Source organism: Phoenix dactylifera, chromosome 7 (assembly GCF_009389715.1).
Source record: "Phoenix dactylifera cultivar Barhee BC4 chromosome 7, palm_55x_up_171113_PBpolish2nd_filt_p, whole genome shotgun sequence".
Taxonomy (NCBI): domain Eukaryota; kingdom Viridiplantae; phylum Streptophyta; class Magnoliopsida; order Arecales; family Arecaceae; genus Phoenix; species Phoenix dactylifera.
Genome location: NC_052398.1, coordinates 5,030,317 through 5,100,935, shown reverse-complemented (window position 1 = coordinate 5,100,935; position 70,619 = coordinate 5,030,317). Strand labels below are relative to the sequence as shown.

At 37.9% G+C, this 70,619-nt stretch overlaps 6 protein-coding genes across 21 annotated transcripts in view; 2 read left to right on the top strand and 4 right to left on the bottom strand.

Moving 5' to 3' along the window:
* Nucleotides 1-2,782, top strand: part of LOC103707048 (serine/threonine-protein kinase STY13-like) — a 12,395-nt gene extending 9,613 nt beyond the window's left edge. For both annotated transcript variants that reach the window (XM_008791390.3, XM_026804627.2), the window contains exon 3: nt 2,178-2,782. In XM_008791390.3, the coding sequence (XP_008789612.1) occupies nt 2,178-2,517 (340 nt within the window). In that variant the 3' untranslated portion in view covers nt 2,518-2,782. The remainder of the gene's footprint in view (nt 1-2,177) is intronic.
* A 1,284-nt stretch (nt 2,783-4,066) lies between these two features.
* Nucleotides 4,067-12,570, bottom strand: LOC103707047 (YTH domain-containing protein ECT4-like). Of its 2 annotated transcripts, XM_008791389.4 has the most exons (9): nt 12,325-12,570; nt 9,940-10,016; nt 9,689-9,866; nt 9,004-9,080; nt 8,568-8,910; nt 8,362-8,480; nt 6,684-7,217; nt 6,316-6,528; nt 4,067-4,882 (listed from the first exon to the last, which is right to left on the bottom strand). In XM_008791389.4, the coding sequence occupies exons 1-9, from the start codon at nt 12,359-12,361 to the stop codon at nt 4,523-4,525; spliced, it is 1,938 nt and encodes a 645-aa protein (XP_008789611.1). In that variant the 5' UTR covers nt 12,362-12,570; the 3' UTR covers nt 4,067-4,522. The 2 variants fall into 2 exon arrangements, with proteins under 2 accessions (XP_008789611.1, XP_008789609.1); XM_008791387.4 differs by having other exon boundaries at nt 8,362-8,910.
* Nucleotides 12,571-14,985: 2,415 nt separating this feature from the next.
* On the bottom strand, nt 14,986-25,722 carry LOC103707046 (squamosa promoter-binding-like protein 12). 2 transcript variants are annotated; one of them, XM_008791386.4, is made up of 6 exons: nt 24,655-25,722; nt 23,694-24,558; nt 23,300-23,436; nt 17,449-17,706; nt 15,486-15,864; nt 14,986-15,410 (listed from the first exon to the last, which is right to left on the bottom strand). In XM_008791386.4, the coding sequence occupies exons 2-5, from the start codon at nt 24,362-24,364 to the stop codon at nt 15,530-15,532; spliced, it is 1,401 nt and encodes a 466-aa protein (XP_008789608.2). In that variant the 5' UTR covers nt 24,365-24,558; nt 24,655-25,722; the 3' UTR covers nt 14,986-15,410; nt 15,486-15,529. The 2 variants fall into 2 exon arrangements, with proteins under 2 accessions (XP_008789608.2, XP_008789607.2); XM_008791385.4 differs by having other exon boundaries at nt 14,986-15,332; nt 24,655-25,719.
* Nucleotides 25,723-32,055: 6,333 nt separating this feature from the next.
* Nucleotides 32,056-44,762, bottom strand: LOC103707124 (chloroplast envelope membrane protein). Of its 5 annotated transcripts, none has more exons than XM_039128061.1 (9): nt 44,486-44,762; nt 43,521-44,244; nt 40,838-40,923; nt 38,939-39,112; nt 37,912-38,026; nt 36,199-36,296; nt 35,535-35,675; nt 33,361-33,500; nt 32,056-32,630 (listed from the first exon to the last, which is right to left on the bottom strand). In XM_039128061.1, exons 2-7 carry the CDS (start codon nt 44,133-44,135, stop codon nt 35,639-35,641), a joined length of 1,125 nt encoding a protein of 374 aa, XP_038983989.1. In that variant the 5' UTR covers nt 44,136-44,244; nt 44,486-44,762; the 3' UTR covers nt 32,056-32,630; nt 33,361-33,500; nt 35,535-35,638. The 5 variants fall into 5 exon arrangements, with proteins under 5 accessions (XP_038983989.1, XP_038983986.1, XP_038983988.1 ...); XM_039128058.1 differs by having other exon boundaries at nt 35,535-35,670; nt 43,521-44,416; nt 44,486-44,760; XM_039128060.1 differs by having other exon boundaries at nt 32,056-32,882; nt 35,535-35,670; nt 44,486-44,757.
* A 2,434-nt stretch (nt 44,763-47,196) lies between these two features.
* On the top strand, nt 47,197-60,115 carry LOC113462989 (endonuclease V-like). 9 transcript variants are annotated; one of them, XM_039128052.1, is made up of 11 exons: nt 47,200-47,525; nt 47,695-47,731; nt 48,489-48,633; nt 48,760-49,030; nt 51,072-51,134; nt 53,256-53,295; nt 53,809-53,873; nt 55,079-55,195; nt 56,660-56,788; nt 57,070-57,136; nt 59,466-60,115. In XM_039128052.1, exons 3-10 carry the CDS (start codon nt 48,569-48,571, stop codon nt 57,130-57,132), a joined length of 813 nt encoding a protein of 270 aa, XP_038983980.1. In that variant the 5' UTR covers nt 47,200-47,525; nt 47,695-47,731; nt 48,489-48,568; the 3' UTR covers nt 57,133-57,136; nt 59,466-60,115. The 9 variants fall into 9 exon arrangements, with proteins under 9 accessions (XP_038983983.1, XP_038983984.1, XP_038983980.1 ...); XM_039128054.1 differs by having other exon boundaries at nt 47,695-47,755; XM_039128049.1 differs by having other exon boundaries at nt 47,691-47,731.
* A 1,590-nt stretch (nt 60,116-61,705) lies between these two features.
* On the bottom strand, nt 61,706-66,602 carry LOC103696706 (glucan endo-1,3-beta-glucosidase 6-like). The gene is made up of 2 exons (XM_008778402.4): nt 66,056-66,602; nt 61,706-63,011 (listed from the first exon to the last, which is right to left on the bottom strand). The coding sequence occupies exons 1-2, from the start codon at nt 66,382-66,384 to the stop codon at nt 61,889-61,891; spliced, it is 1,452 nt and encodes a 483-aa protein (XP_008776624.2). The 5' UTR covers nt 66,385-66,602; the 3' UTR covers nt 61,706-61,888.
* Between the last annotated feature and the right edge of the window lie 4,017 nt (nt 66,603-70,619).

Genomic DNA, 70,619 nt, shown 5'->3' with positions numbered 1-70,619 from the left:
AGGTAGGGGACAGGAGAAGAAGTAATTTTGTCAAATTCTATTTTTGCATGTTCAGCTTGCAGTATTAAAGATTTTTCTTATAATTATGTGGGCCCTGAGGGTGCCAAGTGGTTGAGTTGCTAAAGCCACTGGGTGTTATATCCTAATGAGCTGGGTTTGATCCCACTATCACCCTGATTTTGGCTTGGTTTCCTCCCATCCTAGTCTCAAAAAATTAAAAGTCTCTGCACCTGTCCTATTAAGTGGTGGAACATTGCCTGGGTAGCCTTTCATGGTCTATGTTGTGGGGTATAGGGAGAAGAAGAATGGTCTTTATAAAAAAGAATTTCTAGCTGATATCTTAAACAAAAGTTGAAATTCATTTTTATGGTGCAATTGTGGCCCAAAATGTTCATAATTTTCAAATATTTCTTATGATTCCTTTATTGAATTGGGAAGGTCCTAGACTTCTAGTCCTTGTGTTAGGGAGATTGTTTGGAACCCTTTTCATACATTTCTTTGTGTTTTAATGTGCAAGATGATAGCTTTCACTCTGTTTGTTTCCTTTTTGGTCTATGCATATCTATACATCAGTGGCCATCTGTACTACATTAGGATCTGTACACGTGTGGCCTCTGCATGTATCACTTTCAAGGAAGTTATGTGTCATAACTGCTTTATTATTCTAACAGTTTAGTGCTGTCGAGCACAAATTATACATTGCTATTTTGCATAAGAACAGACTGGAGAAGATTTTCTGTTCTCATGCATGAGTTCTTTAATTAGAAAGTTCCTGTCAGGAAAGCTGCCAGGTATTGTGATAATTAGATTCATCATCAAATGCCACCTATCTCATGTTCCTTCCTTTCAGGAAAGCTACCAAATTATATTGCTCGTTAGCTTTAGCATCACATGGGTGTAATGATCTGTTATCTCTTCTTCACTGACCTTGTGTGCTCTTTAATTATTTAGAATATGTGATTGTTAGGTTCAGCTTGGATGCAGCAAAATTTCTGCCTTATCTCATTTCCACTATCCCTGCAAACTTTGATCATTTGAGAAAAGTGCTCATACTCTTGTATGCTTATGGTTCCATTTTCTGTCTTTACCTGGTTTGCTTTTTGTTGCTGAAAATTCATTAGCATTGCATTGGTTCCAGAGGAGTCTTTATTCATTGATAACTGAACACCTGTCTTACTGATCAACAAGAGATAATCTTAATAGCTTCTGCTCTGGCCTATCATTTTCATTATTGATCGGTATTATTTAATCCATATGATGGGAATTTAATTCTCATCTTTCCATTTTACCATCTGATTGTCTCATGTCCAGCCACTTGTTTAGATAATAATGCAATTACTTCATGCTTTGTTAGAAGGAGGATGTTATGATATGCTTGATTGTAGCTCATTTGCTTGAATATCTTCCTCTGTGGTATTGCATAACATATTGGTTACCGGATGGTTTACTTCTTTGCTACTGCATGTGCTCTTGCAGCTCATTATGACCCTCTCCCTCCATCTCCCCACCCCCCTACAAAAAAAAACACACACACAAGAATATAGGCATTGGTCCATATGGTTGTGCAATCAAATTTTAGAACTCCTGAAAGAATGTGTAATTAACTGTATGATTGTTCAGTATTGTTCCTTGTATTTCAGGCGTGGGTATTAAGCTTGGCATTAAGCATATGAAGCTTGTTGCCTGCTGTAATTTCCAGGACATGATTTCATTTGAAAAAAAAGGGTTTTCTGATATAGCCATGCATAAGTCAAGACGTATGTAGTCTAGATGGTTGAATGTGTGCTGGTTGAGTCTATAACTTGCTGAATTTAGGCATATTCAGATATCTAATTTGTAAGCTTAGATGGTTGGTTGACTGCGTGCTAGGTAAGTCTATAATCTTGAGCACTGTTGCACCCTCAAGCATGCATTTGACATTTTGCTTAGCTATTAATGTGGTCTTTCAAGATAAAATACAGGGCACAGCATCTGTCTGTTGTTTATTGATCTGTTGGGGCAATTTGTAATTACTTCCGAGGACTAGCTTAACTTGTATTCTCTGTTTTTCTGTCTGCTTATATTATTGATAATTTGATACTCTGTTGTTCAAGCCATAGTTTCTTTCTTTCCATGTTTCTACATTTCCAGTTGCTGCCTAATTGGACTGCTTGAGGGCTTTTTCTCCTGGTCTGCAGGGAAATGATCCAGCACAGGCCCTACAATCAAAAAGTTGATGTCTATAGCTTTGGTATTGTCCTATGGGAGCTTATAACTGGTATGCTTCCCTTCCAGAACATGACAGCTGTTCAGGCGGCATTCGCTGTCGTCAACAAGGGTGTGCGTCCGGTCATACCACAAGATTGTCTCCCTGCGCTTGCTGAGATAATGACCCGCTGCTGGGATGCAAACCCTGATGTGCGCCCCACGTTTGCCGAGGTTGTCACGATGCTAGAGAATGCAGAGATGGAGATTATTAACTCCGTCCGCAAGGCACGCTTCCGTTGCTGCATGTCCCAGCCGATGACCGCCGACTGAAACAGGATGGAAGTTAAAAAGAGTGAGAGAAGTGTATCTACCAACTAGAGAACTGATTGCTGAAGTAGAAAAATTTGTTGCTTATGTGGGTCCTTGTTGCTTTACCTTTACAGAAGGTTACCTTTTAGATTTACTCTAGTTTCTTTCTTGTGGGATGCTCTGCTGTATCAAGTTCCATAGTCAATTTGTCTTTGTTAAACATGGATGATCCCATCTTCTTACAGGCATACATGGAAGAAAGATTTGTTTGATTGGTAGAGCTGCATATTTTGCCTGCTTGTCATGTATGAACTCTCTTTGGCGTGCCCACATGACATGCCTGATACCATCTTCTTGCAATCATAGATGTGATACGAAAGAGGATTGTTATGAATTCATTGGGCAACCAAGTTAAGCAGACTTAAGACTGATTACCAGAGACTGGTGGCTATACGTTGTATGAGATCTGAATGAATAATACGTCGGTTGCTTACCGGGATTTGTGGCCTCTTGCATAGATTATTGCCAGAAAAAGAGTTGGTCTGCCGGGGGGAGAAAAAAAAAAACAGAAGAAAGAGTTTGAGATCGGGACACAGCAAGCATGTGGAGTATCTGATCTCCTGCAGAAGTTATTGCAACATCAAGTTAAAAACAGAAGAGTGATGAATCAAGGCAGAGAAGGAACCAACCTGAGCAGGCATCACGAATAAATCTTTCATATTGAAATGCTGCTTGTGAGTCATTTCAAAATAAAAGGAAAAAAAGCTGTTTAGGAGGTTTTTCCTCCTCCAGCTCCGCTAGAACCATATGATCGGATCCTTGGATTCTTCTACGATTAAGTGCTACTTCTCCAAGAAATGCCTTGGTGAAATTCCTGCGTGTTAGGTAACCGCATCTAGGCCACAAATTTTTCTGCTGCCAATAAGATTCTTTGATTTGCTGTACTTGGAAGCGCTTACCTCTCCAAGAAATGCCTTCTCCTGATTCAGGTGCTTCTAGAAGACGTGTGCATAGGATTGAATGGTGTACCACGAAAGACTTGGCCAGGAATGACACCACATGACCAGAAAGGCGAATTTGATTTCTGCCAGGCTTAGCATTAATCCTTCAGGAAACCCGATCAAACAGTTTGGATTCCCAGATTTTACACCAGATGGTAGACCATATCTTCTGATGACTCAGACCATTCAGAAATTTTATTCAGTATCACATACAACATATAATATAGCACATGCCAAAAAAGGCAACAATCCCTTTTGACAAAGATTATATAATCAAACTACAAACTTTTGGTAATAACTTCCATAAAAGGTAATGGCAACTACTGAATCTGCATCAGAGCTTTGTTAAATAGGTTTGAAGGATCAAAATCTCTACGACTCTCAGATTTGGAAATCTATCAATCATAGGATTACAACTCACCATGAAATTTATGAAATTTCATCGGATGGATATGGTTGGACACTTGGTGATGATGTGTACTCTATCCGGTAACAATACACAAGGAAACTCTGATCAAAATCAAAGTATATCATAACTACACCAAAGGAAGCAGAACCCACTTGGCCAGTAACAGAATAATGCTCGGAATATTTATGCTTGTTCAAGGTGACTGATTCAAATTTCAAAATTGACAGTATGAGACAATACAAAATGTTGGATATGACTAGAAAAGATAGCTTATTCATCTGGCATCCAAACTGGAAACTTTACAAAGGCTTGCATAAAACTCCAGCCCCACTAAAGGCTTGCCCCTAATGCAACAAGGACAATAACACCAAGAGGAACAAAAAAAAAAAAAAAAGAAGGGAGGAGGAGATAAATTACAGCTCTAGATTGGTGAGATCTATCTAGTGTACAAATGCTCGAGCAGCCCCCCTCTTTTTCCTACCAAAAGCCTCATCCATAATTACCACTTCGAGCATAACCATTCGTTGCTGCTTCCAAGCTTCAGATGTCAAACCACAAATAAAGATGCCTTCAGGCAGAAGACAAGCATAAAGCTTTGGCAGGAAACCAGCGGCTGTCACAGTTGCAGTTGCTCACTTACCAAATCTTGAGGCTGAGCAGCAGTCGCATTGGTGGAGCTGTTTCTAACTCCAGGCGGGTTTGCATTTTTACCTTCTTCCAACCGGACAGCTTGAGCAAAGCTCTTTGAAATTTGCTTTATGACATCACCAGAGATGGCTGCTGGGTTCCTTTGCTCATTGCCAACAACTGCTGAAGACGCCACTGTAGAGTTGAATGGCTGCTGCTGCTGCCGAGCCTTCCTCTCCTGCATTGCTTTCTCCCGCTCCTCATAGAAGTCAAAGTCATCAAGAATTGACATGTCAGCCTCATGATTTTTGAGAATGCTTAGCATCTCCAAACCTTGTTCCAGTTTTACCTGAAGATTCAACCCCCAACAATAAACAATGTAAATAAGCCCAGAGAGAAGACAAGGAGAGAGCTCAAATTAATAGCATTAAAAAGGAAAGCTAATAATGAAATGTATCAACTCATGTTTCACATAGTAATGGAAGCTTGCTTAGTTATTAATAAAAGGAGAAATTGTCCAAAAGGAAAGGTTGCACTGCGAGAGCATCATTTTGTTGCGGTGATCTTATGAAACTCAAGTATCAGTTTATAAATGTTTGGTGCTTACTTGGTTCAACCATGATCTAAAAATTATTATTAAAAAAAAAAAAACAAAAGCAGCATTATATAGGAGTTCAAGTGTGCCACCTGTGTCCATCAGCACTGTATCAAACCAAGCCAAAATAATGGCAAGATGGCTTCTAATCAGCAAGGATAGTGTCTAGACCTTATTAATTCAAATTTTACAATGAATAGTAGCCAATATGGTCTATATCCTGAGACTGAAAATCTCTTCAACCTATGTTTGTAGGTGTATGAACAAGTTTGTACACATATGCTTGAATGTTCATGTATGTATACCTACATTCTTTATGCAGCAGATTGGGCGGCATTCTTTGTGCCCAACCATTCGGCCAAGGTCAGTCGTACCACCCCATTCTGCCCGGTACGGGACGCACCATACCATACCGGGAGAAAACTAGCATGAAACATACCTTCAAGTCGATATAAGCCCCATACTGAAGCGTACTGAGGTGCGTATCGGTTTGTACCAAGGCGTACCAAGATAAAAATTAAGAAAAATGATAAGAAAGCTATTTCGGCGAGGTGTACCATACCGTACCGTACCGCTAAGGTACCAATATGGCAACCGGTACCGAGATAGCAGACCTTGTATTCGGCATCGTGACTTGGGATTCTACTGCATCTATCCCTACACCTCTCTGTGATATTTTGTTCTTTGGTTCTTCAGGTTGTAACTACTCTTGGGCTGTGTAATTCTGCCGCTTTACCCAAAAAAATGTGCATACATGTATATGGATAGAGCATATGGGAGAACTCCCATAAATGTAAGTTAGGAGATTTCTATACAAAAAATATAATAGCAAATGGTTTGGTGTAACTATATAACATACTGATACTACTGTATCATTCATATGTTAGTATCTTCTCACTTTAGTGTCCTTTTCCTGGTCTGACCATAGAAATGCTGGCATGACAAAGTGAAATGCAAATATGCAAATCTAACATTTGGACGTCTAGTTTCAAATAACACAAGGGCAAAGGGTAAAGAACATCAGAGTGTAGCCGATAACTTTATTCACATAATTGAGCTAACTACATTCATAACACATATTCTACCAGATTAAAGAAATTACTCTTGAGAAGTAAATCAAGAATGAAACAAGTCCCAAAAAAAGAAACCGGAAGCAAAGAGTTCCAGACTAAGAAGAAATATCTTACCTCCTGGGTGTCTCTGCTATTGGTTACTGGCTTATTGTCATTGTTTTCAAGGATGATATGGCGAAATAGATTGTTCGGCACATCTTTCACAATATGCCACTTGACAGGAAACTGACCACTCCACTTGTCTTGCTGCCAATAGTCCACACTCTTCTCAAAATCTACAGGTCCAATCATCTCAGCTACCCCACAAAACTGTGCACTGGCATTTACCTGGATATGGAATAACAAAACAAAATACATCAGTCCAATTTATAAAAAAAAAACACTTTAAAACAGAGATGTATAACAATGCGATCTTGCAAAATTACACTTTAAGAAAAGACACTGAAATTGAAACAATAAAAGGGACAGAATTCTGGAGTTACCGAGAAAAATAAGAAAACTGGACATGGATTGTCCTTTTCTTTTGCCTCATGATAAGCAGAATCCAACTTCCTGTTCCCATTGGCAGTGCTGGCCCAAACTTCATACTTAATACTCTTATGGACATTGTCCTCACTGTAAGATTTTATTATAAAGAACTTGGCATCCTTGTACTCCGTAACAAAGTCCGGATTATTGTATAACTCACGATTAGCTTTTGTAGTAGAACTGTCATTTTTACCATCCAGTGATGAGTTCTGTTCCACTGCTGGATTCTTTGGTCTAGTAGCCCGTGGCCCTCGGTTTTGCTCACAGAGAAAGTCTGGAGTACCATTGCAACTACACGATGAAGCATTACCTTTTCCTCGCCTCCTGCCTTTGTCAGCTGCACTCAAACTCCGTACATTAACTCCCAAGCTGGGAATGGAACCCCCAAAATTACTGCCCTGATGATACATCCCACCATGAGAGTACCCTCTGTCATAGGAACTAATTGAGGATCCAAAACCATAGAAGGACTTTGGTTGCTGTGGAGCCTGAATGTTGTTGGAAAAAAAAAAGAATACATTGTAAAAGCTAAGTCAGTAATGTGATGACTTAAAAGAATGGCTAAAGAAACTGAAGCTTTAATATAGCAATTTAGTCTTGCAAATTATAAATAGATCTAGCAATAAAGTAAGCTGTTATTTTTCAAAAATAAAAAATTAACTGGCAACCCACTGGTACAAATTTCTAATATTTTTTCATTTTAAGATACCATACCAAAGTAGATCAGTATATAAAATTAAGATATCAAATGATACCTAAATTCAATAATTAATTGCAAGATCAAAGCAATGCCAATGCAGATCTCAGGGCCCAACAGAAAAGATCAAGAGCTGCTGTCAATTAGACACTGCATCTTGAAAAGGAAAGGAAACAAGCATAAAATATGACATCATTTTTTTCCCCTGTTAATGCAACTATATTGCCTGCATAACAGTGTGCCTTGACTAAAAAACTTTCAAAAGATGACAGATAACCCTTTTAGTTAAAGTCATGGAAACCTGCGGGTGGAGGTGTAATGAAACACAACTAAATACTACCATACAAGGAGGCATGCCACATAGAAAATAAAATCTGTATCACAGAAGGATGCGGGGGCATAATTTTACAACATAGTAGATGGACAACGAAACACTAGAATTTCAATCTTGAAATCAAATACAGCTTACCCATTGTCAAAAAGAATAGAACGAGACATCAATATCATGGCTAGAATAAAGTTTAGGAAGTTTCATAGCTTCAACCTCGTCGACGACCAGTTTAATGGAAATACAATAAGTAAATCTAAGAGAACTTACTGTTAGCATAGTTATTCTTCTTTTCTTCTACTTCACTTTATATTACTTTCTTTTTTCCTTGTACATGGCAAAATGCCATTATGTGTTCACAATGATAATCAAATAATCAATCCATCTCTTTTACAAAATATGAAAAAGAAAATCATAGACATGATAATAACACTTGGCATGTTACCATGAGCAGACAATAATTTACACAAACACCCACCTTACAACAATACCCAAATTATGGAATTTTTAGATTTTTGGAGAGGGAACAAAGCAATATATCACATAGCTTCAGATGTTTGCAGTCAGTTGCACAACAGTAGAAAGAGGACATGGAAAAATGCAATACCATTCCAGCTAAAGGCATTGTGCTTTGCCCAAACGATACAAGTGCACCAATTGGTTGAGGTGAAGCTGCTGGTGACAATGGAGTCAAAGAACCCATCCCATCTGGTGATTTCAACCAATCTGACCAAAACCCGTCAGAGCCAAAACCATCAAACTCTTGCCTTAAATCAGAGAAACCAGGATTACCAGAATTTCCAGCAAAGCTACCTGTACCGAAAGAACCATATGAAACGTGGTAACCAGGTCTTGGTCCAAACAGCATGCCATTGGAATTCGAAGTATCGGCAAGAAAAGCTTCTTGGTGGTCAACTGGCATGGTTAACTCAGCTTGCGAAACTGGAGTTGGAGAAGTAATATATGGCATGCTAGGAGGAACTGGTTGCTGGTAGTAAGGGCCCGAGAATGGGAAATGCTGAGGAGTGTAAAGCTGGCCATCTCCACTGGCAGAAGGTATAGGAGTTGTAACCGGAGAATAAGGTCCATAAGGCATCTGAGGACTGTACCCATATCCAGTATGGAACATGAGAGAGGGATTCTCATTGTAGATACCCTTCAGTAGAACAAGACAAACAAGATAATCTTGTAAAACCTAAATAAGGAAAAAAGGTGTGAAAAGACACCAATACTGAAGAATTATACTTACAGTTGGTCCAACTTCCAAGCCATCAACATTTAAAAACCGCGGATATTCTTCAAACTCACTAGTAGCATTTCCATATCCTAAAGAACCACACAGGCTTATGCTCCATGTTAGTTTAAAATTGAAACAATAAGAAAACAAAAAAAAACTTCTTCAAAACATATTTTTAACAACATTTTCAAGTCATTTTGCCTTGCTTGAAAGCAAAAGAACCATGTGAAACTTTTCATGAGTAGAGGAAAAAGCAAAGGAGAGACAGGAAACAAAATTGTGATTCTGATTAAGTATTTAGATTTCAGAAATTGATACCAATATCAGATTGCAAATGTACATTATGCTTCACCATATTCATCACAAATATGAAAAGGTAAAATAGTATGTGCCTCAAAGGCATGCAATGATCCAAGAATGGTCAGTGATGGCGGATCTATTTTCAATAATTTTTAAAACATTGTCCAGGTTATGCAGTACCCTTTATGCCACATATACATGCACTTCATAATCTTATATCTAGACATGTACAAAATCAGATTTAAGAAGAATAAAACTCAACACCAAAATATAACTTCATAAGAATACCAAAAATGTCAGGCTTATTATTGACTGACATCTGCTGTACATGCAAGTAATTTGCACTGGAAAAAATTTCTAACACAAAACCAATAAGGGTTCAATGATGCAAACTAACCTCCATAGAAGAATGTTTGTGCCTGAGGGGCATAGATGTTGGGCGGACAAACAGCAGTGCGGTCTCCACCTGCATCCAGAGAACCCAGCTGGCCTGGGGCATCTTTTGATAGATTCACGGTATTTGAGTCATGAGCAACTTTAGGTGATACCACTTTCTCATGTTTGGCAGAAAGTGGCTGGCAGGAAAAAAACAAAATCAGCATCAGCTCAAACTTTATTAGCATCAATGATATGCCGATAGAGTAATACCTGTTCTTCCGAATCCTCAGCACTAAGTGATTTCTGCTCAGCATCTACCTTTGATGATTCCACTGGCTCAATTGAGTCTAATACAAGAGAAAAATGGACAAGATAAGTTTTCTATTGCTAAATAATAAAATTATGGCATAGAGAGAAATTGTATACATACAAAGACAATTTTATGTTGATATTTAGTTATATGAGGGAGTAGAGTATGTTCTCAACCAAAATGGGGAGGGTCTAAAGGAAATGAAACATAGAAACTGTTTCCAAAGCTTATTAGTGACAAAAGAATAGCTTTCCAGATGGAGAACTCTGTAAACTCTCTCATATATTTTCTGTATCACAAAACTGTTCTGGGAAATTTTTGTATAATTCCCTTCACTTTTTGACCAATGTCAAAAACCTCTTCAATTTCTGCAACAATCACATCAACCCAGTCCAGCAGTGGCCAGTTCTCCACAATATTTCACCACCACTAAACTTCCTCCAGCACAGCCCCCTTAACCACCAACGAAATTGCCGGCATGGAGGCATAACCTAGAAACAATCTTCATCACAAAAAATATCACATGAAGTGACAAAATCAGAGTTCTATAGGTTAACAAAAAAAAATCATAAAGGTCAGTACATAAAAAAAGGCACATCTAGTTATCCTTTTGCATTAACATGCTCACAAGGCATCAACTACGATCCGTTATTCCCTGTCAATACTTTATTAAACCCTTTGACAAGTGGGGTATGTACAATAATCATACAGGGAGAGATTCTTGTTATCATAGTTATTAATCAAATTTGCACTATGTCTCGTGAAACATCTTGAACTTTGCTTATCATAAAAATATGGGTTTTTTTGCATCAACACCCTCCTAAATATTGAATTTTGCATCCTTCCAAAACTGATATTTGTATGTATACTCTTGTAAAACACTTGTTTTGCTATTTTACCCTTTTTTATCTATGTTTTTGCATATGTACCCACACCATCTAACACCGTTAAAAAATTAACGGTTTTAAATTAAAATGACTAAAATACTCTTAATGGGTAGATGTGAAAAAAGAAACATTTATAAGACGATCGCTATGGAGGATAAAAAAAATAATTTCAAAATTCTATTTTATTTTTAATTAAAATAAAAATGGTTTTTCTTAACGGTGTTAGAAGAACCGTTATATTAGGAGTATTTGTACAAAAACAGTGTTTTATGAGGGTGCAGAAATAAATATAAATTTTAAGACGGTATTCGCACAAAATTGAATTTTTAGAAGGGTATTCATGCAAAAAAGCTATATATATATATATATATATATATATATATATATATATATATATATATATATATATATATATATATATAAGCATATTTCTCTTTTTGCCAACTGAGCAAAATCATAACAAAAAATAAGCACTCATCTCAGTACCTGCGACCATTAGAAATATTGATGACAAGCATAACACCATAGGACACAATTAACCTTATAAGAAAAGAATGCCTCAGTAATGGAAGGCACGCACAGTATCCCATTAGATTAAGCAGGTAATCCAGATCTGAGAACAAACCCAACTGTTTCTGTGATAAATTCAGTTCGGATCATCAGTCAGATCTCTCTCTTCTGAAACTTCAAATCTCTCCGCTCAGAAACTTCAAATCACTGGCCTTGGCATTAAGAATTCATACTGCACTCCTTGGAGGTCAAACTTCTTATTAAAATATTGGGTGAAAACTAGAAGCCAGATAACATTGACAGCATTGTAGAACTTCAGCTATTCTGGTGACCGTGGACCTATTTGCATAAAAAGTGGAAAAAATATACACAGCCTACATTGAATAAATCTATACGGGCATATCTTACTTGGAAGTCACGGCATCACCAAATTCATACTGCAGTTTTGGATCAAACCAAGTCATACGGTAGTCGCAATCTATTACAACATACAAAATAATGACAATTTCATGATACCTCACACATGAAGGGGCTAATTAGATATTACTTCATCAATAGTAGGATATACCTACGGGGAGATCTAAGAAAATTTCCCGTCAAAAACACCTGCCAGATGACGAATCCAGATAAGCATGGTAACAATTTATCCAATTCCTTCCCCAAGATCAAACAATCCAAAAAGGAACGACGCACACCAAACGAATCAAACCAAGATCGACTAATCCTCTTCTCGAATAAAAATAGAAATAAACCCCGTTTCTTTTCCAAGAATTGACCAAGCCCAGATCGCAAAAATCGAATCAAAGCCCATAAAAAGACTCCTTCCGATCCAAACGAGACAAACCAATCAAGAAAATATATATGCCAAGAAGCATGACTCGAAACTCACATATATACTTCCAGAACAGTGAATCAGAGAAATACGAATGAGAAAAACACTTGTCATACCAATTCGATCCGGCCCTTGATGAGTCGCCCCCGCCATCTGGACCTAGATCTCGAGTACCCGCCTCCAAAGGATCGCAATCCGTAGTGGATTTGGCTCTTCTACGGCTCTTCTACTCCCTCCTCCCCTCCACTTCTGCTTCAATCCCCCTCGCGTGATCTCCTCGGAGGGCGATTCGGCGAGGGTTTTAGGAGCCTTTTTCCTCCTTTCCTTCTACAGAGAGAGATGCGAGGAGAGAGAAAAGGGAAACGAAGCAAGTGGGGCCTTTATTTATAAATAACCGGGGTCGGACCGGGGTAAAATGAAATAATAATAATAATAATAATATAAGCTCTTTGTTTCGTCCATGAGCGGGGAAAAGAGGGGAGGGTAAACTGGTTTGGCGCGGCTGGGATACCGATGCGGACATTTGAAGAGACTTCGAATTCGACTAGAAAGTGACTCGACGGTGGAGCGTGTGGAGCTTCGGTCGACTGTGAGGTTTAAGTGTTTAACCCAGTCCGGATCTTCCGTGACCGCGCGGTGATTGGCCAGGGAGGTCCATGGGGCCCGCGAGGTGTTGGCCATGTAAGACGCACGCTGATTTTTTTTTTTCCAAGACCGGTGGGCGGGCCCACCGAGGCGATGAAAGTGGCGTTTTGACGTGGAAACCGTGGGGAGCGTGGTGTAATCGTGGGTGGAATTAGTTTCCGTGTAAAGTGTGTGAGAGATCTGAGTCAAATTTCAGTGTTGGGATATTTTTTTTTTTTGTACATGTTGGGATAAAATTATTCATTTTATTCGGATTGGTACTACAAGGAGGAATTGGTCAGGAGGCAGGGGGATTTTGAATTTGGAATGGGGACCTCAGGCACACCAGCTTGGCCACGTCAGCTCTGCCTTGGGGAAGGTGCTGAGGTGGATGCTACCGGATAAGAGTCGGTTGAGGAGAAATCCTTGTCGTTAGTGAAATTGAATAGTTCAATAATTTTTATATATGCCCTTATAAATATAATCTATTACATATTTATCCTAACCCTCAGATTGCAGAGATACTCGTTTCATTAAATTTTAAACTAATGGGATTAATAAATCACTATTTTAAGCAAAAAAAAACTTTATTATCTTTTTTATATCAGTATTTATAAAAAAAACTTATTCAAAAATTAATATTTTTCAATATAAATTAAATGTTAAATTTTTCAAGAGTATTATCTTAGATAAAATCAAAAAAAGGTTGAGAGAGAGAGAGAGAGTATGTATCTTCGATTTATTTGATTTCCATTGATTGCAATGCTCAATTATAGCATAGCACTTAAGAGGAGCAAAAGTGCTGGGCGAACCTGCACCTTCTCTTCCTCTCGTACTTCATGCCCATGGTTCTACGATATGTCACAAATTGCTCCTCAAATCTTAAATCATCTAAAAAATTCCCAATCCTAGTTATGCATTTAGGTTGATTATAATCCCAATCTTTAGTCAAATTATGCGGAGAGAGTTTTAGGGTCATTACAGGTAACATGAGAGACCTAGGAACATGAACATGAAGCATTGTCTTCTAATTGTATCCTTCTGTAAGCATCCATGTAGAGCGATGAATTTGTAGGATTTATCAGTTATTTCTTAATGATTTAGTTTATTTTGTCCACTTCCGTTCTTTCTTCTTTTCTCCTCGAAACTACTCACCATGCATCACATGAAACAGCGTCGAACAATTTATACAGCAACAACAATAACCGGAGCCAGCAGAAGCTCTGAACAATTTATACAGCAGAATTGCTGCCATCAGAGCTAACACTGATTGAGGCAGCTCGAGAAGGTAACGGTCCGAGCTTCCATTGCCTTCACTGCAGCAAATATGTAATCGCCTGAACCTATCAGAATCCGTAATGTTCAGAGGTACATGCAGATCATAGTCGTCATAAGGTATAGGGTGGACTACAATGACAGACTTCTTGTGAACGGATCGCTGCTCTAAAGTCATGACACATGGAGGAAAAATTCTGGTCGTCGAGTGATTTAAGCCTCATTAAAATAGGCATAACTAAAACACAGGATACAGGAAATGGGCATCTCGTGAGGATACCTGGTTGTAAGCAAGCCACAGAGTAATAAAGCCTGGCCCATTTCCATGCCAAAGTTTGTAAATAACCAATCCAGGTATGCATACTTTCTCTTATGGTGTCTGGTAAGTCTTGGCTCAAGCACAACATTATACAAAACTCGGCCTTCAATAAAATTGTGTAATTTTGTTTTTCTGCGTATGACATTCTGTGCTCATGTTTTCCCAGTATTCTGGGTGCATGCAGAGAAAGATGGGGATCTCATATCACAAAATCAGACAAGAATGATGGGGAATGATCAAGATGGATAATCAGTATTTTTCTTTTTCCCCATTCCTTTACCATTCCCACTCTATATACGGTGATTTAGTGTGGTTTCATAAAATAGGCAGCACAGACTCTGAATCAATAGTTCCCATCGAAACTTAGCAGAAGTGATTAAGCTAGAGTTTCAGAGAACATTCGGGCGACGACCGGATCTCTAGTCCATAATGAAGCACCAAGTATACCATCAATCGACAGGATCTCAGGAATCCTTACCATCCTCATTGCCAAGCTAGGCCGTGATAAAAACCGCTGCCCAAGGTTTTGAGTGTTGTTGCACAAAGATCAGGTTTCATCTGTAAAAGAGCCCAACCAGCCAACCAACACGATGCAATGGTGTTGCAGGAAAGGCCTGTTATTTATGATATCATACAAAAGGTAAACACAAGTCTGAGAAGTACTTCCCTTCCAGAGGGCCGCACCATTTTAGTCCTGCAAAAGAGTTTCCCCTGACCCAAATCTATATAAAGGTTCATGGTCTGACAATAGACATCGATACCGATTGTACACCCTTGAATACACTGCTCGGATCATGCATGATACACAATCAGAAACAATCCATGAAGCTCTCCTTTGGGATTCAGCTTCCATTAAAGCAATGTGCGGCTCCAGCCTCAGGAGTTCTGATGCAAAAGAATGCAGGTCTGCCATTTGAACAAAGTCATTTATCAGCCAGGAAAAGATAAGGATTCGCCGAGTACAGAGTTGACATCCACAGGTCACTGGCAAGGACAAACAAGCATAAAGGAATTATGGATATTCACAAGGAAAAATCAAGCAGGGAAACGAAAACATACCTCAGTTTCTACTCTCCAGAATGCAGTTCATGTGATTTTGGACACTAATGAATCTGACTAGAGTCAAAAAACGTAGTCTCATAAGGAGCTTTAAGCAGCTGAAATTCCTGGAACTGGCTACCATTGCTATGTGTAGGAAATTGAAGCACTCGCCCTTGCTGAGTTAGGCCATGTTCATCTTGCCAATACTCCGGGGTTGAGTTCACTGCATGAATTGCAGGCTGAGCTGCACTGGTGTGGTTAGCATGCACAAGCTGGACAAGAGAAGATGATGTTCCAGGGTCAGCTGAACCCCAAGCATTGGTTGACAGAAGAGAGAGAGCACGCCGAAGATCCGGTGCTCCATCTAAGTTTGAAGCAGTTAATGATGCTTCCGGACCTGCAACAATAACAGGCATCTACCAGTAAAGTAAAATGTTTTAATTATTACCATAAATACTACAGCAAAAATAACTACTACTTGCATTTCCCCAAACTGATTTTGGCTATGACCAGAAAAGCAAAAAGCTTTATGACATCAATCTGCTAAGGTATGGAGATTTCATGTATACCACCATCCATATCCATCCATGATACAGAATGATGACCTTATGGTAGATTTGACAAAATGGCAGGAAACTATCGGTTAACTAATTTGCCTAAAGGCATGCTGCAGCAGACTTTCAAAGGTGCAGATATCTCTTCCAAGGAAGTGCAGCTAGCCAATTCCTAACTTGACATCAGTAAGCATTTCTCATCTACATAAATAATATTAACAGATTATGTTTAGAGGTAAAAAACCAGCAAATATTGGTAGAAATATTTTCTTAGCTAGTGTCTGGCTAGCCTGTACTGCAAATAACTTCAAAGGCTTACATTATTATAACACAACAGGTCAGTAACACTCACTCGGTCACTCCTTGATTTATAAATAAATGAAAAAAAAAATTCACAAACAAACTTATGATTCCAAAGGGTGAAAAATCTGCAAGGGATCTAACTGATCATGAAACAAATAGGCAATCATGTTTTATAATTGCAGGAAATATTTTAGGTCTAGGGCCGTAATTTAATGATGATGTTTTTTCTCAGGCAGAATAGAAAACTATTCAGAACTCAGGAGAGTGCAGAAAAAAAAAACTTGCCTCAAAGTGAGGTGAGACATGAAGGGAATCAGAGACTGTTCAAGCTTCCCTAACATGATCGTGATTAGTTTTTCAAAACTAATGCTATGCAGCAAAAACGAGAATTGCGCATTTTATTTGTCGAGAACTTTAAGCTTACTTCCCAGGGAAACTCAAAAGGAAAGCCAGGTCCATTCAGCATAGTCAGGCATGTGAGGGCGGGCCACTGGGTGGTTTTACCAGTAGCCTACAAAGCTTATTGCCAAAACCAACTAGAGTTAACACCAGTTACAGCCATAACATTTCTGACACCAAAAATGAAATTTAAATCATAGCAAGAATGCACACAATTTTACAAAATATGGTTATTAAAGAGTCTTCTTTAACACCATTTATCTTGTCAGACGTGAAATGCTTCCAGTGTAACTTGCCTTGCATTAAATATGTTGGAAAAGGTGGTTATTGATATCTTTTTCACTCATGTTCATACGGATGCTCATAAAATGATTAACCAAAATGCTAGAGAGAGAGAGAGAGAGAGAGAGAGATTTCTCAAAAAAAAAAAAAAACACTAAAGAGAGAGAAGAAACTAGACTAGCATGTAAGAGTTATTTTAATATCACATATTTTCCCCCTTTTGGAACCATCATTACCCTAAACTTTGCATTTTTTTAATAATATCTAAAATTTGCAAATCAATAAATGAAAGTGTATGAGCATGTTGAGATAATCACATAATAAAATAACAAAACAAAATTCAATTCAGGTATTTTAAAATAAAGAGTAATATTCAGAAACTATTGGGTGGAGAAGCAAAATCATGGAACCTCTCAAATAAAAGAATAGCATCGAAACATTACCTTGATTGAGGACTTCGGCGGTGATGCCCTTCATAGGCAAGAGCCTGTCTACTTCATGGCAGAGCGTTGAAAAGGCATTTGATCGCTGGGAATTAGGCAGATGGAGCTGTCCATCAATGCTCCCTACTTTTGCCGACTTCATCCAAGACCCTTTCATTTGCGCAACTTTAAAGTCACATGAGCCTTCCCACATGGAAGTTACTGTGGGCCTCATTTGACCAAACTGAGCTTGATTCCAGAGAAAATTTTGCTGATCATCTGGAGAGTCCACCAAAAAGATCAAAAGAATGAAAACTGCAAGACTATCATTGCATAAAACTTTTGGTCCTCTATGGGACAAATATAACAATAACCATCTCGTCTTTTCCCAACTATTTGGGGTCAGCAAATGAAAGGGTCAACCAGTAACAATTTGTTTACAGGTTGATATAGAGAACAAAATTTACAACACTGTGCATGATCAAAATCAAGCTCTGGAGTGCAAAATAGGCAAGTTGTCAACAAATGTGCTTAGGCAACTGGGCAGACCTGCTAGTCAAGCAGGCATCTAGCAACTAAAATCTCATAAACCAGTCACTTATATAGATTTAATAACGGTCAACTTGCTACAAAAGCTTAGACTCTATGAGGAACACCAAAAACAAGGCTGTGAACTCTCTGCTGCCACCAGCTAAGAAGACACAGTATGCCCGTTAGAAACATTCCAATTAAAGGGGCACACAGAGAATGTCTCTAATATTCCATCACCATGCAGAACAGTGGGAGATGTAGAAGGATATAGACACAGGAAAATGATGATGAACTTTTGCCTCCACCTAGAAGAAAGAACCAATGCCAACATTGCAATTTCCACAAACATATAGAAAGAATTCTTATAACAATTGATAATTTATTTGATAATGGACCTAATCTTAGACAAGTGGCTGGGATCACACCTCTGGCTGCGGTTAGGCTTTCAATATGGGCCAAAAAGATGTGATGACATGGATAGCACAACTAAAGTGGGGATATAGCAGCAAAGGCACATGTTGTTTCACTTATTTGCCTTCACAGTATTTTAGAAAATTTTGATTATATTGTTACTTAATTTGGCTGCCCTATTTGCTAATTAGCTTGAGAGAGGAATTTTGGCACAAGAACTAGAGGGTTGAAGGTGAAATTGGTCATAAATTTGCCCAATCCTATTCTGGAGCCTTATTGATTTAAGTTCATGCTGTAGAGTTGATACATCCTAATGAGGTAACACTTGGCTGCTGTTATAGCACCACTAGAGCTAATTTGGGGGATATCATGCTGGGGAGTTGTTATACTGAGAACATTAAAATGACCTATAGAGGAAATTTACAGGTTTAAGAGTGGGATGCAGTAAAAACTAGTTTTCTCTCATTTACATAGGCCTTCATTAGAAGGTGATTGAGCCCTTATTTCTTTTCAAGTTTAATAATATAAATCCATGACTTGTACATAGGGCAAAGCCTCATAATGGATGGTATTCTAAGAACAACATCCATGCAACATATGTTATGAAGCTTTCAAGTTTCCCCTGTTTGCATTCTATCTGGGGACACCAATGAATACTCACCAGATGTGCATGGCCACTTAACGGAAAGTCGACATTAAGTGTTGTAATTATTAAATTTTGGGTCTCAATACTTAAGTATCGGGAGAGTCAATTAGCTAGCCTTATCTCTAGCACAAAATTAAACTGGTAGTTTTAATTATGTAATATATTACAAGAGTTCCATTCTAATTCGGATGGGTTTTGAAGATTTGACTTGACATGAAGGTTGCAATGGGTCCTCGTTGGCACCTTAGTTCTCAAAGAATTCAGGTTGTTTTAAGATTTGCTTGAGTGGCTCTATACGTAGGAGTTAGCTCATCCGCAGATTTATGATGACATGACAGATGAATTCTAATTTACCATCCATTTATAATTTAATTCTGCTAAGGAGGTCAGTACTCCCCACAAAAAAAAACCCGGTATTTACTTCTTCCTCATTATCCAGGCATATCACCTATAAAGATGTAGGACCGAGTATCCCTCCTAATTCAGAATGAAGTTTTTTCTTGTCTGCATTTATAACTTCGTTGAGAGAGGAGCAGCAGAAGCGATTGATTCAACATCCCAATCTCCAGTGATTAGGGTCGAAATTCATTCTGAAGGCGATAAATCACATCTAAATCACATCCCAAAACCTAGGACATTGAGTGTCAGTTGAAGAGTTCTCGATTTCAGCCCTTACCCCTTCTCTACATGCTCTAAATTGTTGCAAATCCCTTTTCTCATGGAAGTTTCAGCCTACATTTTTTTTACCTTGAATTTTTAATTCTTTGATGGTGAATACTTCCAGACATTTCCATGTCATATTAATACTGTCAAAGTAAGGCATGAAGATAAGTATAAGGTGATGAGCAGTGCATGAAATGATGGATGTGATGATGACCCCTAACATGTGTTGTCCTTCACCATAAGCACTACCAAAATTGTCTAGTAAAGAGATAAAATCGTTCTTTCTTTTTCTCTCTGTCTTAGTTTTTTGTCTCTTCCTCCAGTTCTCACAAAAAATTAAGAGTTGATGAAGATTCTATGCAAAATTTTCATGGGCCCTGCAATGATTCACATAATTATCATAATGCGTGATATGTATTTTAGCTTATCATAGATCCATTATGATAGAAGTGCAAATGCAAGTCCCAAGCCTGGATGTAAAAGACGTAAAGCCAATGTTCGGTTGACAGACAGTTGCAGTAAGCATGTCCAATTATAATGCTCCAAGATATTTGCCAATGCTAGGGCAGCATAAAAGAAACATCACAGATAACCCTAAATAGGATGCATGTTGAATAAAGACTCATAAAGATAACACCAACTACCTGGTACAAGGCTTGATGGTCATGGTTATTATTATTAAAACCATGATGACCATGAAACACCTAATGGAGAGGGTTCTGAAGGATTATGACAGTCATGTTCCTGATCAACCTGTTCTATCAACTTGTCCATTCATGAAGGACGCAAAATCCTCTCATGAATATTGAATCTGTGCTATCATTAACATCTAATGAATGGTGAAAGTTGCAATCCATCCAAACAAATGCCTAACGGGATGGGGTCATTGACTTAATTGCTCGTACAACATGCAAGATCAATAAAGCAATAAGTCATGAAAACACAAGGGCCATTTTATTGCAAAAATATGTGGTGTGACCATTCAGTTTAAGATGTATTTGTCCCCTTTATATATCTCTATATATATGTATATATGAATGATGTTTCAATTCTAGGATCCATATTTGCAAGTTAAGCCCAGATTTCTGCCACCTCCTTAGAGACATAACTTGATTGATATATGTTCTTCTGATGTGTTAAACCACTCATTGAGTCGCTATGGCTGTGGCTTATCACTTTTCATCTGGGTGCATCACACAAGAATGTACTCTAACAGCTTAAATATGTGATAAGTGAGGACTACATGTCAGGATAACAGAAAAGACCTCAAAGATTTATAGGTTTTCTTAGGAATTGAGAATGTGCCGATCCAAAGTGGACACAAGCTTTCCCACCCACACCCATGCAGCAAACAGCCCCACCACACTGATTTTTTCTTTCAGAATACAGCTGTCAAACACATGAGCTGTCCATGAGCAGTTTGCTTTCAGCTCAAAATTTTAGCTTGATATTTGCTCGCTCAATTTGCAAAGAAGCTGAGCATGAGTCAGAAATTTGAGCTTGAAATGCAAATGAGAAGAACAAAACTCTGCCCAGCTGATCGTGTTCAGTATGATATAGCTCAAAATATAAATAAATAAAAATAAATATTACTAAAAACTATCTTTATATTTATTATTGGATAAGGATCTAATCTCTAATTCTGGTGATCAGCACCACCAAGGCACCAATCTTGTGGGGTGCCTCTTCTCTACAAAAGCATCCTCTTTCCACCGTAAGATTAAATAACACAGGGGTACAGGAGGCTAGAGAATAAAGATATAGAGGAGGTTATATTATTTTTCCTGTATGATCACCATGCAGAGCTTCTGGTTTCATGTCTGTTTTGAGTCCTTGGGAGGCAAGCTCAAGCTAGTCCAGTTTTACATGACCCAAGCTTGGGCTATAGCCCTTGCAGCTGTTTAGCACATTGATCCAAACTCAAGCTGGCCTGAGCTCACTCATGTTCAGCTCATTTGCACCCCGATTTCAGAGACTATCTATTCATGACGCATTCTTTTTTTTCAAGTCATTTGCTTTTATTTTGGATATTGCCACTAGAAAATTCCCCATAATCTACCTACAAACGTTGCATATCTATACTACATAATGAAGGGAATGCCCGTCTTTCCCTAGTTCTCTTAGTCCATGCAGCCAGGAATATCCTCTTCTTTTTCTCTGTCCATTTTTTACCATCAGTTCTTCTTGCTGAGCCAAATTTAACTTTTTCATATATGGCGGTAAACAACAAATGCCCTCACATTTTTTTCGTCTTCTACTAAGTTTACCATTGCCTACCTTCCTTGATCACAGTTTTGAGAGGGAGAAACGATCTATCCATTGCCAATAAAGTGAAAGAAAAGAAAGTTTGTTAGGGAAAATCTTCTTTTCCATTCTTTGATGGTAAAGGAAACCCAAGAAGAGAAAATCAAAGAGAATATATAGGATCAAATTTTTTTCTGAGATGTCTAAAATTTTCTTCTCCAAAAGATAGTGATTTTTAGAGAAAATGAAACTTAGGCAAGTGACTCAATCAGATCTTAGCCACTTTCTCAACAATTTTTTTGCAATTTTCTTACTTCAACCAACCATCAGAAAATATTCAATTTTCTTTCCTTTCCTTTCCTTTTGTTTTCTTTTCTCCCATTGGTTTATATTTTTTCTTGACCTTTCACTATAAATTATATGTAAAAAAATAGTTGAAAAGATCACTTTTCTCTTAAGATTCATATATGTTTTTATATGACCCAACAACAAAATGCTTAGAATGTTCAAAAAGCTCAAAGATTCTATATTTGATAATGTGAATAACTCCTGTAATGCACGACCATAAATAAGATTTCCTTTCATAAACTCTAAAAATAATTTAAAAAGCAAATCAGGCATAAAGCAGGTAAATGATGGAAAGTTTGCCTTTTGAATTTGACCATCACCAATTGAAACTCCATGACTAGGGTTGTTTTCGGATCTCTCTGTTTTAGCTAAAGCTTTTAAAAAAAAGACGGATGTTTTTTTCCAGAGAAAGATTAGGTTATTTTTCGCATGATGTAATTTAATATACAACCACATTTTATTTAGACTAGCAGAAAGGATTAAATAATATGATAACAGCAGTTTTATGTAGAAAATAACACCATAATGCATATATAAAAAATAAACAGAGCAAAAAGGTGCATGTTAAGGTATATATGAGCCATATAACACAAGCAAAAACTTTGAAAAGTAGGCCTTGTAAGCTGAATCATGTTGATGTAATTGTCAATAATCATATATGCTTTTCCAAGAAAAGCCAATTTAATTCTCCAATTAATTGAACCATTCTGATACATTTGTAAATAATTGTATATGGTTCTCCAAGAAAGGCCTATTTAATTCTCTGATGAAAGAAAAGAAAAGAAAATGGTGAACCCTTATAGTAGCTTAAGCGTATCTTGATAGGAAGATAAGTATCATAATGGTTAAGCACAACTATCTAAATCAAGCAATTCTCTCAGGAGAATCCAGATCCCAATACTTTCAGGATACCTAGCTCACATGAGAAATGTTTACGAAAGTATGGCATACATTTGATTGATCAAAAGGCTCACTAGGATCGAACATTTACAAAGGGAATCAACAAAAAGCATAAGAAATTGAAATTACCATAAAACGGTGAAGAAAGCCTCGTGGAATTAAATGAGATTGTGTCTGGCTGTGGCTTACGACGACGTGCATTGTGATCAGAAAGACGCCTACGACAGCTTCGTTTCTTCTGATCAAACTGGGACAAATCATGGAACCTTAAACAACATCAACAAGGATACTGTCATATACAATTACGAAACCAAATGACATGATAACTAATATAATACACAAGAACATGCATCAGTTGAACAAAGTGTATCCGTAAGACATCAGCAGCAAAAAAACTAGCACTCTCACTAGGCTGTTGCTGACCAGGTACATGCCTTCACAGGTGAGTCGACGGGAATGGGTGTTTCCCACAATATAAAATAGGTTAAGTTGATTAGACACAAAGTCTCTACAGGAGAGTCACCTGCTACATTGTTGGCAAAACCGCCGCTCCTGACCAGCAACGATTACCCTAGGGGATTTGGAATGGGTCTCACAGACTCTGTGCTTGCGGTGATAATCTTTAGCTCCGCTGAGATCAACATTACAACCTTCGACTTGGCAGCAAGTACTCTGCACAGTCTGCTGAGTCACCCTAGGCTTCTTAACCAAACTAGCAGGCAGCACCACTGAGACTGAAGAAGAAGAAGATGGTGGGTTATTAAAATTGCTCCCTGCACAGACATCTTCAAAGTAAGTCCTCTTTCCAAGCTTCAGACCAATCAATGCCTCCTGAGACCTGGCTGCCGTCACCACTGCTGCAGATAATCCACCATCCGGCACTCTCATGGAATCTTTGTTCACTGCCTCAAAGTTGAACTCTGATATTTTTACCCCTGTTTTTGATGAAGAATCAATAGAGGCCGAGATGGAGCTCTTAGACGACGAACCATTTCCCAAATCAGAGCCAGAGCAGGCACCGCCTCCACTGCCGCCGCCGCCGCCGCCAGATGAATAAAGCGACCCATTTTCAATAACTCCAGCGCCTTTGACTTCAATCTTCCAGTCGGTCTGCTGCTCCTGCTTGGAATTCCCACTAAACAGCGCCAGATTATCCCACTCCCAAAGTGAGGAAGTCTTAGTATTCCACTCCATCCCAAAAAAGAACCCTTATTTTCGGATGAAGCACTTCACCTACCCTTCACCTCCACAACCACCGTCCAACAAGCAGCACCAGATCTCAAGATCACAAACGAATTCATATAAGAAGACCCCGAGCAACTTGCAGCCTATTGGCTTGTAAGCCGGTCGCAGCTTGACGAAGGATTCCGACCGACACACCGAAGCACCTAAGCAGATCAAGCAGGCAAATCACATAGACATCGAAGCCGACCCCAAATCTTACATGAATGAATAAAAAACCTGGTAAAAAAACTTTCCTTTACCTCAAGATTGGCAGCAAAACACCACCAGCAGCCGCTTCTTCCCCTCCCCAATCCAAGCCAAGAAACTCGAAAGACTAAATAGTCGATGGAACTTCAAAAGTCTTGGAGATGGGAGGGTAGCAGATGAAACCAACCTAGATCACGTGCGCATCTTCTCCATTCCCAATGATACGAGAAGAGACAGCTAGGGACGGAGACGGCGAGATTCGAAAGGGATATCCCATCGCAAGGCCACAGAGCCCATGAATCTCTCCAACCCAAAGCTCTCTCTTTCTCTCTCTCCAGTCTCCTCCTCCTCCTCCTCCTCCTCCCGTCTGCTAACAGGGAACCAAGAAACTAATCGCAGGAGATCAAGCTACTCGTTCCGATAAAATCATCTCTCATCCACAAGCCTCTCTTCTCTCTTTCTTTTATATATATATATATATATATTTTAACCATCGAGGGATTTTACTGTTTACCGGGCAAACCCTAACCCTACCCGTTGTTGGGTTTGTTATCCCATGCAACTAAATCTGCACGCAGATCAAAATAGGATGCTCGAGTAAACTCTAATCTACAGTCCGGCGCGGCGCCACGTACAGTTATTCCAGATCGGCGATCAATCATAGGAAACCGCCTGTTCTATTCTTCGTTTCTTTCTTTTGCATCGCAACCAAACACATGGATTTCTGACACAAAAAACAGTGTAAAACAGGAGACTGATGGATAGCTCCCTACCAACCGCCCCCCATCCCCCCCACAAAACCTTTTCTTTCGTTCAGATAAAACTTTAGCGAATACTTCATCAATAGTTTCTTTGCAATCAAAACTCATGCCAAATTGGAGTGAGATTAAGAAGATAACAAAGGGGGAAAAGAAGAGACAGGAGAATCTTGACCCAGAGGAAAGTGGGCGGGGGTTCTATCTCCATGTATATAAAAAAAAAAGAGGAATGAGAGAAAGGACAGAAAAGGCGGCGATTTTTACCGTGGTCTTTTGCCTTTTTGGAGTTCCCCAGATCCGGAAAGAATGGCCCTCGAGTACGGCCGCTTTACCGCCGCTTTACCCAATCTTTTTCCGCCGGAACGGCAAAAATAAAAATAAAAAGCCGTCTCCGCGACTCGACTCAGAACCCTCTTTTGATCGGAGAAAGGCACACGACAAAGGAGCAGCCGGGAATATCGGACGCGGCCGACACATCCGACGGCCAAGATCGAACGGCCAGCGCACGATGTCGAGGGCGGAAGGGGAAGAGAACGGGTGGTTCTATATACACCCCCCCTATTGCTCAGGACACCCCCCAAAAATTAAAAAAAAATTAAATACTCTCTACACCCCCCCATTTGCTAAGGACACCCTAAAAAATTAAAAATTCCTAAATTACCCCCCACCCTCCCCACCCCCTCACCTAAATTGCTCTCTACACCCCCCAACCCCCCCCACCCCGCTCTTCCCCTCCAAAACACCCGCTGGCTTCTCCCTTCCGCCCAAAAAACCTCGCCTCAAGCACCTCGCCGGCGGCCAAACCCCCTCCGTCTCCCTTTGAACTGTTCCGCCCAAAGCACCTCGCCAACGCCCAAAATCCCCCCGTTCCCCCTTCTCCCTCTCGTCGCCGGCATTCTGTTCGGCTGCACAGAGACGGACAGAACCCTTCTGTTCGGCCCTTCTGTTCGGCACTGTGCAGCCGAACAGAAGAGTTCGGTTGAGGGTTGCCGAACAGAAGGCTTCTGTTCGGCACTGTTCAGCCGAACAGAAGCCTTTTGTTCGGCGATCCAGTGCCGAATGGAGCACGAACCGTGAAAAAAAAAAAATTCGAAACAAGGTGGAACACGTACCTTTGCGGCCGATTCTTCGTCCCAAATCACTAGTTGCTTGTCCATGCTTCGAATGGGGCTTAAACTCCTTCAAAGATCGCCTAAACGATGTAAATGGATCGAGGGGTTTAAGGGGGGTTTGAGGGGTGTTTTTTTTTTTCCTTTTCAAAACGAAACGGAGGAGGAGGAAGGGGGGTGTACTGAGAAAATTTCAAGGGCAATATGGTAATTACACTAAAGGTTAGTTTGGGTATTTTTTTTTGGTTTTTGGGGGGTGTCCTTAGCAATAGGGGGGGTGTATATAGAACCACCCGAAGAGAACGGGGTGGTTCTATATACACCCCCCCTATTGCTCAGGACACCCCCGAAAAATTAAAAAAAAATTAAATACTCTCTACACCCCCCCATTTGCTAAGGACACCCCTAAAAAATTAAAAATTCCTAAATTACCCCCCACCCTCCCCACCCCCTCACCTAAATTGCTCTCTACACCCCCCAAACCCCCCCCACCCCGCTCTTCCCCTCCAAAACACCTCGCCAACGCCCAAAACCCCCCCGTTCCCCCTTCTCCCTCTCGTCGCCGGCATTCTCCCGATCTCCGACCACCTCGCCGGCTTCTCCCGGAACCACCTCGCCGGCTTCTCCCGAAATTTTTTTTTTTCACGGTTCGTGCTCCGTTCGGCACTGGATCGCCGAACAAAAGGCTTCTGTTCGGCTGAACAGTGCCGGACAGAAGCCTTCTGTTCGGCACTGTGCAGCCGAACAGATCTGTTCGGTTGAGGGTTGCCGAACAGAAGGCTTCTGTTCGGCACTGTTCAGCCGAACAGAAGGCTTCTGTTCGGCACTGTTCAGCCGAACAGAAGCCTTTTGTTCGGCGATCCAGTGCCGAACGGAGCACGAACCGTGAAAAAAAAAAAATTCGAAACAAGGTGGAACACGTACCTTTGCGGCCGATTCTTCGTCCCAAATCACTAGTTGCTTGTCCATGCTTCGAATGAGGCTTAAATCTCCTTCAAAGATCGCCTAAACGATGTAAATGGATCGAGGGGTTTAAGGGGGGTTTGAGGGGGGGTTTTTTTTTTCTTTTCAAAACGAAACGGAGGAGGAGGAAGGGGGGGTGTATGAGAAAATTTCAAGGGCAATATGGTAATTACACTAAAGGTTAGTTTGGGTATTTTTTTTTTGGTTTTTGGGGGGTGTCCTGAGCAATAGGGGGGTGTATATAGAACTACCCAAGAGAACGGGGGTTGATGGGTGGTTCTATATACACCCCCCCTATTGCTCAGGACACCCCCCAAAAATTAAAAAAAATTAAATACTCTCTACACCCCCCCCATTTGCTAAGGACACCCCTAAAAAATTAAAAATTCCTAAATTACCCCCCACCCTCCCCACCCCCTCACCTAAATTGCTCTCTACACCCCCCAAACCCCCCCCCACCCCGCTCTTCCCCTCCAAAACACCTCGCCAACGCCCAAAACCCCCCCGTTCCCCCTTCTCCCTCTCGTCGCCGGCATTCTCCCGATCTCCGACCACCTCGCCGGCTTCTCCCGGAACCACCTCGCCGGCTTCTCCCGAAATTTTTTTTTTTCACGGTTCGTGCTCCGTTCGGCACTGGATCGCCGAACAAAAGGCTTCTGTTCGGCTGAACAGTGCCGGACAGAAGCCTTCTGTTCGGCACTGTGCAGCCGAACAGATCTGTTCGGTTGAGGGTTGCCGAACAGAAGGCTTCTGTTCGGCACTGTTCAGCCGAACAGAAGCCTTTTGTTCGGCGATCCAGTGCCGAACGGAGCACGAACCGTGAAAAAAAAAAATTCGAAACAAGGTGGAACACGTACCTTTGCGGCCGATTCTTCGTCCCAAATCACTAGTTGCTTGTCCATGCTTCGAATGGGGCTTAAATCCCTTCAAAGATCGCCTAAACGATGTAAATGGATCGAGGGGTTTAAGGGGGGTTTGAGGGGGGGTTTTTTTTTTCTTTTCAAAACGAAACGGAGGAGGAGGAAGGGGGGGTGTATGAGAAAATTTCAAGGGCAATATGGTAATTACACTAAAGGTTAGTTTGGGTATTTTTTTTTTGGTTTTTGGGGGGTGTCCTGAGCAATAGGGGGGTGTATATAGAACTACCCAAGAGAACGGGGGTTGATGGGTGGTTCTATATACACCCCCCTATTGCTCAGGACACCCCCCAAAAATTAAAAAAAATTAAATACTCTCTACACCCCCCCATTTGCTAAGGACACCCCTAAAAAATTAAAAATTCCTAAATTACCCCCCACCCTCCCCACCCCCTCACCTAAATTGCTCTCTACACCCCCCAAACCCCCCCCCCACCCCGCTCTTCCCCTCCAAAACACCTCGCCAACGCCCAAAACCCCCCCGTTCCCCCTTCTCCCTCTCGTCGCCGGCATTCTCCCGATCTCCGACCACCTCGCCGGCTTCTCCCGAAATTTTTTTTTTTCACGGTTCGTGCTCCGTTCGGCACTGGATCGCCGAACAAAAGGCTTCTGTTCGGCTGAACAGTGCCGGACAGAAGCCTTCTGTTCGGCACTGTGCAGCCGAACAGATCTGTTCGGTTGAGGGTTGCCGAACAGAAGGCTTCTGTTCGGCACTGTTCAGCCGAACAGAAGCCTTTTATTCGGCGATCCAGTGCCGAACGGAGCACGAACCGTGAAAAAAAAAAAATTCGAAACAAGGTGGAACACGTACCTTTGCGGCCGATTCTTCGTCCCAAATCACTAGTTGCTTGTCCATGCTTCGAATGGGGCTTAAATCTCCTTCAAAGATCGCCTAAACGATGTAAATGGATCGAGGGGTTTAAGGGGGGTTTGAGGGGTGTTTTTTTTTTTCTTTTCAAAACGAAACGGAGGAGGAGGAAGGGGGGGTGTATGAGAAAATTTCAAGGGCAATATGGTAATTACACTAAAGGTTAGTTTGGGTATTTTTTTTTTGGTTTTTGGGGGGTGTCCTTAGCAATGGGGGGGTGTATATAGAACTTCCCGGGGTTGATTCGTCCGGTGCTCGATTTTCGACCTGGGTGTGGGACTGAATTGCGAGACTGCCACTACCTTCGTCCGTAGGGACGGGCGGGCGTGCGTGCGTGCGTGCGTGCGTGCCGGGGACCGCTGCTTTTACGTTAGATGAACTCGCCTGTGATTCGTATTTGTGCGGTACAGGAATGCTCGAATGCTGTGCCGCCCCCAACGTTCCCTGACTCTCTAAATGAATTCGGAATTGACATTGTAACTTCTTTTTTCGGACCACCACAGACAAATAATTAAGTTATCTTTCCATATAGCTCATCATTCTAAAATTTTCTTAAAAAAAGTTATGCTTTTTTTTTTGCCAACTCTTTTTTCTGATTTTATTGACTGTACCAACTATGTCGTGTGTGAGGCACCATTATACTAAAAAAGACCAAAAAATGGATCCGTCTCCTAACTAAGGATTTATATAATCTATAGAACTCCCTACCAAACACCGGAAGTGATTAAATGTTAGGTTGTTAGGCCATTATTAAGTAGATATAATAAAATTTTCTTATAAACCTTAAAGCATTTTTTCTGCTTTCAAAGCAGCTAGTAAGGAACAATAGATGAGACACATATTTTTTATATAAAATGCGGAAACATTGGATAGTATAAGGCTGCTAGCAAATTGTACCAGCAAACATTAAAAACATATTGACAGATATGATATTGCTGCAAAGTAAGAGGATTTCGTGAGAAAAATACATCTTCTTTTTCATACTACAAATTGAGTATTATTTTTTTAATAAATTTCATATATTTTTTGAAATTTGAATAAAAAATTATCTCTACCTCTTCCAAATTTGAGGGGTTTTTTTTTTTGCCTTAACATCTTGGCAAGTAGAATATTTGTATTGGTTTTTACTACCTTTTGCAAAAGCGCTGAACAAGATTTACATAAATTTGTAAAGGATAAAGTTCAAAAACACATCTAGTAACTAGTTCATAAAATTAGTCTATAAGAAACATATGAAACTAATAATTATTATTATAATTTATTATAGCACAAAAAATAAGTAGAGCATGAAGCCACAAACTTGCACAAGATTCATGTATTTTTTTTTCACCATACTAACTATATTCTAAAATCAGCTACTCATAACTCTGCGCAAATTTCATTTTAAATTTGTGCATCCTAAATCAATGTTGTTGGGTTGGTAAAGCTAGTGTGAAAGGGTCAGGAGCAACTGTGCTCTATTCACTGGAACTTGTACCAAGTCCACAAAAAGTAAAGAAGAAAAAAAAAGATAGCAAATCTACAAATTGAAAAAAGTTAAAAAATTTTTACAAAATTCTCTCAAGTGATATAAAGTCGACATCAATCATTTGTCCAAATGAGAGTTTGTGAAAATTATAATTGGGAGGCAGGCTTCGACCACAGAGAGGAGAGTTCTAGTCAAACCGACGAGAAACGCTAATGTAATAAAAAAATATCGTACCATACGTATGTTTTTTTTTTTCTCCTTTCTTTGACAACTCGTACCATGTTAGATACCGGTTGGAGGTAAAAGCTGCAACAAACCAGTCGCGCAATTTTTTGCGTAAGATTTGTACACACCTACTAAATTTGGAGTCATGTCGTGGCAAATATATTATCCCAAGAAACCTACTCCGTAGCACATGACTTGAATTAAGTACTCCATAGCTGTATAGGCCAAGCGCGCATGTGACTTCGAAACTACAGTAAAAAGTCGGCAACGAAGATAGTAATCAAATGGTTCAACTCCTAAGACTACAGTTTTAGGCAAGTGGGCAACGCGCAAGAAATATTATCTTAGCTAAGTTCTTGGCCCGAGGTGTCTTTATTTTCAGAAGACGTCTTATCTCTACCAAACAAAAGTAGGGTAATCCTTTATCTAGATTACAACACCAAGGCATGTGGTGTCTATGATTAGTGACAGCGATCAGGAGGGGATTTCCTGGAGGTTCTTCTTGCCTTTTTGCCGTCCATGTATGGCCGGTGCTTTATGCTTTGAAGGGGACATTTGCGAGAGTGATGAGAGAGAGATAGGTCGTCCAAACCTGCAATAGGTGGTGATTATAAATTTCAGATTGTTTTTTTTTTTGCTGAAACGGATGTATTATACCTAACGGATACAAATACATCCAAAAAAATCAAAAAATACAAGATCCGGAGTGCTCTAGATAGGTCCTCCTTTCTTAGCCTGAGAATCTTTCCAAAATAATTAGCCACATAAGAGACTATCGAGTTTGCTGCTCTGTTGATCTCTTGGTACATATGCTTAGCCTGAACGACCAACCCTCCCCACACCATAGCCCGAATATTCCTGAATAGCAGATGGTTATCACCTACACCATCCACACTCTACTAGTTTCAACTGATAACCATCGCCGAATCGCCCTCCAGTATTATAGCGCATATAGGCAAGCTATTGAGATCTCTTTCACCGGCCTGTCTTTGCCAAATCACATCTGTTCTTCCAACGGCGTGGTCTTTTGAGGGTGACTTCTGAACTTCCCCAAATAATTGGCCTCAATTGGATGTAGTACGTTGAATAATGACAATTATTAAAATAATGGCACGTTTGGCCAGAGGTAGTTGGACTCTAAAAAAGGAAATGGAAATAAATAACTTCTATTTCAACCCCTTGGTCGGAAAAAGTCCACAATCCTCCAAAATGCAATCACTACTCTTTTTCAGTATTCAAATTTCATTCTGACTTTGATTCGGTCAAAAACCAAATGCATTAAAAAATATCGCGAACCAAATGTACCCTAAAAACCCATGCAAGAGATTACAACTGCATGATATTCACTTCAATGAGATCCTTGGACTTTTCCCAGTCACGGATTGACACCAGTGAAGTTCATGTTGCACTCATATCACTTCAAGATACTGACCCAAACGACACAGATCTGGCGGATCTGCTGATCTCGTTTGTGGTGAAAAAAGGCTCTTCTTCTGATTAACGTGGGAAAAAATTTGGGATCCTCTGGGTTTAAAAGGTCAACAATGTTGAAATGAGTTTTTAGGACAAAATGTCTTCCAAGAGGGCTGGAGTAACACTTCGAAAAGAACTTTTCGTTAGATTTGAAGAACAGAACTTGAGAGCACCTACTGACGCTGCCTTTAGAGCTCAGTCCAGCGCAGCATGTATAATATTTGGCAAATCCACCTTCAAGATGCAACCTGCACTCACCAATCAACCAAAAAGGGAATAGGTTTTACTGTGCTGAAAAATTAAGAATTGTAAGATATAGGCAAACCTAAATCCACCCTTTGTCGAGGAAACTCTTTCGAGACCGACATAATTTGCAAGAGAGGCATTTGTATTTTACAATGATTGGATATGGGTTCACTTTGTTAATGTTGCAAAACCAGAAAATGCATTTTGATCCGATCAGCCTGTTGAAGCTGGCTCTTGGTGATCTATTGAGCATGCTTATGTATATGCATACATGCACATGCACATGCACATACGAAAAGGACCATGTTAAGTTTTGACTGGCAGTAAAATATAAAAGAATTGGTAACAAAAGTGAGATAAGATGCTCTTTGACAGAAAGAAAACAGACTTTATTGACATTTACTCTAAATTATGGGTAGGCAAGGATGAACTTTATAAGCCTGTATTAGAAAGAACAAATGATGTTTACACACAAGGAAATTATTTATTAATAATTAACTGAAAAAACATGAAATTAATAATATATGCTTCTAAAAACAGTCATGACCATGTTCCACTTTAAGCTAAGTTATTCCAGAAAATAACCCATAGAGAATTGATCGAGGGCGATGAAGGCATCAGGTTGTTTGATCTGGACTAGTTTGACTTCTCAGTTGCATGAATTTTTGTATATATTAGTCTTGCAAAAGCTATGCATTAGAAAGTAGAAGCACTAAGGAAAGATGATCATACAATTGAAGAATGATCCCAGTCTGATAATTCCCAAGATGACAGGAAGAAAAAGGGGTCCATGAAAAGCTTCACTAGTGACGCTGCATTTCCCGGAAGATATTTGAAACGTTTGGAGATAGTTTTGGAAGGATTTTGAATAACTGCAAAACAGAGAAAAACTGCCACATTAGTAATATTATAAATAAGACTGGTACTGATCATGATATTGCACATAGCACTAGAATATCAGAAAGCGACTCCCTAGAACAAGATCAAGGAATTTTAAGGTATCATGTCTTTGACTAAAGAGACTCATTGGATCATGTAGCAATCTTAAATCTTAACCAAAGGGAATCCTGTTAAGAAAGTACAAATGTCCAGCTAGATTTCATTGAGGATAAATTATTGATAACATTCTTATAACATGAAAAAAGAAAAGAAAAAAAAATCCATGAATGTGTTGATTATTTCATCAGTTCTGGCGCTCAATCATATATTACAGAACATTTCTAAGGCACTCTCGAGTGACTACCTGCTTCCCCACTCTCACACCTAAATCCATTCTTGACACTGCTGCAAGCTACAAAATGTTTGTTTTCTATATTAATTGATGATTATGGTATCACATTTCTTGGTTGCAATAGGGATATGCAACAAAAAACTTCATTTTGCTGCTTCTTTAACTTCTAATGGAGGCATGGATCAAGTTGTGGCACAAATGGAAAAGCCAGGAAAAGAATATCAGAGTTGAAGAACACAAATGTATGCAGACATACTTTTGATTTATAAGAACTGTCCAGTAAAGTTGGACAACTTCATATTTCATGACAATTAATGAATAAGATAAGGTTTAATATTTGGTTTGGTTGAAAATAAACTGGAGAGAGTAGGTCAATTTTTAGGGCCAATATGTGAATTCCTTTGATCAACTTAAGATTAGGCAATACTCTCATAATCAACATGGACGAGAGGTCTGATGAATGCCTAGCATGGTGGAAGAGAGTAATAATTCTGGGAAAAGTTTCTCTAGAGAATTCAATTCTTCCAACTTTCTGATGCATGTCTTAGTAATCAGGGCTCTGAAATTAGTATTAGATAATCATAAAGCATTTAAAAAGCTTCCTTGTTGAGGAGTGGCATGTAAAAGTTTAATCACTATATAACTTAAAAGAAAAGAAAGGTAAGTCTTAAAGGATTTGAAGAGACATATAATTCTTATGGGTAAACACTTGAATGCTGGTGGAAAAAGAACATAAGTTCGAGGCCTTCTGCAAAAAAGTTTATTAACAAAGTTTCTATTAGGGAAAAGATGAGAAAAATGGTAGAGGATGTCTAATGTCTATGCAGTTAGAAAGGATATTGCTGAAATTGATGCTTGTGTTGGGGGACAGCATGAATATAAGGTTGGGAGTAAGGCCAGAATATGATTCTTGATAGAATAGTGATAGAGAATTCGTGATATGAGACAAGGGCACATTCTATGGCTTGCCCTAATCTGTATACAGTAAGCTTTGACTTTGATGCTTAATAAAAGAGTGATCCACAGATCATTGGGTGAAAGACGATGAAGGGTTGACAAATTATTAAGAGGAATAAAGATTATAAGAAAATTAAGGTGAAAATTCAATTGAATCGCACAAAGAACAGAAGGATGAATAATAAGGAACTCAATGCATCGAATAAGTATACAGAGCCCACTTGTTCCCTTCAGATGTTCAAGATTTCGAAGGATTGCTTTGTTGGGACAAGTCTTGACAAGGGGCTCAGCTTTGACAACAGGTGCTTGGTTTTTTATAAAAAATGTTCTGCATCCCATTCTTCGTTACATGTACACCTAAACATCCAATGTCAGTGCCTTAGGCAAGTCCATGTCTTCAAGTTGAGAAGGTGCAAGTTTGGATGCTATCCAAGTTTTACTATATGGAGAATCACCCTAATGTGACATGGTAAAGAATTTGAAGGACCAAAATTGTATGTTTCTACATTGCTCACTTCAGCATCTTGCAAAATGAGGGGAAACCATTGTATGTTGTCTCCTATCAGTGTAGTCTTTATCTCCCTTTGATGGATTTTATTTTCTTATGCTGCACCAAGTTACCCATAGGACTAACCTTATGTTATGTATAATAATTGCCTTTCCAGTAATTTCATTTCTATTAGAGAAAAGTGTGAAAAATCTAAATACTAAGACCTACCCAAAGCTTCACACATGCATCAACGACAACTGGAACAGAGCAGATAAAGATGGTTATGGCAGCCTGGTCGACTTCAAGCCCATAATGCTCAAGAATTATTTCAATCAAAGCCTGCCATCCAGACTCAGAATGATACCTGCACTTTAATCAAATGTTTTTTTGGTCAGTAAACCAATGGGAGAATCTCAAATACATGACGTATTAACTATGAGATTCCTATTATCAATTAGCATGGTTTGCACCAAGAAATTTGCATAAATAGTTCATACCTATATAGCAAAATGTGTAAATAGGCTGTAATATTTGAACATGATAACCAACTTAATCGACACTAGAGTAGGAAATCCCCAAGTAGCCGATCAATTTGCATAAATGGAAGAAAATTTCTATAAGTAATAAATTTATTTAATAGGAAACAAAAAAAAAAATCAGCTAACAAATAATTTCTGATTTATCTCATCTATGGGATGAAATTCCATTTTTTTAAAGGACAGAAGACTCATCATCAGAGAAGAGCAATGTTTCTTGGTGCATGAGTCTCATCATTTCTAAGCATACAAAAAAAAGATAATAACAAAACAAGTGCATTATCATATTTTCCAACCATATAGAGAATGAAACTTAAGCGGTTAAGCCAGTATCAACAATGATCCAGATATCTTACCCCAAAAAAATATCCGTAAGTAGAATAATAAGAAATGCCTTCCCAGTGTCTGAGATATTATTTAATAACTTATATCCTGTAAACTTCAGCAAAGCAACCTGAACATATCAAAAGAAGTCAACACAAGATATGCATATAAGATAATTACTTGTAAACTCTTGCATTGCAACATAATATAAGGCATACAAAGATGCAGTCAAGGAGAGCATCAACTCTATTGGCATAAGGCACTGGAAACTGGAGAAATTATTTTTTACAGTTTATAGTCAATTTAAGTACCCAGTTATAAGAGTACTGGAACCTAGAGAAATTATCTTTTATGATTATTGTTAATCTGCACACCCAGTTATAAGAGCATGGAAGTAAAGCAAAGGTATCCTACATACCAGTAACTAATGACCAATTACTGAACCAAGGTGGGGTTAGCTTGCTGTGACCTCAACTCTATAGATATTGGCCACATATGGTTGACAATCAGGGTGTCAAGCATAATTCAGATCAAAAGTTTTAGACCCAACCACCATCTTTACATAAATGCCGATTTCATCTGTTTAAAACTGTTTGAAAAGGTGGCAAGCATCCTGTTGTGACCAGTGTCCAGCTAGGCATTCTGTTTTTCATTCCAATAATTTTGCACGTATAAATGAATTCTATACCCTATCAGGTTCTCAACTGGTACTATGTATTTTGATTGTCTCCAGAAATTTGAGTTCATGAAGTTTAAATAATTCAGATATCCATTATAAAATCTTATTTTGGGTCCATTCTAATTTAAGGAGTTATGATCAAAATTAAATTGCGTTCCGGTATCTTAATATATTAATATATGAGGAGTTATTAGAGTTGATGAGCATGGTTACTAGTTATCTTCATTTTACAACGAATTCCACCATTCCTCTTATCTGCTATAATCTACATTCCGTATGTCTACACATGATGTGAGACTCACCCCACGTTATTCAGTATTAGATCCAGAAAAATTAATGAGCATGAACAAGGTTCGTCGTCTCGGTACCGGACCCCGTACCGGTGCCACATTAGCACAGTGACGGTACGGTACGAAATTTTTTTGGGGTACTGTATATTGATACGCCATCCGTACCGAATATCGGTATCAAATCAGTATGGCACGGTATGCTCCGTACCGCCCAGTTTGGGCCGGTACGCCCCGTACCATCCATTTCGGGCCGATACGACGTAGCATGAGCATGAACCAACAAAATAGCAAGCACAAATCTTGGACTTGATATGATGTGGATGAGCATGTTTGCATAGGCATGTGCACACACAGAGAGGGGGAAGAATTGACAAGCAAAGAGCTAACAAAAGTATGTGAACAAAGTGGGAATTGCAAATTCTCCAATCATATAGTGATCTAGTAATTATACAAAATGTTAAACAAAGAGTTAACAAAAGTATGTGAACCTAAGGTAGATTGAGTCAAATAATGAAGCATAAGGATAAACCCATCACTGGTTTTGCATCCACATGTAAACTGGTGAAACCCTAAAACCAATAAGAAAACATTTGTTAAGCAATATCTTCCTATACCATGAGATTGTATTCAATATTTAAAGCAAGAAGAAGAAAGAATCATTTATGGACAATAAGGATTTAAATACAATGAATGCAATTTATCGATGTAGTAAAAGACACAAATTCTCTGAAAGCAAATAAGTAATAAATTAGTAAGATATTAGATAGAAAACTCACTTTTTTCTTATTAAAGTAGATAAGAATAAATGATGCAATCCCATACACCATATCAGACCAGATATTCGCAAATGCTTTCCGGTTCTCCAATCTCCATTCATCTCGTAATTCTAACCTGATAAAGCAGCACGAAAGAAGAACCAAGATTATAATAGATTCAAAAAGTTTTGGTTTGTAACTACAACACTCAAAGTCTCATAACATCTTCTAAGTCATTTTAAATATTTTAGAAGAATCAGTGATGGGGTGAATTATGGAAGCTACACAAAAACTAAAGTAAACTGTAATAGTTCATAGACTTTATAATGGTTTTGACATAGTGACACAGTGGACTAGGTGACATAATAAAGACATGAATAACTATGGGCAGCTCAGGTTTGGAAATTTATAGCCAGGTCAACACCTGCTCATAGTTTACACGGTCATGACTTAAGTCCTGTTGTGCAGGCAAAGATATACAATAACAAAGTTGGGTCCATGTCAACCTCGCATGCACAAACTTACGCACGTAGACTAGTACCTTCTCAATTTTCCCTTTAAGTCAAGGTCATACAATGAGTTTGCCGTGAATAGAAGAATCATAAGATGTATAAGACTGCCTATAGATTATTTTTGAGAAAAAGTTGAGCCAAGCTCAGTGGAGTTTCTACTACCTATGGATTATATATCTTATGGCTCGTATGATGAAAAATGGAAATATTTTCTTTTGCTAATGAGTGGGTTTATTTGCGTCTGCGATGTTGTCATTCACGTTAAATGTTCATATTTCCTTCATATGACCAAGGAAACTCCAAATCTTTCACTTTGGAACACTACAATTCCAACTTCTATGCAGTTAAAGATAATAGCAAAAAGGTCCATACAAACAACAGGAATGACCTTTCGATGAAAAGTCATCCGACGTATATGTAATTCTTTTTAACAACAATATGAGGACATAAAAGTAAGGGATCAAATATGTACTCATGCACACACAGATATATGTTAAAATTATGGTAGACAATCAGCCAAAAAAGATCCATCTTACGCCTTGTGCCGCAACTCCAACCAGACTTCCTCCTCAGAAAGTGGAGGAGATTTACCAATCTCGACTTCTAAGTGGAACCTTGCTTTCTCTACTTTTAGAGTCTTTATGATCTCAAGTTTTTGATGTCTTCGTACATCAAGCAACTCAGCAGCTAGCGGTACAGTTTTCACATATCTGTTGTACATAAAAAGATCAGCATATGAAAACTTACAATGAGAGCAATGGTCACATCTACATCATTGCAATGCACCAAATGCAATCAAAGAATTGCAGCATTAAAGAAAAAGGAGAAGTTCATCGATCACACTATCATTATAAGTTGACCATGCTTATAGAAATTCAAGTACTCTTTGGAAGGAAAAACAGATACCAATGGCAGTCAATTAGTAGCGAAATGCAATTTATATTCTCTCACCAGTAACACATGGACAAGAATTTCTCATCCTTTTGTTTTCCCTAAAAGAGAGCAACAATTTTCTTTTTTTTTTTGGTGAAACAGATAACATTGATCGAGTACAGAAACACAAAAAGATCAAGGAGAAGCTGGCTTTACATCTAAGTTGCTATAAATAACAGTTGTACCACCGCTGGACACATACTCACAAACATGTGATGGGAAAATAACTATAACAGAGAGATGTTAAAAGAAGTGACCCTGCCATTATGGAGGCAGCACACATGGGTGGATAACGGAGTGCATTAGGAGGCGAGAACAGAGAGACATGCATAAAGCCTTCTGAAATTTCCTAGACATCAGCCTGCAAGATATATCACTACCAATAATTTTTGGATTTAAATTCCCTCATTTAGTCTTTTTTTTTATTTTTTAGCAAGCCATTCTAAATAGAATTAGAGATACTTGGAATGTTCCTTCGAAACCTCATATATTGGGGAGAACTTCCATCAACCGAGAAAAGAGGGCCTCATCCGTTTCCAATATTTTGTAGAAATTTCTTTATGGAATGTAATCATAAGATCAATGGGCAAGAGCGAAGATGTAGGTTCTTGATAAATCAATATGAGGTAAAGATATTTGGATATGACTGATGCTAAGCTTGTATAGTAGGTTCATTTGAAGATCATTTTATTTAAATATTTTAAAAATAGTAGGTTCTCTGTTTATTGGCCTTTAGTTCTCCTTTGAGAAATTCAGTATTTTTCTGCTGCTTTTTTCTTCAAAAATAAGAAAAACTAATGCATCATCTCTTATTATCAAAATACAGAAACTTATCATTTTAACCTTATTTTGACTATTTATATTAGAATAATAGAATCTGCGAATATCTCAATGCTTTTACTCGTGCACAATATATCAGCCCTGTGCTCTACTTTCCTAAAAGAAAACTCGTAAAATCATTCGAGTCCTGTATGATTGTTAGATAACCATGCAAATGTCTATCAGATCATTTCCTAGGGAAGCAATGCTCATGAATAAACACCACCGCCCAGCATCTCTACATTGGCGATTTTAAAGGGGGACCTCAAGAGATACATGAAAAGCAGAAAATTCTCAGGGTGATATGGTTTTGTTTGATGTCCTTCACGCATCATGTAAGGTCCAGATTTGCTATTGCCATTTCAATCTGTTGGAAAGCACCATACAAGCATTGCACCTTGAAATGTCATCATTATGCGTTCTTTCTAACATCACTTCAGGAATGGTAATGTTGATTCTGTCAAAATTTTAAAGAATTTTGACTTTTAAGTGTTTCGGAGATAAAATACTAAACAAGACCATGAAAACTGATGATATCATAAAATTTAGATTTTGTAGTTAATGTTTTTTTATAACAAATTCATTGTTTCTTAATGATATACAAGGCTGTGAAGATTCAAAAAGAACATGAGGTTATGGTATAAGTAGGTATATTTAAATCACAAGAACAATTATAGGATTACCTGTCCAAAAATGGCATGAGAACATACTCATGCGCCAGAAAGTCTAATGCCCATGGAATGATGATCAACAAAGCGATAAACTTTGCCTGAAAATAGTTTCAATCAGTGAACAACTACCAACAATTGAATGGGCATATGAGTAATATCTTCACAGTGCATGATAAACAGACAGAAGAATTAGTCCAAGAACAACACAAATGGCAATTTGATAAAAAAAAAAAAAAAAACTAAGAGTCTGGGAAGCTGGCAATTGTTGTCATCTGACCACAAATCCACAATAAGCATACAGATAAAAGGAATCATGTTATAAATAAAGCATTAAGTGCCTGATCAGGCATTGTCTGTGCTCGAGTTGTGGTCTGTTTCTTATTTTTGTGGGTATTCTATAGGTTTTAATTCAACAAAGAAGTGACATTGAGGGAATTATTTTGCCTTTCTTACTGTGGTCTGCATTAGCTTAGGAATTTTCATATTAAACTTTAGGATTGTTTTATTTTTTAGGAGTGGTTTAGAAGTTTTGTTTTGAATAGGATTAGTGAGTACGAGTATTACATTAGGTATAGTAAGGTCAGGAATGTCTAAAATCATCAAAATATGTTTCAAAACAGTCTTGATATATTTTAATTTTGGGTTCCATATAAATCTGAATATTACAATTTTTAAAATTTTTGTCGCACAAAGAACTTACCTAAGCTAAAAGGTTGAGAAAAGGTTCGAAGTCTGGAAAGAAGATGGTCGCTTCTTCATGTGATATGCAGAAAATTTACCAGATTGCTGGTTCCTTTTCTCTTTAGGTATAGTGTCATATAATAAGCACGAGGCTTGCAACCCTAAATGTGAGGCCAAGATCACAGAGAGCTGAGGCCACTAGATATCCTCTTCTTTTGCTTTTTTCGTTGTTGTATTTTTTTCAGTTTTTCATTGTTGTATTTTTTTCAGTTCGTTTAGGTTTTCTTACTCTTTTTCCTTCCTAAACTCTAAAATTAGTTTGCTGCAATTAAATCTAGGAGCCCTACAAATCTTTTTTCCTGGAATAATAGTCCTCAGGTCCCCATCTAAATCCTAGATTAAAACCCTAGACATCCATGAACTGGATTCTTTGGAGAAATTAGCTCCCTTAATTGACTTCTTTCAATATTCAGATCCGAACCTGAAATCCTAGCAAACCAAGGGTTCAGTTATAAACATCTGAAAGATGCTTATGCTATGCTATCCCACATCACTTTCCTTATTAGGTTTCTCTCTTCTCCACATCTTGATATTTTCATTCATGTTACTACACTCTAAGCACAGTTGCATGCAGTTCTCACACTGTTCACAATGATGGTGCGGAGGCAACAATGAAACACCTCCAGTTAAGCTATAGCTAAGCCTAATAGATATCTAGGAACCTATCACTGTAGGCAGGCTTCAAGATCAGCTACCAATATGACAGGCCTTATATTAACCAGCAAACCATATTGTTTTCTTTTTGAATTATTCACCCATTTGCACTTTCAAGGACCTTTTGGCAACCTTCCTCACACTGAAGGCCCCTAGCAAGCTTCTCAGGTATGTAGAATTTTGAGTAAGTATACCTAGATATCTAATAGCCCACACAGGTCATTAATGCAGATACATGGCCCTTTCATATAGTAGCTCGCACATATATGGTAAAACCCAAGTGTAGGTAGACATGTTTATCTACCTTTACATTGAAGTGGAGTGCAAACATGCACAGTGAATCTAAAAGTGTCAGTGTCAGCTTTTCACATCTGGCTCATACTCGTGCATGCAGTGCCAAAGACCAGGCATCTGCAAACACGAAACTTGACCAACAAAGCAAATGCACCTCTTTATAATGGTCTGCGTAACCTAAAATTGGCGCCATTTCAAGTTCCAAGAAAAAAAAAACAAAAAGAAATATTCTACCCATATGTTCAAGTAAGAAAGTAATTTGCTGTTTAAATTTCAGCCAATGAGAATACGAATGACTGCAATGGTTACATGCATGTAGAATTCTGGATCATATGCAACAAATCAACAAAACCAGTTGAGTGGATGAGGCTACCAATATGTGCTTGAGTTAAGCAAAAAGCTAATTAGGCTTGGAAAGACATTATATGCCCAATGCTGCCAAAAAACTAATACACCCTTTCAAAGTAAAAGCAAAGTTCATTAATTCACATGTTAACATGATAAAGTAACATCCCCCTATTTAAAGATGAATCTTTTGTAACAACCATGCTAATATGTAGAATGGTAGATCAAGAATAACAAATCAAGCGAAGTCTACGAAGTGGATAGAGAGGTTTTTTGGATGCCCGAATAAGATATGTGCGGATATATCAACAGGAAATGAACTTGAGAATGGTATGAAAGGTTTTATATATAATTATCTAGTTAGAGTCGTGAGTCTAAAACCACATTGGTTATAGAAATTCACAACCATTCAAAAGATGATATACAATGTCTCAAAGTTCTTATGATTGCACAATCAAAAATCCCTCTGATTCTACCTACTTAATCTTTAACATATCTCCTCTCCACTTGAAAAAGGTGGTCAAGATAGTACAGCACCCCTGTGCAGGGTATCATACAAACATGGTAGTTGGTTATCAAAATAGAGGATATCTGTTTAATCTAAGCAAACTGTTAATAAACTCAGTGCAGGTGTCATAGTACAGATGGTTTATCTATGTACCGAGCTTGTTGAAGCATATTGGAAAACCCTGTCCTCAAACAACAACTTGTCATCACTTTCACTGACTGAATCTTTAATGGCCTTAACAAGACCATTCTCTCGCATTGTCTCATTTGGATCATCAGATACCTCACTCGATGTCTCTGCTGCTTCATCCCATTCTTGATACCAAGACGAAGTATTTACATTGGATGACCCATTTCCCCCAAGCCAATCATCCCATGCCCGACCCTCTGCATTTCTTGCATCTTCTTGTGCTTCACGGAGCTCAGATATTGCCTCAGCTCTCCTCTTCCAAGCTTCAAACTTTTCATCCTCCGACATCTCTTCTGCCACATCATCTCCATCAGTGCCAAAATCATCACCAAGCACATCCTCCGTGCTCCAGTCAAACCAGCTGCCATCGCCAACATCATCGGAAAAGAACTTCTGCCACCAGGTTCTCTTCCTGGTGTGTTTATATTTCGCACAAGGAACCAAACGAAAAGCACGCTTTCTCTCAGGAGCAAATGCAAACATGTTAGAGGCAAAAGATCGCCTCCACCAAAGTCTGACCTTCCTGAAAGGGATAACACTCCCGTGGTACAAAACCATTGAAGTGCTCATTAAGATCATCAACGAAACGCCGCATTTTTCAGTCTTTCCAGAGTCTTTAGAGTACTCGCATGCCAGAATTCGGCACCGGTCCTAATCTCCAATGCAAACCTCCAAAGAGCGCAGTTATCTGCAATCCAAAACCCATGGGAAAAGCGAATTGCTACCTCAACAAAAAAATAATAATAATAATCTTGAACACTGATCCCATCAAGAAGCCATTAAAGAGGAAGCGGAAATCCTGTCCCTCCGGGAGAGAGTAATGTGGGGATTCCGGACCTCCATGAAACCCTGATAAAACCCTGGAAACAAGGAAATGGGCGAGAAGATGGATAAAAGGCGAAGAGAGTCTGGGTTTTGGGTTCTCTTACCTCATCTGAGATTCCTTTCTTCTTTGATATCTCGCGCTCTCTCGGCCTCGATGAGTTCCAGGCGTAACAAAGGCACGTGGGGAGAGCAGGAGGGGAGGGTAGATAACGTAACGGCTCTAAAAGCCATTGAAAGCTCTCGAGCGCCGCCTGGGCCTGGGGTTCTTGTGGTGGAATCGGCTTCATCGTGTAGGTCGGTCGGTCTTTGTCCGTCTACTTGCGCGACTACCGTAGCGGTCGAGGACAGCATGTTCACGCAGGCTGCGGATAAAACCGGATAAGAATAAAGCCCGATTTTTTCCAGTTCGCCGGGTTGAATTAGGTGCTGTAGCAAGGTCCGGAAAAATAGGCATCACACCCCCTACCGATTCTCTTTTTCTTTTTCGTTTTCTTTTTCTTTTTCTTTCTCTCTTTCCTCTTTTTTTTTCTTTTTCTTTTTCTTTTTTTTTTTTTTTTTTTTTTTTGGCAACAGCAACTTACACGCGCCGGACATGGGGTCACCATAACGATTCTAGCAGCACAAATTGGTACAGACTCTACCACACCTATATGAAAAAAAATGAAAAAAATAAAAAAAAATGAGAGAAGGAGAGAGACTGGCGAAGGGTCGGCAGAGGCCGCAAAAAACAGGCGGGTCAATTTCACTTAAAATCACGAAATTTTTTGAGCCGGCTAAACCCCTATTTTGAATTTCACAATTTTTTTTGACTCACGGTTGAACTCCTATTCATTCCAAATAGGAGAACCGGTCGCGGCCTCCTACTTAAAATCACTCTCTTCCTCTCTCCCCTGCTTGCTGTTTCTTTCCTTCTCCTTCTCTAGCTTTGGTAACGGATCTCATTTTCGCTGGTTCATTTGCTTGCTTTATTTGATGCTAAGGAATGGAACCTGACCTAGTCCGTGGTAAATAGAGATGGAGCAAAAGCAAGGGAGCTGATAAAGATGAATACATGCGAAAAGCAAAAGACGAGCCCTTACTATATTATACCGGAGCTTCTCGCTTCGCTTTGAGCCCTTATTGTACTGGTGAGCCACTGGTACAGCTCGGAACGATCGGAACTATCCGGTTGGAGATGGTTCCGCTAACCTTATGTTGTAGCCTCGAATAAATCACTTGCTTGCTATACAGGATGCAATACTTCAAGAACTAGACTATCTTGTTTTTTGTTTTCCTTGGGAAGGGCCATGTTGTTCTTTTTATATATATTTTTAGTTTTTGGTAATTAGTTTTTTTTTGTTTTTTAACATGCACGGGTGAAGAAGGATTTAATGGGTACATCACATGCGCTCATATTCCATCTTTGCATATCGTTTTAGTTTAAGGATTATTATTAGTTTGAAAAAAGTTGCCTGATCATATTATTATCAATATTTTTACATAGAGTTTTAGTCTAAAACATCGATTGTCGCATTATTGAAAGTCTAAGTAAAATTATAAAAGCAAATGGTTATGTTATAATACTTTTTTTGTGTCTTAGTGGAAATGATTTTAGATTCATGGCTTTTTTTTTTGAAATATCTGTAATCAAGCCTTCAAAATAATTCTCATCCTTATAAATGATTAAGAAATTATGAAAGTCGCGTGAAAGAATAAAGGAGTGTATATAAAAGACAAGGACAAAAAATATGCAGAATATCGACTACTTGATAAGGCTCGCGTACAAGTGCCTTACTGGAAAAAAAAAATAGAAAAATATAATTTTTTTCTTTTTCCAAAAGTCAAGTATCTAGAGCTATTCCTAGCTTTTCTGTAATAACTTTCTTAAAGATATATCTATATGGAAGAAGTTATAGATTTTTTTTCATCTATGCTTAACTTATTAGTTAGCTCAATGCAAGACCGCCCTCGATAATCATCGTTATTCCTTTAGCATGACTTGCATGTTTTTTTTTATAATGAATTACACCTATTAAATTCCAACGATACCTAGTATTGTTGTTACAGTTGCTTAATTTACTATTGGGCTAGAATATTGGTTGGTACGGTGGAGCTTTTCAGGTCAGGCATGTCTTTAGAGAGACCAACAGTACTGCAAATTGGATGGCCGCTTATATGGTTAGTTATTCTGGAAGTACCTTGTGGGCCGGTGAAAGTGAGTTACTTCGGGCACTCCGCGATATTTTGTTTTCTAATTTTATTGGATGTATTCGTACACATATTATATAAGTAATATGCTAAGCAAAAAAAAATCATTGGTTGATTGTTATTTAATAAATAATTCACAATAGGTATCTCGCCAATCAATAAAGTAAATACATGCTCTCTTTTTTTTCATGGACTGATAACTTCTAACATTTGAACATAAAGCCAAGTACCTGCAAAAGATACCAAGGAAAAAATTACATACTGAAGCAAAAATAAATTATCGGTTTGCCATTTAATGTTAATAGGGACCAAAAAAATTTACAATCAAATATAAAGATTGATTGTTTTTATGCCATCCGTTTTTCACATAAAATCAAGCAACACACAATAAACTACGTGCAATATCTTCATGGAAGATTGAAATGAAAATTTTGCAATATTTGGACTAAACTCCTAAACACCAACCATTATTAATCTAGGATCCTAAAAGGCACCTACGCTTTCACCAAAAAAGAGGAAAAAAAAGAGGCACCTACTCTAAATTTCCATTTCGATATTTCCACAGACAAAAATTACAATAATTCATAATATTTAAATAAAAAACTGATAATAGATGGTATAATAATTTTTTGAGTATTCGGAGGTCCATCGGCGGTCCCTGAAGTAAATCCTTTATGCATCTGAATGTGAGCGAGGGAGCAGCAATAATGAGAAAAATCCTTTTTAAAAGATGATTTTTCTTACATGGGCTGCTACGACGCGAAGGTCTCGGCTCTTCCTCTGCGACTCCCAACCCCGCTTCAGCTCCATACCTCTCCGATTGGCATCCCGTTGAAGACTTCCAGAAACCCTAATAAATATCCGCTGCGAAACCCTGGGCCATCCTCCTCCTCCTCCTCGTGCCCTGTCCAGCCTTCAAAACGAGCAAATTCTGGCGTGAACCGCGGAAAGTTCTGGGTATTTTGATCATCGCATCCCAACCCGCAAACTCTCTCTTTCTGCCTGGCCCAAGAGCTAACCATCCTAGTATTTTTCTTTTTCGTAATCGCTTATTTGGTTTGCATTTATTTCCCTTTTTTATTCCTTGAAAAAGTTTGATGGTCAGGCATAAAATTTTCGTAGGTAGGAGGCGTGGCATTTCGAGATTCGGCAAGTTTCCTGCTGTAAGCGTATTTTCTCAACTGCCGGTTCGAATTTCTATTTGCAATCTGCTTCACCTTCTTTGGTGTTTTTTATTTTTATTTTTTTTGTTTTCACTCGCAACAAAAGAAAGCAAGAACTGGCAGATGTTAACTGTATAGTTTGGTTCCGTGTCCTGAGTCACCATCTTGGAATCGAGTTTAATGCTGCTGTACGAGTCTTATCCTACTACATATACCACTTGAATTAGGGAGTGCCATATGGATGCTTGTTTTAAGAATTTCATGACATAGATATTGTTCTTGCTGTGTAAATTGGAGTGTTAGTTTATAGGAAGTTAAATCTACTTGTTTTGTTTGATTTTGCTTGGACTTGATTGAAAATTTTGGTTGTTATACTGATGAATGAGAATGTTAGTTTTTTTTATCTCCGAATGTCTTGAAAAGTTGAAGGGAACATTAATTTTCATGTGAACAGAATCGTAGCTAACCTCTGGTAGCACAGTATCTTTGAAAATGGGCAGGCCGCTGATGAAATATAAGTCCAGCTCTTTTCCCATTTTGATACTTTCAATATTTAATAATGCTTTGGTTATGGAGTAATGTGTATTGCTGTTGTTTTTTATTTATTTAGAAATTTGAGATCTAGTTGTAATCTCATTACAAGATAGAAGATAAACTCAGAACTCTCAGGAGAATATGTGCATTTGTTGAGTAATGCTAGTTGATCTCGATGAGATCTTGATATAGCAGTCTATTACATTTCAACCTGTCCTTGCAGGCAACACCATGCAGTGATACAGCCAAACTAATTGATCAACATGCTATATCAGTATATCTGAAGAATCTTGGGATACACAAATGGATGATCCTTCCATTCGAGAAAATGGAAGCACCTTCTCGTTGTGCCAACAGGATTGGATTGAGTATACCTTTGCCTTTAATTCCTAACTTAACTCTGTTAATGAATGGTGGTGCTTTTGTTGCAGCAAGGATCTGCAGAGCTTGCTTGTATTTATTCTTGTTTTGTTGACAAGTTAATTGGCATGCAGAGCACAGGATCTGCTCAAGGGAAAACTGATTGTTGAAGATGATTTCACATGGATAATACCATCACATGACTCAAGTTCACTAGAAGGTTTCAAAACTGAGAAGCTAAAGTATATTGGTGGGGTTGATATCAGCTTCTTAAAAGAGGACCCTTCTACAGCATGTGCTGCTCTCATAATTCTGGATGCTGATACTTTGAATGTTGTCCATGAAGAGTTTGATGTTACCAAACTGCAAATTCCTTATGTTCCTGGTTTTCTTGCTTTTAGAGAGGTATGAGTTTAAAGTTTCTTTCTTAAAGTATTTCATTTTTTCAAGGTAGCTTTATTTATTATATTCAATTATGTGTTGCTCCCAAAATGACCAAATTTTTATCTTAACAAGTCTTTTTTATTTTTTTTCATCATGCTTATGAATAGCCGACAAGACTTGGGTTGGATGGCCGGCACACCTCTCCTCAGAGTTTGCATTGGAGAGAGGCTCCAAGTTCAGATCCTCATGGATTTAGAATTTTCATAAAGCAATACTCCCATCATCATTCTCAAAAATTCATACTTATGCATTAACGATCAATGTAACCAGATTTTCCTCTGTTCTGTAGGAAAAGTATTGACGATGTATAAATCGCCTCGAAAATTATGTTGCTTGTTCTTGGATCAATAATGTTTTGTGATGTAGTTTCTATTGCACATAGATCAACGTGATGCACATGCCTAAATCCAGTTATAGAATGATATGAATGGCCTGTCTAAGCAACTCTACCACCTCTTGTTGTTTTAGAACTTGCAAATTTGCAATACTTTATGTATTTTGACATGCACATCAATTTTACTATATAAGATTTTCTCCTGCAGTCTCAAGGACATGAGGTGATCATAGAATGCCTTAGTAGCACCTCTTCAGGTTATCCACTTTACCAAGTTCTAAATGTCTTAATTCATTGGCCGACATGATTATTTATAGATATGACAGCAAAAACTGTCATTGCAAGGCACTCCTGTCCCATAAGCATCATATGCTTCTCACTTTTATTAGCAATCCTACTATATTGAATTGCACATATTACGGTTTAGTTCTTTCCAGGCTCTTATCTTCCAAAGACTTCCTTTAGAATGCCATCAGTCAAGTCATCCAAAGAAATGCTAAGAAATAATGGCTTGATTTTGACCCTTGGTCGGGGTTCATCACAAATGGAAACTCATTAGTCAGCCCACAACTATTTCATATATGCTATCTCATGCATTTATTTATGTATTTTATGTGTATCATAAACTTCTCTAAATCAAAAACGTGATGCATAATGTTTTCTTATCTATAAATCTATCCTTAACCCAAGGATGAAACTTGTCTAAATAGGCAACCTCTTTAGTTACAATTCTGTATAGCTGTTTTTTCATTTATTCTTCAAGTGTTCAGTTCCCCACCGATGGAAGCATAACCTCTTTCCCACAATTGCATTTTCTATTAGTTGATGATGCATCTAGATCCTTTTCCTGCATATTACCACTTATCAGAATTTGTTGATTCGATAGGGGCTGGTCCAGTTGATGGTTGCTAGAATTGCTATACCTCCACGCATTAATATTGGTGGTGCCTCGTAACTATGGTTGGTTAGTGGCTCAAGTGTGCGGGGATCAAGTAGATGATGGTGTTTTTTCTGTGAGGTTGTGGATGCTTTGGCCATGGGCCAAATTATTTATAAGGTGGCTCTAAATGAGAAACCCACTGCATTTGGGTTGTGGGCTCAACCTCACTCGCTACTAGGCGGAGGTGTTTATGATTCTGTCCAAGTTGTACACCCTTAAGGCATTATCTCCAAACAACATTTTATCAATTTTAAAAAGGTCAAGTGTTTAATGAGTCCCACTTTTACATTCCATGCTGAATTTTTAATGATTGAAGTTACCAATACCACAAGAGAGAGTGAATATTAACAATTTTAATTTTACTTGAAGTATCAGTGATTTCAATCATTGTGGAGTATAATATTTGTTGAGAATTTGATTCTTTTTATATCTTCAGCAAGTTGCTCAAGGGTGGACATATGGCAATACCTTGTTCATTTTCTTTTAACGTATGGAATGAGAACTGAATACTTTTCCTGAACTTAGTGAAGGCATATATCGTACTGAATGAAATTAGAAAAGAATCTATCAAGCCTTGTGAGCCAAAGAAGGTTCCTGACATGTTTTACTGAGTTTTTTAATTTATAAATGTGACTAGTTTCATTATTTGTTTTTGTTTGATCGGACATCCATATAAGCTATATGGCTAGTGCTGGGATTAATATCATGACTTTGTCATATTATTGTAGGCTCCAATTCTTCTAGGACTCTTGGATAAACTGAAGCATAATGCTCATCCTTTCTACCCTCAGGTGAAATTCTGACTTTTTCTGGTTTACTAACCTCAGCTGTAATAGTGATGGATGGATTAATTATCTGGCTGTTTTGTATATGCACATATGTATGATGTCTTGAGCCAAAACTTTGTTTTGACAAAGCAAGGGTTTATAAAACTAGAATAAAAGGAAAGAGCAGGTGCAGAGACTCAATGGAGTTGACTAACTTGTGTCGGTAGATGGAATCTCTCTATTGACTCAATGGAGCAGGTGCTTATGTATCGACATATCAAATGAGTAATCATTACCTAAATCCATTGAATCTATTAATCATATTATGTATGAAAAATTTAATAGTTATTTGCAAAAAATGAAAAAAGAGATCCTTCCATCGCGATATAATCAAGAATGAGATAAGGAATGAATACCTTGTTTTAGTATTTTTGTTTTAATATCCATGCATGGCATTTTGCATACAAATAATCAAGGTTCGCGGTACCGATGGTACCGACGTACCGGTCGGCTCCGGTAATGGTACGGTACCGGTGCCGAACCGATACCGTACCGATGGGTCACATTCAGCCTGGTTTCGACCCTATCGTCGTTTTTTTTTTGGGGAGTTCTTTCACTTTTGGATATTTTTTTGATGTTTTTATGTTTAGGTTTAAGGTTAAAAGTAGATGATGCAACTTATTACTTCCAAATGATTGAGATGAAGAACATAAAATATTTTCAAATTAAGATACAATCAATTACATACATTTAAAGCACTCTCGAATATCTAAAATCGGGTTGAGTGGCACTTTGAAAAGTGCCCCAGTGTGGCACTTTGAAAAGTGCCAGCCTCTGGCCAGCGCTGTGGCATTTTCAAAGTGCCACAGCGCTGGCACTATTTTTCAGAAGCGAACCGGTGGGAACCAGCTCGGTTCGCACCGGTTCGAGCTCATACTGGTGGAACCGAGCGGTTCGCACCGGTTCACACATGTACCGGTGCGAACCGAGCCGGTTCGCACCGGTACGAGGCTCAAACCAAACGGTTCCGATCCATATTGGGTCGGAACCGTTTTATACCCCTGTACCGGACCGGTGCGGCTCGGTACCGGTCCGGTACGGGCTGAACCGACCGGTACAGGTCGGTTCAGCAGACCTTGCAAATAATATTCTTGCTTATTTTGATGATCCAAATTCATGAATAATTATAAATTTCAATACATGAATACAAAATAAAAATATAAGGAAAAATATAAGATCAAATTTCATTAGGAAATCAATCTAGACAATGGTTTGAAACAGGTATCTCCTTTAGAAGGAAAAAAATACTGAATTTATTCACATCTGGTTGTTTGCATGCATGCATGTACGCATATGTGCGTGTATGTATCCTTGTCGGCAGGTGTGGCTCATGCTTGCATGTGTTGGAAGGGGGTGGATGCATACATGCGATTATGCATATTTGTTATACAACTATTACATAGCATGTGATATTCATGCACTCATATGTGCGGCTACTTAATTTCGTCTTTCTTTAACAACTATTTCTGATTCAGAAATAATAAGTACGGTCTAATACTTTAGACTCAACTGAAGTTTTAAGTTACAACTGTACCAAATAATGTTACTGTAATATATCATGTTTTTAGTAATGCTTTACTGCTTTAGACATTGATTTGGAAACTCAGTTGTACAGCCAACCCATTAGATACTGCTTGTGAAGGTTTGGCTTTACAGGACTGCTATTTTATATCAAACTTTTGTGCCCCAATTAGACAACTACTTCATAAGCAAGTCAGACTTGTTTGGATGAAGTTCTCTTATTGGATTAATGGACCATCATTTTGACAGTTGCAACAATATCTTTTTACATCTAATCATAAGTCAGCTATAACCATTTAATTACTAAAATCCGGAGATTTTATTTTCGTGTAAATTGGTGGCCATTTGTTAAGCATGACCAGGTAGCTAGTGAAAAATTTTACTTAATGGCATTTCGTTCTGAAATTTTATCCATTTTCATCTTTCTGGAACAGTATACTCACTTACCACATCTTAGGATCATAATTGCAATTTTAGGTTTCTTTATGCTAGTGACTGCCAGATTTAGTTTTGACACAAAAGGTGCCTAACTCAACAATGTTGGATCTGTATCATTGTTGACAGTTATTGATGGTTGATGGCAATGGGTTGCTTCATCCTCGAGGTGAGTTTTATATATGGTTTTTTTCCAACTGTCCTCTGATTCATCCTTGTACCATCACATTGCACACCGACACCTAGTAATGCTAAACTATTTAGCAACTTAGAGAAAAGGTCATCCAAGATAGTACAATGTTTTGCTGATGACAAATGATGATGTGCCTTGCTCATGTTCGACATTACATGATTATTGCTATGCATTTGGAAGCACTTGTATGAACCATCTTGCCTTTTTTTTTTCCTGCTAACCCTTAATAGAAAACCTTATTTGATAACTGCATTTCTGTATTAGTCTTGTTCATATCTTGGAGCTCGACTATCCCTATGTTGATGCAGGGCGAATTTCAAGTGCTGATCAAAACAAATAAATACTTTAGAAAAATGCAGTATCGGGGCATATCAATTAGGAATTCGCTTTTTTATTTTTTCTCCTTTGCAGTAATCAATTTAGGACTTTATTATCTTTGTTGCATCATATTTACACAAAGAAAAATCCTAACTTGTAAGCATCTATCAGGTTTTGGTTTGGCTTGCCATCTTGGTGTCCTTGCTAATCTTCCTACCATTGGGATAGGAAAAAATGTAAGTAGATTCTACTTGTCATTCACAATACTTACATAGTAAGATCATGGATGATATAGAGCAAGTATGTTACCTTTTATCCACTAAATGTATTATTTTGGTGATAATAAGAGTTTAAGAGTTTTAAGTATGTAAAGGAATGTGACTTTCTGTGGGCTTAAAATGTTATAAGATAAAACAAGGAAAGTTTATCGTACGGGAGAAAAAATTTGAAGTTATAAAGTGTATCTATAATAAAGCTACCTTTTATTGGGATGAATTAGCTAGACTTTCCTAATGAGTACACATTATGTATACAATCGCTTATTGGATGTATGTCCATATTATCATGGCTTATGATGTAACAAAACATAGATACTTATAGCTGTGCTTAAAAAAAAAAAGACAACACAAATGGATGGAACTTTTGGTTACAAGCATAATGACATTCTCATTTTAGGGGTTTTCATCACGGGAGAGCATCTCATATTAGAACTACTTTTCTTTTCGTTCTTTCTCTCTGTTTTTTAAAGAAAACTACGCAGGTGGATTTTCTTAAAAACAAGTCAAGAACTCTCCCTGCAGTTGTTTTTTCATATTATGTTCAAGTATCATTTTTTTTTTTTGATAATAAGTGTGAGTCTAACAAAACGTGTGCAAGGAATATTCTTTTTTCATCATAGAATTTGATAATATCAGAATATCATAAGCAATTCTTTTTTTCAAAAATCTTCTTGAACAGTGAATGGGTCTAGTTAGCATTAATTATGTTACAAGCCTTTCTTTGTTCTAATAATCAGCCGCACCCCTTGTAGTGCTGCAGGTGAGTCAGGTAGGATTGAACCCAATCTGGATCAGTTGGGGACAAATACTAATCTGGATCTCCTGTTGCTTTTGGTGCCCAGAAGTAGATCTATTCTCAAACAAATCAGGCTTGGATAGGCTAAACTATGGCTGACCCCTGTTGCCCCAAGAAAATAGTACATATTTGTCTAGTTTGACCCATAAATTGTAGACTGATCCTGAATTCACTGAATATATGGGCCAAGTAATGGTCCATTTCCTATATCAGAAACTGATTCAAGCTGGCTTTGCTCTGGCCAGGCCCAGACCCTACCTGATCCATTTGAATCATTAGCCCCTTGGCATGTTGTGGAATTTTTCTTTTGGCAATAATGGACTTTCCTTATGATAAATCCTTAATATTTTCCATTTTTGTGCGCCAGTTGCATCATGTGGATGGCCTTACTCAGTCTTGTGTGAGGCAATGTCTAGAAGCAAGAGAAAACTGTGACAAGGATCTGATCCCATTAATCGGGAGGTCGGGGAATATATGGGGAGTGGTAAGAGCATCTAAGATCTGTCAGTATAGCATGTGTAGATATTATCTTGATCTTCAAGTACTTTTGCCTTCCATTTCTGTTATACAGCTCTTCTGTGTTATACTGTTATGTACTCATCATTAAAACAAGGTTTTGAGTTTCGATCGAAACCAATCATTTCAGCCGAAACCTCTCAATTTCGGCCGAGACTAACCAAAATTGACTCCCAGTTTCGGGCTTCGGTCAGCCTCGGCCCAGTTTCAGCCGAAACACACTGAAATGATCATAGATTAGTTTACAAATCTTTTGTAGTGTTTAACATTATAGTGGGATCATTTTTTTTAGTTGTTTTAGTACATAGGCTATTAAGTATGAATTTTCAATGATTTTCTTTTTTCTTTCATGAGTTGAAAAAGGCGATAGGCAGTAAACATAATCCTTGATAAGTCATACCTTTGAAAAGGCCCTTATTTAGCTAGTATAGTACTTTATAAGAATAAAGAACAAGTAACTACAAGATGTTTCCATATCCAAATCATATTTTTTACATAAAATAAAGACAATGATATTATTGCATGCATTTGATTAAATAGTCACTTAGCCTCAAAAATATGAGAGGAATACCGACATTTAATATACTTGTTAATTCTTCTAAAAATGAAGAAATTTTTTAAAATGCAAAACTGAATAAAAAGCTTCTGAAGTAACATGTTTGAATAATGTCAATAAGTAAATAAAATACACCCATGATACAAAATAGTAGCATATTTCAATGAATTTCACTTCTACATAATGTCATCTTCAGCTCAAAACTGTCAAAACTACACAAATAAAGAGCCCATATAACAAAAAAAATACTTTAAAATGTTGTGCAATGATTTTTTGGGGCTTACTTTCCCTTATTTGATTTTTTCCTTGAATTTTTTGACCGAAAGCTTTGATAGGTGGTACGAACTTCCAAAATCGCCAAGACTGCTGAAACAGAACTCCACAAACCCAACTGAAACCAAAACCAAGTTCTCAAACCTTGCATGAAAATAGAAGGCTCTTAGAGCTGTTGTTTCCTAAATTAAATTTATTTGTTCTAGGCATTTCTGTATCATCACCTAAAAATATCGAATATTGCATGTATTTCCTAGAACATTTAATATCAAAAAATATCCACATATGGATAAAAAAAAATTCATAGATCGACTTGTTACGTATCAAGCAGTTACATAACACCTGTCGGCAGTCTCAAACTTTTGAAGCTTAAACCATGCACGACAAGTCAGAAAAGCCAACCGTAGGATAATATTGGTAGTAAGATTTATTACATCAGTGTATTAGGTAAAATATGGCATTCACTGTTGAGATCCAACCAGTATGATGCTTAAGCTGTGATTACTCCATCATATACTACATATATTTTTATCTTGTGATTATTGGGGCTTATACCTATGCTGAATTTTTGTCTTCCCTCACCTGAACTAATGTCCTTTTCAGGCAATGCGATCCAGTCCTGGTTCATCAAAACCCATTTATATATCAACCGGCCATCGGATATCCCTTAACTCTGCCATCAGGATTGTGAAATTGTCTTGCAAATTTCGTGTTCCCGAGCCAATCCGGCAGGTATGTTTTGCTTTCTTTTTCTGAAAATTTGTGTCCATATTGGCTTCTCTCAGCATATTCTTCAAAATGCTGCCAGTAAAAAGCTAAACTTTGTGATTTGGGTGTACAATGTAGGACAAATGCATGCCTATGTAGTGATAGTAGCAAACTGTAGGAGGGCCTTGTAATTTGTCCGCAAGCACTGCAAATCCTAACTGCAAGATCTGGTGCAATAAGCTTTTTCCCGATAATTGTGAAAAAGATTGAGCTTTATTTTAACCTCAGGCAAATTCTTTGTGTAGGCTGATATAAAATCAAAGGTATTCCTTCAGAAGTTTAAAGGATCAGCACACTTAATGAAATAAATAGGTATGCCAATCTTATTTTTACATCCTTACCTTTTCTCTGTTTGTAAATTACAATTAACGATATTAAGAATACATATGGCAATGAAATCATGTGATTTGATCTGCTTTAACGGAAGATACTGGCAATTCTGTTCCCTAACATTTTGGTCCCTGTTTATGTGCTAAACCATAGATTGCATGTCCGTTTGTTTCTACAGTTTCATACTTTGATATTATGATTTCCAAGTGTTTTCTTTCCTGATAAAGAGCAAAGAAACAAGCAATGTTCTGAATACAAATATTTCCTGTTGCTGCTGGGAAACACAATTTCCTTCAAATCAGCTTCATCCAATAAAAACTGTTTTTTGAGTTATATGGGTATGATTTTTCCATAACTGGGATATGTTGAGAAAATATTTTCCTCTATACACTCTCTTCAGGGTTGTAGCTGGTTCTGTTTCTGGTGGCATAGCTATCTTTAATAATTATCCAATTTGCTAGCACTTTCTGGTGATTTCTCTTTGCATCGTTGGAGTTACTTATCATTTCATGTTTGCTCATGTATTTGTCCTAACATGCCATCAACTTTGGAGCAAATGCTGGATAAAACGCAATGTGTTAGTAGGATTTTAGGCCAAACGTATGTTTATAAATGATACACGCTAAAAATAGGACCCTGAACTGTATGGTGCATATGTAAACTCATCCAACTAATATGATGAGTTTCTTGTATTGTCATATAGTAAGAAACTATGAAAAGATGATTCCACGTGATAACAAGGAAAATGTCTAGGTTGTAGTGTATAACCTGCCATTGCTTTTTATGTTGTCCAATCTTCAAGAAGTTCTACGGCTGCTTATCTAAATGCGACAATTAACTGATACACAGATTCACTCAAAAAAAATCACTTAAAAAGAATCCTGTCCTTTCCAACTCGAGGTTCTATCAGATATTACATTGATTTCCCTGTTCTAACCCTTCACATGGGACATCCAATATCTCTATGATATGTGTTGCTGCATATTGATGTCTGCTAATCAGGAATATTGATTCATTTATAGCTGTAATAGCATCGGTACAAGTGCAGCATGCAAGATCTAACCAACTGTATAGTAAATTTATAGATTGATGCTTTTAACATGCTCAAGGTGCAAAAGAAGCCAAAATGGCCACGGAGTTTGGGGCAGTTGGTGAAACACTCTAAACTTGTAGTTGAACTACCAACAAGCATCCGCTGGACTTCCACCCTAAGAGCAAACTTTTCTAGATGGAATAGGAATATTCATTGTATGGCTTATTTGTTAGTCTCACAGAAAATGCTGTTGGATGCCTGCTAAAAGCATTGCTTGGAGCATATCTGCATGTTTCCATTTTTTTCTACGGATGAAGATGATGCATTTAATGGTGGAGCATATTAAAGTGCATTTACCAGAGGCTCAGGTTTTATAATTATATTGCCTACATAATAGTTCCATACTGTCAAAAGGTAAAAAAAATGACATTAGTCACATTAGAACCACCAGCTTCTATATGCGAAACTGCATAGATGATAATGCAGTCCAAGATATCTTACTATAGAATGCCCTGACATTTAGCTTCTGTTATGGCCTCATGGCTGTTGAGAAACTGTCTAGTGTCTCTCCTTTCACTGTTTACGCATTTTAACATGATGATGGTGTCATCCTATTATCTTTGATTGCTTTGTGGATTGCAAGCAATTGTTTAGAATTCCATGGTGGTATTTCTTTGGAAGAGTTTAAGTGATACCTAAAATGTATCATTTTGCTTAGTGAACTTACAGGATGATCGTTATATATCCGATATTTCTTAGCATAATAAATTGGGATTCAACCATATTAAATTGTCTTCGGGAGTCCAAAATTCAAGAAACTAAGCTGTGTTCCAGCTAGCAATCATTTACCCTCTGATGTCCCATTGTGGTATCTAAAAGATAATACCAATATTATATTGTTTTCTTATCTGCTGCTGAAGCTACAGGGTCACTTTGCCATCCATATATGTTTGGAATTACCTTGCTGTCTGTCCATCATCACCTATTTGAAACTTTTGTCCTTGTGAGTACCAAATTTTAAACTCAGAATTAAGCTCTCTCATAAATATTGAATTCTATGTATGATTATGCTTTATTTTTCAGCTTAGTGATACAAACTATTTTCTTTCATAGCCTTTCATCCTCCATTATTTATTCCATCATCTTGTCGCACTCAGTGGCATTTTGAATGTCATACATTCTCTTCCTTCATTTCCAGTTTAAAGAATAAAGAATGTGAATGTAAAAAGTGTGCCTGATTACAAGAACGTGCTAAAATAGTGGTTCGGTTGAATACAGGTCATGCTCCTGGTGTGAGGAAAGGAAGAGCTTGAAGGAAACATCCATCTTTGGTGAAATACTTCTGTCTAGCATTAGATGGGTCAAGATCATGGTTCTCAGTCCAGACATTATTTATAGAAGAATGATTTAGTGATATATCAGGATTCTAAATAAAGCTGGATGAGTGCTTAAGAGGGGCAGTCAGGTGGTGTGAGTTAAAGTTGAAAAGTTTCAGCCATGAGAGCACATCTGCTGTTGCTGCTGCTATTTATGATGATGCTAGCAACCGTACCTGTCTCTAGCTCTTCACAGGGGGCATTGCAGTTATGGTTAGCATCAGCACCTCAAGTATCTTTTGACACCGACCTGCCTCAAGATGGAGGGGCTTGGATGCAAGAATATATCTGGGAAGATGTTTTATTGGCCCAGAAGGAAGATTATGGATTCATGGTTCTGGTGCCAGTTAAGTATCATGGTGCACTAGCTGCTTCTATTTCCGGTGCCTGACGTTGCTTGTTCTCTCAATATTCTTTTTCTGAATATTCATGCATCATGATTAAAAGTAACCGTATCTTCTATCAGTTTGTCCACATATCATGATATTTCTGATATAATGTATTGAAAGCTACATATCCACTAAATAAAAAGGTTGTGAGAAGTTAAATACAGTGTTCATGCCTTTGCTGATGCCATTTCTGAGAGCCTTGGTGTCGGTAACCATGGCAACCTACTTCAGGACAGACAACTAAAAAGCTGAAGAAAGTGAATCAATATGCAACATCTCGATATATAATTATCATAGGACTTGTTTGATTTGTTGGAAAAAATTTTCTCACTTATTTTTTTTCCTGAAAAGTTGATACCTGAATATATAATGCCACATGTTTAGTTCACCATGAGAAATGCGAAAGTGACACATTTCAAAGTGGCTTATATTTGGTTGAGCATCTTCTTTTCTAAAAAAAATATGTAAAATATTTGTTATACCCTTGATTGAAAAAAATATTTTACCTCATTTTGTCAAAAAACTTAAGTGCTCTTTTGAAAAAAAAAATATTCTAATTTTTAGCCCGTGAGAATTAGATTTTTCTGAGTCTTACATAATTTTTTTCATAAAATATAAAAATTTTATTTTTATTTCTCTCTCTTATAAGATATTTTTTTTATATTTTTGTTGACTATATTTTCTCCCATCCTCTTCTCGGAAACTAGACGAGTAGATAATGTTAATAGTGTGCAACTTTATGTGCAGGGAGGCGCAGTGTAACCACCGTGAATCAATTGTATTATCACAATAACTATTGGTTAAAACTGCAGCTCAATCTTCAATTACCGAAACAAAGCAAGAGAGTTACAAAAGCTGTTACACTTCGATTTGGTATGAGCATGGCTGTAGATACCCAAATCAAATGGCCAACTATTTGTTTTGGAAAAAAGAAACGCGAGCAATGGAGCAGGATTTTTCGCATATGGTTCGTAAAATTAAGACATTATTGGATGGATATGGAAGTGCTTCATACTTTATAGGCAATCATAAGACATACAAACTCGCACTGAAGTCCTGAGTGGTGCTTTATATGATTAAATTTGTTTAAATCGTAAAATCCTCATCAGATCTCATCTGAGAGATCCGGGTTGGAGTCCAGGCAATGGAACTTTTCAAAAAAATTTGGCGTTGGTTGAAGAAATAGAAAAGATTATATTATTCTGACTATCTACCGGTCACCTGCAAGAATTTAGTTCACCTTAAAACAATTTTAATCCTATCTGAAAAAGAGTGCCAACTGCATGCTTGCTGCGTTGTTTTATCAGTGCTGGATTTTTAATTGGTTCATTCACCATGAAACATATATTTGGTGAAGAAAAGTAGTAATTATGTGCCGTGATGCACATTGGATTCAAAATAATAATAATAATAATTAATTCGCACTGCTCAAAAAAACTTCCCACTTACACAAGAATACTTTTATGGGTATTCTGTCATAGGAGTTCTTCAGAGGAGATGATGACTTTGGAGTGCATAATATGATTACACATTGCTTCTCCAATGTAGCGATTCTAATATTGCAAGGTAGGATCTTTCTTATAAATAACCATCTTTTTTTTTCTTTTCTTTTTTTAAAGAAAAAAAAGATAGTGATTAATCCAATATACTATTTCATTTACTATTCTCTGTGCACTCATCTTCCATGTTAGTTCTCATATGAAGCAATAAGGGTTATTAGCTTGAATCAGCAGCACTAACTAGGCCTCTCCAATGGATATAAACTACGAATCTGATTAACTAAAATAGCAAGGCATAGATGCTGAATTTTTCTCCTTCTTTTGATGAAAATAACCAGGTTCACCGGCAGTTGGTGGAGGAGATAAAAACTTTGGAAACATGGATACAAAACAATGGAGCAATATAATAAATACAGTATAGAAATGTCGAGATATGATCACAGTAATACCAACAGGAACGGAAGAAGCGCAAAGAACACCAAACCATATCCCTGTCCCCTGACTGCGGCTAATCTCCAGGATGCTGCAGAATCAGGCTCAATCATGATCTCAAACTTACATTTGGAAGTAGATGGATCTCTATCAGTGGTAGTAGCTATGCCTTGGAAGTTGCAGGCCCTGTCATCCTGATCATTCATCTGGTAGTAGCTGTTGAATGCATAGGAAATATTCCCTCGTGCATCAAGATCGCCACATGATGTGTTATACCCAAGGCTTGTGCAGTCAGCTTTCCCACAAGCATAGCTCGCAGCCGGTGCAACTCTCGAATCATCAAGGTTGACTGAAGGCTTGAACACACACCACTTCTTGTCCAAATACTTGACATTCTTAGCTCCAACTAATGTTCCAGATTTAGATGTCTGGATATTAAGCTGGTATTTCGGCTGCCCGTCGTAGTAAAAGATGCCCCAATGCCTCTCAAAATTCCCTGGCAGGATGCTCTTTTGATCTTCATCTATGAAACTAAACATATATGCATCGATAGGTCCTTGTCTCATCGGTGTGCCCTGCCCCGATGCGATGCGCTTCATGAAACCCTGATTAAATCGTTGAGCATACTGAATATTTGCATACATATTCCCATCAGTTGGCCAACCAATCTCACCAACAATGACAGCAAGATTTCCAAAGCCATTCTTCTGCAGGGCCCATAAGAGAGTGTCATGGTTTGCATCGAATACATTAGTGTATGTGATCGAACCATCGACGACGGGGGATGCAGGTGTTCCATCAAAGAAGGCAAAGTCTATAGGAAAGTTGGGATCATTGTAGAGACTGATGAAGGGGTAAATGTTGACAGTGAGGGGAGCAGCATTATCACTGAGGTATTTGACGATAGAAACCATGAGGTCAAGGATGTCCGAGCGGAAATTGCCATCAGAAGGTTTGCCAGTTGATGATTCATAGACATCAGCATTAAGGGGCACGGTGACTTTGACCTGGCTGCTCAGCCCAGCTTGTGTGAGAGCACCTTGGATGTTTTGGAGGGCTGGAAAGGTAGTATGGAGAAAACTCCCATTATAAGTCTGCAAGAATGGCTCATTTCCAACAGCAACATACCTATTCACAGAGAAACAATGATACTTGGAGTGAGAGAAGCAATGCGATCGTACGATAGCTACAAGTGAATATTAGTCCATTACCCGTGAACCGAAGGCTAAAAGCACGAAAACTGTTCTGGTCATTGCAAGTCATGTTACTTGAATAGAAGATGAGTAATGTTGGATTAGTCCATTACATGCAGGTTAGTTATTCATGTATTTAATATCAACATTTCAAATGGTTTGAGTGAATATATAGCTATATAAGAATTCTCTTTCCTGAAGGTAAGGTTCTAGGTTTTTGTTTATATGTATACACTGATGAAAAGAGATTTCTTTTTTTTTTTTTTTCTGTTTCTCTCCCAAAGCAAATATCAAGTTACAAAAGCCTTGAGGAAAGTTACCAAGAATACAAAATGAATGGAGAAGGGAATTACATGGTACAAATAGAAATTCCAGCAGTATGAAATGTCACAGAAAAACTCTAACCTTGAATCCCAATTAGAGACAAGTGACAACAATTACACCGAGCAATGTTTTCTAGTCTTAGCGAAGGTGCTGCCGGCAAAAAGTCATCAAAATAACTAAGGTGCAGAAGGTATATATGTTCTGCTTTATTATCTTTTGGTTTTGACAATAGGTCTGCTGATAAAACAGCGAAAGAAAAATAAATAAGAAACAGCCAATCTTGCAGAATTCAATAGGTCCAGAGAAAGAGCACCACTCCTGGCCAGAAATCAGTTAAGCAACGAGTCCCTGGAAATATATGAATAAATTCAAAACTACACAAGCCTGGCAATTCACTTGCCTCATCCTTGAAATCATGTAGTTACACAAGGTTGAGACCATCCGGGTCCATGTAAAACCTTGTCTATATGATGCTTTTCTAGGATTATGCTGGTTCTATTGATAGGCGCTTTTATGCATCTCACTCTAGATCTTTTTAAAGAGACATATATCAAAGGGTAAATGAATTAAACAAAATGTTAACTTGGTATCTCAAAATTAAGAAATTGATTTACCTATCCACACAACTGAAACTTATGTGCACCCTTATCATTTAGAATCCTTGATGAAGTCAATTATTGATATTAAAATTACAAAATACAAAATGCTTTAAAACTAAATGGTGTTGGTCAAAGAATATATATATTCAAGGCTAGCCATATTCAGGTTACGAGATTGATGGTTACCACTATCGTATCTCATAGTTCCAACAATATCCTTAATTGTTGGAGCCTTGGAGGCACTGATTTCCTCAGTCCTTGTGGTGTAGATCGGCTGTTGCCAGAATAATTGACAAAGAATGGCAAAATGAAGAGATAGTGAAGAATTTACAACGAAAACTGCAGTTTTGGGACAATAGATTATATTATGCCTTGAGGACTCGATGAGTATTCAAATGTTTGCAGAAAACAATCGAGTCATTCAAATTAGAGTGGAACGGATTAAGTAGGAACGTGCTCCAATGCTATCAGTGTGTTCCATTATAAATGTTTGCTTAAAGAGACATGCGAACAGGAATCTCAATGTCACATTATATGTTATGAAGATATGGCAAAAATACACGAGCTAAGGTATTTCTATCTAGATTCATTCTCAGCAAATTCGTGATATTAAAACCTCCTAAAATTAACTTGCACATCATATTGGAAAAACTTAAACCTGATTTCAATAACCATAAACTGAAGGACTTTACTGCTATATTTATGCGAAGTTAGGGTGAAAAAACGCACAGCATGAACCAGGCTAGCTTAAACAAGTTGATTTTTTTTTAAAAAAAGTACAGAGACTTAAAAACAGAAATCTAAAATAGTGCACATATTACTAATTTTGTTGAGTAAACATCATTCACTAGTATTATATGTCCTAATTGAAAATTTTTTGAACGATGTTTTTGTCTCCTAGAATCACTGCCATCTCTAGCATAACACTGCTTTGCATTTTTTTTGGAACAAATTTGATCTAAGATAAGTTCCATTTAATAAAAACATCATGCAAAACAAGGGAAAACAACTCTGCTAGCTTTTTTTTTATTTGGGTTACAAGAACTTGCCTTGCTGAAAGACAATAAATAGATCAAATTTAGACACAAGAACAATGATGACTATGATGGGCTTATTATGTCTCTGGTACATTCCTCATTACAAAGAAGAAACCATGAAGAGACAGACATGTATACTGTCAGATACTGCATGTAGACATAAGGAATATGTGCATACAAATTAAACTGAAAAATGAATCACTGGTTGGACAATGTTTTTAACATGACCTGGAAATTGCAAAGGGGTGTATGCTTATTGTTAAAGTTGATATTATTTTAAAGAAACATTTCCATGATCTACAACAGTTTCTGCGTCCCTTCCCTTTATACAAATGCATAGTAAAAGGGAGGCAGATTTACTCTATTCAATACCTATATTTTTTGTCTTTATTTGTTTATTTATTTGCTTATTTATTTCGATGCAACAGTCATTGCATTACTGCCAGATAAAGAACAGAACATCCTTTACAAACATATCTTGTTTCCTTTTCTAGAGGAGCTGAAAGCAACTGCTGAGCTAGTGATGAATTGAATTTTGAGAAATGGGGAAAAGCAACTCCAGAATCAACAGCATTTAGCTCAAAAATCCTATAACTCAATGATTTGATTCATCACACACACACCCACACAAAAGATTTTGAGTACTAAAGAGACAAGGCTTCACAGTTTCCTGCATCCATCTGCCCATCATAATATCAAATAGCCACCAAGAACTTATCCAAAGATGCATACAAACTGAAAAGAAATGGAACAAGTATGGCTAAAACGAAGCCATGAGAGAATCATGGAAAATTATTGCCTTTCCAATCATAATAAGCCAAAATAGTTAGATGATGATCTTTATAGTTCATCTAACTATCCTATCCTATTAAGCTTCTGCCGAGCTTCCTGGCTATGTATTTGAATTGATATTTGCCATTCAAGTGTCCACAGTAGAGTTATACCGAATTAGACGCTCGTAAAACAAAAGGAACGAATTAGACAAGCTCAAAAAAGCATTGAGAGGACAGAAAGACAACCTGATATCCACTCCATCCTTGATATAACTGGAGACATTCTTGGACACCCAATTCTCGGCCGCCTTCGTACTCCCCAGGTCGGCCAGCATCTCGTTTGGAATTCCGACCATCACCTGGATCCCAGTGTTGCTGAGGGCACTCATGGTACCATCCTCTGGATCAAACAACTTCACCTTCTGAAACCCGTTGTCCCGGAGCATCTGAACCACCGTGCCCGGCGGCAGGGGGTGGCTCGCCTGCGTCCCCCAGTTCGCTCCAATCCCACTCACAAAACCCACCAAACAGAGCCAAGAAACCAGCTTCAGACACCCACACGGCCACCCCATCATCCCCGCCACCACCAGAATTCTACTCCCAACCTCCCCAAAATCTTTCCAAACAAGTGGAAATTAGAGAACAAGCTGAGAGAGCAGGGGTTCGTAGTGGAATTCCTTGCGGCAGCCTTCGCAACTCCAGCGGAACTCGGCAGAATGGACACCACGAAAACGACACGAAGCTCCCCAAGCGTGTATATGGCCACAAGGACCCGTACGCAGTCGTTTGTTTTGCACCATCTCGACTGTTCGCTGAATAAATTTTATATATTTATAAATAAAAAAAGTTAAATGTTATTTGTAAAATTATAACATAAAATTTATTAAGACGGGTTACGAAAGATCCGAGATATTTATGATTAAATTTAAATAGATAACAATACATACCGGCGTATGTCTAATTTTATATTAATTATTTATTAAATAAATTTAAAATATTTATATATAAAATTTAAAAAATTAAATAATATTTTTTAACTAGTTATTTTTGGATAAGGCATGCATTGCTATGTTGACCGCTCGTGGCGGCAACAAGGCTGATGTGTTCCACACAAGAAACTTAAATTATATAATGATGACGGCATGAAATATTTAAGAACACGTACATATCCCAGAATCAAGGACCCCGTGGCCTTCTATTAATAAGGCAACAAGGCTGATGTGTTGTTCTATTAATAAGGCACCAAGGCTGATGTGTTCTGCACAATAAACTTAAAATATATAATCATGACAGGGTCAAATATTTAACAATGCAGATGCAAAACCCCATCCGATTTAGGTGGTATGGAAGAAACTATAATCATGAATTTTGTTGGGTATCCGTAGGATATAAGCCGCCGTTAAAAAAAAAAAAAAAAAAAGAGGAAGAAGAAGAAGAGCGAGAGATACTGTAGAGACTTTCTAGAGCCGAGAACAAAGTGAAAAGGTTATGGAAAAAGAAAGAAATGCGCCAGGGAAAGGGATGAAAGGAAGATAGTAAGTGTTTATGTGATTAAGCAACCAACCAACTAAACGAGAGAATCTATTTTATAGCTTTTTCTGGATTTCCACTAGAAGAGAGGCAGAGACGGCCAAGGTTTTTAATGAGCAGGAGAGATGGGCTTTAAGCCTGAGGAGGTGCCAATGGATAGAGCCAATCCGCAAAGGAGCACCGGCCTATCACTGCGTATGGCTTTGCTGATGTCTTTGTCGGTCTCTTTTCGGGTGCTCATCCTTCTCATTCCGTCGCCCGCGGCGAAGTCTCTGGAGTTTGGGCCAGCCAGGATAACGGCCGCGTTACGGAGTCGGTGAGGTGGCGGCAAAAGCGTTGGGCCTCCCAGTCAGAACGGCGCGGTCGGCGAGCAGGTGATGTGACGTGAACATTTGTCGGGTCCGTTGACGTGTCCGCGTTATCCGTCACGCGTAATGGTGCAGCGAAACTTGATGTCGGCAGCTGATTGCGGCACCTCTGAGTCATCCATTGTAAGAACATAGCTCATAGCAGTATAGAAGAATGTTTCCTATGTAAGCCAAGTACTGAAGGCCCAGTACATCATCTTAGAAGAAGACTTAGTAGAGATGATAGAGTAAATTCTATAGGAAGAGTCGAAGATCTTCGACCATTCACTTCTAGAAAACATCAGATAGTTACAGCAGGAGTGTGCTATTTTCCAAATTGGCCATATATTTCGAGAGGCTGAGTCGCCTCCTTTGCTACTCATTATTTTCAAAAAAAAATTTGGACCCGTTGTGTACTTGCCCCTCCACCGTTGTATAATATTTTGTCTCAACTCTGTAGACAATGCTCATGCGAAATTAGTATGAGTGATTGGTTTATCCGAAGAAAAAAAACTTGATGTAGGCCACGTGGCATAGCATGAGAGTCCGAATCATCCTAGTTTTTAGATCATAATGGACGGCCGAGTTGCAATCACAATTCACAGCTGCCTGTGTTTTATAGAATGGTCGTGATACATCCAGTATCGTATATTGTGGGCCTGTATATAGGGACAGGCAGGATGGCGGAAGAGGTCGTCAAGTCAGACGTGCTTCACAGTATTTAATCTTCACATTAAAAATTAAAATATTTTATTAAAATCAAATTAAAATGAAAAATATTATTTCACATGTATGGAAATGAATTGGATTCGGGTGATGAGATGGGTACAAAATATTATTTATTATAAGATTGTGATGCAACGCTTTGATTTTAATATTAAAAAATAAAATAATTACTAGAATAAAATTTATATAAAAATTTTATTGCACACCAAATACTTTAGAATATCAAAATTGAACTGAAAAGCTCTCCCTCAATTCTAATGATAATATTTCATCATCATATTTGAATACTGAATTTTTTCTTCAATGTTTTTAAAAATACAATAGTTTTTAGAGGCCAAAGAGGTGCCAAACCAGTAAGCTAATTGGCATTTTGGTATTTGATATATGTTCTTATCTAATTTTAAATTTTAAATAATAATATTTATAAATAATAAATATATATTATTTATTATATATATACTAAATATGTTATTTAAGATTTTAGATAAAATAAGATAATTTTTTTTCTTTATTAACGGTATAATAAATATTTTATACAACTTTAAATTTTTTAGAAAAAATATTTTAATAAAAAAATTTCGCAAACCAAACTGGTCTTTTATTGTGTTAGCTGGGATTGCCTTTTTCAAAAAAAAAAAAAGCCTCAATAACTCAAAAATATTCCAAAAAAAAGTCCTGTGCTGTATCTTTTGCTCCTTTGAATTGGTAGCAGGGGACGAGCCACTAAATGGAGCAAAGTGAAAAAAAAAAAACTTCTTTTTTCTTTTTTAAGTATTTCTCAGTTAACGTAGCATTGCTCATCAATCTTTATAAATATTTATTCTTCACTTGGATCTGTAGAGGTTCAGCCATTGGGTGTGCCACCTATGCTGGTGGCATTACTTGCTTACTTGCATAAACTAAATTACTTTGCCAAATTATAATTATCATTGATTCCTTTTTTTTTTCACGGCTGAATCATCTTTATTCCAATAAACCATTTCAAAGGAGGCCTCTCTTTTCCAAATTATATGTAAGATTAGTATTAGTATAAATAAAACTAAGTGCATGGATTAATTAATGCCTATCGTGGAAAAATCATGGCATCTAGTGTCAGTTTGACTAATACCAATGAAGATATTCCAGCAGCATATGTTCAAGTAAATGATAGAGGAACTTTGATCTAACAACGTCAGGTTGGGTCCCCAACACTGGGAAATTGGGTGATGCACGGCTCTCTTTCTGAATTCTAAGAGTCAATGCTATGGACTCGTGCCGTTCACCCCCCAAAAAAAATCTTACTGTAATTTTTTTCAAAAAAACTGATGCCTAGACACATAATGCTTGGAAAAGTAATTTTTACGAGTTTGATTGATCATAAAAAGTCACATTTTAGAGTGGCTTGTGTTTAGTCGAATATTTACTATTTTGAAAAAATTATGTAAAATATCTGTTTTGTTCTTAATAAAGACAAAAATTTTATTCCATTCCACCTAAAGGCTTCAGGGTACTTTTAAAAGAAAAAAAACTCTAATTCTCAGCAATGAAAATCGGACTTTTTTTTATATCCTGCATAATTTATTTTGCTATGAAATATGAAAATCTTATTTTCATAAAAAAAACAAATTTTCTATTCTTTTTATAGCTACAGCTAAATATGAGATTTTTTTATTTTTTTATTGACTGCATTTTTTTTAACGAAATAAACGAGACTTATATATGGAGAAATTAATTATTTTATCAGATGGAAGCAGTCAATTAGTGGGGACTGGGACACAACCGCCCTTATGTCATCCCAAGAGGATAAGTTATTTTCATTATACATATAAAAGTCCATGCGTAGGCCCATCTTTTAAGATTCATTGGGATAACACTACTTTAAGACTAGAACCCTAACCTCTTGCTTGAAAAGAAAAGGACGAACAATAGAGCTAATGCTCGGGTACGTACAAGCTGACTTGGGGTCAAACATTGGCCAATTTCTAGTAGATCATCCATGTTTGATTGTTGACAAGTAAATCATGCAGCATATGAAGATCCCGGATATCAGCCTTCATAACAAGAGGTTATCATTTGATGGCTCGAAGATTGAGAAAGTTGTAGGAGTATGGATTATCATCAAATGCCCTACTAGACAAAAATGCCTTTTTTTGGGATAAATTAGATGAATTAAATTAAACGGGAAAAGATACATCCATACGAATTTGAAAAGAAAATATTAGAAAATC

What these genes read in the sequence shown, in the direction of transcription:
- LOC103707047 (XM_008791387.4), bottom strand. Translation starts at nt 12,361, where the DNA reads ATGGCGGGGGCGACTCATCAAGGGCCGGATCGAATTG. An exon ending in CTGAGGATTCGGAAGAACAG is followed by an intron (nt 9,867 to 9,939) that starts GTATTACTCTAT and finishes TTTTCCTGCCAG; the next exon opens with CCACTTTCTGCCAAACATGA. An exon ending in GCTTGGAAGTTGGACCAACT is followed by an intron (nt 8,911 to 9,003) that starts GTAAGTATAATT and finishes GTTCTACTGAAG; the next exon opens with GGTATCTACAATGAGAATCC.
- LOC103707046 (XM_008791386.4), bottom strand. Translation starts at nt 24,364, where the DNA reads ATGGAGTGGAATACTAAGACTTCCTCACTTTGGGAGTGGGATAATCTG. An exon ending in TTTTGCCAACAATGTAGCAG is followed by an intron (nt 23,437 to 23,693) that starts GTGACTCTCCTG and finishes ATGTTGTTTAAG; the next exon opens with GTTCCATGATTTGTCCCAGT. An exon ending in GCTTTCTTCACCGTTTTATG is followed by an intron (nt 17,707 to 23,299) that starts GTAATTTCAATT and finishes TGGACTCTCCAG; the next exon opens with ATGATCAGCAAAATTTTCTC.
- LOC103707124 (XM_039128058.1), bottom strand. Translation starts at nt 44,135, where the DNA reads ATGATCTTAATGAGCACTTCAATGGTTTTGTACCACGGGAGTGTTATC. An exon ending in AATATGCTTCAACAAGCTCG is followed by an intron (nt 40,924 to 43,520) that starts GTACATAGATAA and finishes AACTATTTTCAG; the next exon opens with GCAAAGTTTATCGCTTTGTT. An exon ending in ATGCATGTGTGAAGCTTTGG is followed by an intron (nt 33,501 to 35,534) that starts GTAGGTCTTAGT and finishes TCTGTTTTGCAG; the next exon opens with TTATTCAAAATCCTTCCAAA.
- LOC113462989 (XM_039128052.1), top strand. Translation starts at nt 48,569, where the DNA reads ATGGATGATCCTTCCATTCGAGAAAATGGAAGCACCTTCTCGTTGTGC. An exon ending in GTTTTCTTGCTTTTAGAGAG is followed by an intron (nt 49,031 to 51,071) that starts GTATGAGTTTAA and finishes ATATTATTGTAG; the next exon opens with GCTCCAATTCTTCTAGGACT. An exon ending in CTCATCCTTTCTACCCTCAG is followed by an intron (nt 51,135 to 53,255) that starts GTGAAATTCTGA and finishes CATTGTTGACAG; the next exon opens with TTATTGATGGTTGATGGCAA.
- LOC103696706 (XM_008778402.4), bottom strand. Translation starts at nt 66,384, where the DNA reads ATGATGGGGTGGCCGTGTGGGTGTCTGAAGCTGGTTTCTTGGCTCTGT. An exon ending in AAGGATGGAGTGGATATCAG is followed by an intron (nt 63,012 to 66,055) that starts GTTGTCTTTCTG and finishes CTCTGTGAATAG; the next exon opens with GTATGTTGCTGTTGGAAATG.